This window comes from Dipodomys merriami, unplaced genomic scaffold (genome assembly GCF_024711535.1).
Source record: "Dipodomys merriami isolate MVZ:Mamm:240054 unplaced genomic scaffold, mDipMer1.0.p SCAF_66, whole genome shotgun sequence".
Taxonomy (NCBI): domain Eukaryota; kingdom Metazoa; phylum Chordata; class Mammalia; order Rodentia; family Heteromyidae; genus Dipodomys; species Dipodomys merriami.
This window is the reverse complement of record NW_027206246.1, coordinates 3,565,679-3,637,767: the sequence shown is the minus strand read 5'-3', so window position 1 is coordinate 3,637,767 and position 72,089 is coordinate 3,565,679.

Genomic DNA, 72,089 nt, shown 5'->3' with positions numbered 1-72,089 from the left:
TAACCCTTACCCTAACCCTCATCCTAAACTTATCCCTAACCCTCACAGTCACCCTAAGCCTCACAGTCAATCTAACCCTCAACCTAAACCTCAACCTCACCCACACGCTAAGGCTCAACCTCACTCGAAACCTAACCCTCACCCTAACCCTAAGGATAACCCTCACCCTCACCCTAAACCTAACCCTAACCCTAAAAATAATCCTAACCCTAACCCTAACCCTAACCCTAACCTAACCCTAACCCTAACCCTACCCGAAACCTCACCCTAACCATAACCCACAATCTATCCCTAACCCTAACCCTCACCCTAATCCTAACCGTCCACCTAACCCTCACCCTCAACCTAATCCTCTCCCTAACCCTAACACTAACCTTACCTAACTGAAACCCTCACCCTCACTCTCACCCTAAACCTCACCCTAACCCTAAACCTAACCCTTCCCCTCACCCTAACCATCACCCTAAGCCTCACCCTAACCCGCACCCTAACACTAATGCTAACTCTAAGGCTTACCCTCACCCAAAAACGTACTCTAACCCTTACCCTCAAACAAACCCTAACCTAAACCTCACCCTCACACTAACCCTAACCCTCACCCTAACACTAAACCTAACCCTACCCCTCACCCTAACCATCACCCTAACTCTAACCCTAACTCTAACCCTAAACCTCACAGTCACCCTTACCCTCACCCTAAACCTAACCTTCAACCTAACCTTCATCCTTACCCACACCCTAACTCTCAAACTCACCCGAACCTTAACCATCACCCTAAACCTCACCCTCACCCTAAACCTCACACTAATCCTAACACTCACCAAAACCCTAACCCTAACACTCACCCAACCCTAAATTTCACACTAACCCACAAGCTCAACCTAATCCTCACCCTAACAATAACCCTAACCCTTTCCTAACCGAAACACTCACCCTCACCCTCACCCTCACGCTAACTTTCACCCTCCTGCTAGCCCTCACCCTAACCCTAACTCTAAACCTCACCCTCCCCCTTCCCTCCCCTTCCCCCTAACCCTAACACTAACCCTATTCCTAAACCTACCCCTCAACACCACCCTCAACCTTACCCTAACAATAACACTAACACTCACCCTAACCCTAAACCTCACCCTAACACTCACCCTAACCCTAACACTAACTGTCACACTCAACCTAACCCTATCGGAAACATTAACAATAATCCTAACACTAACCCTAACCCTATTCCTAAACCTAACCCTGACAATAACCCTAAACCTAACCCTAAAACTCACCCTAACACCAATCCTAAAACGAATCCTCACCCTAACCCTAACCCTCACCCTAACCCCAACCCTAACACTCACTTTAACCCTAAAACTTACCATAACCCTCACCCTAACCCTAACACTAAACCTAACCCTCACCCTCAACCTAACCCTCAACCTAAACCTTATCCTCACACTATCCCTAACCCTATCCCTAACCGTAACCCTCACACTAACCCTAACCCTCACCCCAACCCGAACCCTAGCCCTCACCCTAACCCTCACCCTAACCCTAACCCTAATCCTAAACTTCACCCTAACCCTAACCCTAACCCTAACCCTCACAATAACCCTAACCCTCACCCGAACCCTTACCCTACCCCTCATCCAACCCCTCACCCTATCCCTAAACCTAACCCTGACCCTAACCCTAATCTTCACCGTCACGCTAACACTCACCCTAAACCTAACCCTCACCTAAACCCTAACCCTCACACTTGCCCTCACCCTAAAATTCACCCTCACCCTAAACATCACCCTAATCATAACCCTCACCCTAACCCTAATCCTCACCCTAAACCTAACACTCACCTTAAAACTCACCCTCACCCTAATCCTCACCCTAATCCTAATCCTAAGCCTTTCCTAACGGAAACTGTCACACTCACCATAACCATCACCCTAACCGTCACCCTCACCCTAGCCCTCACCCTAAAACTAACCCTAAACCTCACCCTCACCATCACCCACCCCCCCACCCTCAGCCTAACCCTAACCCTAACCCTATCCCTAATGCTAAAATTAGCCCTCACACTCACTCTAACCAAAACGCCAGCCTAACCCTAACCCTAAACCTAACCCTACACCTAACCCTCACACTCACCCTAACCCTCACGCTCACACTAGACCTCACTCTAACCATAACCCTCACCCTAAACCTAACCCTAACCCTCTCCTTCACCCTAAACCTCACCGTCACCCTAAACTTTACCCTAAACCTTACCCTCATCCTAAACATCACCCTAACCCTAACCCTAATCCTAACACTAACCCAAAACCTAACCCTCACTCTAACCCTAACCCTCACCCTAACACTCACCCTAACCCTTACCATAACAGTAACCCTCCCCCTAAACCTAAGCCTAAGCCTAACCCTCACCCTCACCCTAACACTCACCCTAACCCTTACCATCACACGAACCCTAAGCCTAACCCTCAGCCTAAAATTCATATTAAACCTAACCCTAACCCTAACCCTCACCTTACCCTTAAACCTAACCCTAAACCAAACCCTCACCCTAACCCTAACCCTCACCCTCAACCTCACCCTCAGCCTAACCCTAACACTAACCCTAAACCTATCCCTAACCCTCACCCTAACCCTAACCCTAATCCTAATCCTAACCCTCACCCTCAACCTAAGCCTTACCCTCACCCTAACACTAACCCTAACCCTCAAACTAACCCTAAACCTCATCCTAACCCTAACCCTCACTCACATCTACACACTACTCCTAACCCTAACCCTAAGCCTAAACCTCACCCTCACCCTAAAACTCACGCTAACCCTTACCCTCAAACTAAACCTAACCCTAAACCTAACCCTCACACACCCAACCCTCAACCTAAACCTAAGCATAACACTAACCCTAACCCTAACCTTCACCCTCACCCTCAGACTAAACCTAACTCTAACCTGAAACGTCACCCTCACCCTCACCGTCACCCTCACCCTCAGCCTAAACCTAACCCTAAAAATAACCCAAACCCTAACCCTAACACTAAGCCTAACCCTAAACCTAAATCTAACTCTAACCCTAACACATACCCTAACGCTCACCCTCACCACAATCCTAAACCTAACCATCACACTAACCCTCACCCTAACACTCACCCAAACACTCACGCTAACCCTAACCCTATCTCTCACACTAACCCTCAACCTAAAGCTTATCCTCACCCTAACCCTAACCCAAACTCGAACCCTAACGCTCACACTAAACCTAACCCTCACCCTAAACCTAAACCTATACCTCACCTAACCGTAAAACTAACTCTAACTCTCACCCTAACTCTATGCCTAACCCTAACCCTAACCCTCACCCTAACCCTTATGCGAACCCTAACCTTAACATTAACCCTAACCGTCACCCGAAACCTATCCCTAACCTTAAACCTAACCCTCAACCTAAGCCTCACCTTAACCCAAACCCTAACCCTAAAAGTCCTTCTCACCCTAAGCCTCAACCTATCCCTTACCCTCACCCTCACTCTAACCCTCACACTAACCCTATCCCTCACCCTCACCCTAACACTTACCCTAAACCTAACCCTAACCCTAACACACACCCTAAACCTAACCCTAATTCTAACCCTATCCCTAAAACTACCGCTAACCCTTACCCTCACCCTAGCCCTCACTTAACTCTAACCCTAACCCTCACCCTCACATTTACCCTCACCCTCACCCTAACCATCACCCTCACCCTAAACATCACCCTAACCCAACCCTCACCCTAACCTATTCCAAACCCTCACCGTAACCTTAACCCTCACCCTCACCCTTACTGTCACCCCAACTTTAACCCTAAACCAAACCCTCACCCTAAGCCTAAGCCTAACCCTAAACCTAATCCTAACCCTACCCCTCACCCTCACCCACACCCTACCCCTAAACCTAACCCTAAACCTCACCCTCACCCACACCCTCACCTTAATTCTAACCCTAACCCTAACCCTCACCCTAACCCTAAACCTCACCGTAACCCTAATGATAACCGTAACCATCACCCTCAACCTAACCCTAACCCTAAAGTTAACCCGAACCCGAACCCGAACCCACACCCTCACCCTAACTCTAACTCTAACCCTAACCCTCACCCTAACACTAAACCTCACCCTAACACTAACCCTAACCCTCATCCTCACCCTCACCCTCAGTCTAACCCTAAAACTAATCCTAATCCTAACCGTAACCCTCACCCTCAACCTCACCCTAAAACGACCTTAACCCTAAACCTCACCCTCACCGTCACCCTCAGCCTAAGCCTAAACCTAACCCTAATAATAAAACTTACCCTAACCCTAAACCTCACCCTAAACCTAACCCTAACCCTAACCCTCACACTAACCCTAACCCTAAAATTCACCCTCAACCTAACTGTAACCCTAACCCTAATCCTAACCCTAACCCTCACCCTAACCCTCACCCTAAAACTCAGGCTAACTCTAACCCTCATTCTCACACTAACCCTCAACCTAACCCTTACCCTCACCCTAACACTTACCCTAATCCCAAACCTAACCCTCACACTAAAGCTAACCCTCACCCTAATCCTAAACCTACCCCTCACCCTAAAATTAACAGTAACTCTAAAACTCACCCTAAGGCTAAGCCTAACACTAAACCTCACCCTCACCCTAGCACTCACCCTAACCCTAATCCTAAACCTAAACCTCACCCTAACCCTAACCCTTACCCTAACACTAAAGGTCACCCTCATCCTAACCCTTACCCTAACCCTAACCCTAACATTAACCATAACCATCACCCTAACCCTAAACCTAACCTTAACCCTAACTCTCAACCTAAACCTCACACCAAACCAAACCCTGACCTTAACCCTCCCCTCCCCCTAACCCTCAACCTAAACCTTGCACTCACCCTCACTCTAACCCTCACACTAACCCTAACCCTCACCCTAATCCTAAACTTAACATTAACCTTAACCCTGACACTTACACAAAACCCTAACCTTAACCCGATCCCTCCCCCTAATACTAACCCTAACCCTAACCCTCACCCTAACCCTAAGTCTCAACCTTACCCTTAATCTCGCCCTCACCCTAACCCTCACACTTACTCTAAAAATCACCCTAACCCTAACCCCCACCCTCACCCTCACACTCACCCTCAGCCTAACCCAAAAACTAACCCTAATCCTAACCTTAACCCTCAATCTCACCTTCACCCTAAACCTAACACTAACCCTAATCCACACCCTCACTCTCACCCTGAACTTCATCCTCACCCTCACCTGAACCCTAACCCTAACCTGATCCCTCACCCTAAACCGAAACCTCCCCCTAACCCTTAACCTAACCCTCACCTTCACCCTCAAACTAAACCTAAACCTAACCCTCACTCGAACCATAACCCTCACCCTAATGCTAACCCTAAGGCTCACCCTCACTCTCACACTTACCCTCACCCTTAACCTCACCCTAAACCTAACCCTAAACTTTACACTAACCCTCAAACTATACCTAACCCTCACCCTAACCCTAAACCTACCCCCAGCCTAACCCTCAACCTAACACTAACCCTCACCCTAACACTAACCCTAAATCTAATTCTTACCCTATCCCTAACCCTAACACTAATCCTCACCCTAACCCTAACCCCATCACTAACCCTAACCCTCCCCCTCCCCCTCACTCTCACCCTAAGCCTAACCGTAACCCTAATGCTAATCCTAACCCTAACCCTCACTCTCACCCTCACCCTGAACCTAACCCTAACGCTAAAACTCACCCTCACATTCACACTCACCCTCACCTTTAACCTCACCCTAACCTTAAAAATAACCCTAACCCTAACCCTCACACTAACCCTAACACTCACCCTTACCCTAACCCTACACCTCAGCCTAACCCTACCCCTCAGCCTAACACTCACCCTAACGCTAACACTAAACCTAACCCTCACCTTCACCATAAACCTAACCCTAAACCTAACCCTTCCCCTAACCCTTAACTTCACCCAAAACCTAACCCTCACCCTGACACTTACACTCACCATAAACCTAACCCTATCCCTATCCCTCACCTTAACCCTCACTATCACCCTAACCCTAACCTTCAGTGTACTCCTCACCCTAATCCAAACCATAACCATAACCATAACCCTCACTCTAACCCTCAAGCTAACCCTTAAACTCACCCAAACCCTCACCCTAACTCTAACCCTAACACTCATCCAAACCATATCCTTAATCCTCAAACTAAACATAACCCTACCCCTCACCCTAACCCTCATCCTAACCCAAACCCTAACCCTAACCCTCAGCCTCAACCTCACCCTAAACCTAACCCTAACCCTAACCCTCATCCTAACCCAAACCCTCAACCTCACCCTCAGTCTAACCCTAACCCTAAGCCTAATCGTAACCCTCACCCTAACCCTCACCCTCACCCTCACCCTCACCCTAAACCTAACCCAAACCTAACCCTCACCCTAACCCTCAAACTCACCCGAAACTTCACCCTAAACCTTACCCTCAACCTAACCTTAACCCTAACCCTAATCCTCAAACTGATCCTAATGTTAACACTAACCCTAAACCTATCCCTCACTCTAACTCTCATCCTAACTCTAACCATTACTTTAACCCTAAGCCTAACCCTAACCTTCACCCTCACCCTAACCCTGAGCCTAAACCTAACCCTAATCCTAAGCCTAACCCTAACCCTCACTCTCATCGTCAACCTAAACCTAAACCTAACGCTAAATCTCCCCCTCACCTTCAAACTCTCTGTCATACTAACTCTGAAAATTACCCTAACCCTAACCCTAACCCTTACTCTCACCCTAACCCTAACCCTAACCCTAACTTCAACCCTAAACCTAACCCTCTTCCTCAACCTCAACCTCAGCCTAACCCTAAAACTAAGCCTAATCCATACCCTAACCCTCACTCTCAACCTCACCCTAAACCTAAGCCTAACTTACTTCTCAGCCTAACCATAACCATACCCTAACCCTAACCCTTTTCCTCACCCTAGCTCTCAACCTAACACTCACCCTGACCCTATCTCTCACCCTAACCCTAACCCTAACTCTAACCCTCACACTAATCCTAACCCGAACCCTAACCCTCACTTTCACCCTCACACTAAACCTGACCCTCACCCTCAACCTAAACTCACCCTGACCATAACCCTAACAATAACCCTAATATTAACCCTAACCCTCACCCAAACCCTAACCCTAACCCTAAACCTAACACTCACCCTCCCCTCCCCCTCACCCTAACCCTAACCCTAACCCTAAACCTAACACTCACCCTCCCCTCGCCTCACCCTCAGCCTAACCCTAACCTTAATCCAAATCCTAAACATAACCCACACTCTCACCCTCACTTTAAGCCTAAACCTAACCCTAAACCTCGCCCTCCCCCTACCCTTCCCCTCACTCTCACCCTCACCCTAACCTTTACAATAACCCTAACCCTAACCCTCACCCTAACCCTAATACTAAACCTAACCCTATGCCTAAACCACCCCTCCCCCTCCCACACCACTTCAGGGTAACCCTAAACCTAATCCTAATCCTAACCCTAATTCTGACTCTCAACCTCACCCCAAACCTAACCCTAACACTAAACCTCACCCTCACCCTAACCCTTACCCTCACACTGACAATAAACCTAAACCTAACCCTAAACCTTAACCTAACCCTCACCTGAACACTAACTTTAACCCTAACATCAACACTAAACCTAAACCTAACCCTCACCCTAACCCTAACCCTCACCCTAATCCTATCCCTCACCCTGACCCTGAACCTCACCCTAACCCTAATCCTAAACCTAATGCTCACCCTAACCCTAAATTGCAACCTAGCCTTCAACCTAACCCTAACCATAACCTTAAACCTCAGCCTCACCCTAACCCTCACTGTCACCCTAAACCTCACCCTCACCCACAACCTAATCGTCACCCTCATGGGAACACTCACCCAAACACTAAACCTCACCCTCACCTTAATCATCACACTAACCCTAACACCCACCCTAACCCTAACCCTAACGCTCACCCTAACCCTCACCCTCAACCTCATCGTCACACTCACGCTAAGCCTAACATTAAACTTAACACTAGTCCTAAAACTAGATCTCACCCTCACCCTCACCCTAACTCTTACCCTAACCCTAACACTAAACTTAATGCTCACCCGCACCCTCGATCTCACCCTAACCCTAACCCTAACCCTCACCCTCACCCTCAACCTAACCCTTACACTCAACTTAAACCTAACCCTCACCCTAACCCTAACACTCAGCCTAACACTTACACTCACCCTAACCTTAACCCCAACCCTAATCCTAAACCTCAAACTAACCCTAACACTAACCCTAAACCTATCCCTCACCCTAACCCTAAACCTCACCTTAACCCTAACCCTAATCTTCACACTAACCCTAATTCTCACCCTCACCCAAACCCTAATGTTAACCCTAACCCTAACCCTCAGACTAAACCTACACTTCACCATAACCATAACCCACCCCTCAGCCTAACCCTCACCCTAACCCTCACCCTAACACTCAGGCTAACCTTAACCCTCACTCTCATCCTAAACCTCACTCTAACACTTACCCTCACCCTCACCCTCACCCTCAGCCTAACCCTAACCCTAACCCTAATCCTAACCCTAACGCTAACCCTAACACTAACCCTAACCCTTAAATTCACCCTCACCCTCACCCTCAACCTAACCCTCATCCTCACCCTCACCCTCACCTTAGTCATAACACTAACCCTCACTCTAACCCTAATTCTCACCCTAACCCTAACCCTAACCCTCACCCTCACCCTTACCCTAAACCTAACACTCACCCTCACACTCACCCTAAAACTCATCCTAACCGAAATGCTAACACTAAACCTCACCCTCACCCTAACCCTCACCAGAACCCTTACCCATACCTTAAGCGTAACCTTAAACCTTACCCTAATGCTCAGACTAAACCAAGCCCTCACCCCAACCCTAACCCTACCCCTCAGCCTAACTGTCACCCTAACACTAAACCTAACCCTAATTCTCACCCTATCCCTAAACCTAACCTAACCCTCACCCTCAACCTAGCCCTCAACATAAAGCTAACACAAACCCTAACCCTCACCCTAACCTTCACCGTCATCCTAACCCTAACCCTAAACCTCACCCTGACTCTAAACCTCACCCTAATCCTAACCCTAAACCTAACACACAACTTCACGGTAACCCTCACCCGTACCCTTACCTTCACCCTCACCCTCAACCTAACCCTAACCATCACCCTAACGCTCAACCTAACCCTCACCCTAAACCTTACCCTAACCCTAACCCTGACCCTCACCCTCACCCTAACCTTCACCCTAACCCGAAACCTAACCCTAACCCTATCCCTCACACTAAATATAACCCTCACCCTAACCGTAATCCTACCCCTTAAACTAACACTCATACTAACCCTAACCCTAAACCTAAACCTAAACCTAAACCTAACCCTCACCCTAAACCTAACCCTAACCCTCACCGTAACACAATCCCTCACCCTCACCCTCACTCTCACCGTCAATCAAAGCCTAACCCTAACCCTAATCCTAATGCTAACCCTAACCCTAACCCTAATCCTAACCCTAACCCTCACCCTCACCTTCACCCTAACTCTAACCCTTACACAAACCTAACCCTAAACTCACCCTAACTCTAAACCTCACCGAACCCCAAGCCCCACCCTCACACTCAACCTAACCCTAAACCTATCCCTAACCCTCACATTCATCCAAACTCTAAAGCTAACCCTAACCCTCACCCTAAACATCACCCAAACCCTGAGGCTAACTCTAACCCTCACCCTCACCATAAACTCTAGAGAGCTGCGTGCAGCCGCACCTGAAAGATGGTGCTGGCTTCCGCCCTCCGCCTTCCCAATTGCGAGTGCTCTCTGTGGTAAACAACTCCTTATATGGCTAAAGCAAACAATCTGGCTTGCTTCTGCGCACCTGAACCTATTGGTGGTTCCCACGTGGCGTATCAGGGTTGGCTACCCAGCGGGTACTTAAGGCTGTGGGGAATTCTCCCCGGGGTTAGGGTCAGAAGATTGCTCAAAGGTACAGAATAAACTGCAGAGAGAAGAGCTCGGTGTCGCGTCTTCCTTGCTGGTCGAGGCGGTCGTGACAATAAACCTCGCCCTAACACTTACACTAACCCTAAACTTATCCTAACCCTAAACTTAAACGTGACAATAATCCTAACACTAACCCTAAATCTCAACTTCACCCAAACCCTCACCCTAACCCTAAACCTAAAACTCACCCTAACATTAACCGTAACCCTAACCCTAATCCTCACCCACACCCTAACCCTCAGCCTCAACGGAACACTCAACCAAACCCTAAAAAACAACCTCACCATAAACATCACCCTAAAGCTAACCCTCACCCTAACCCTAAACCTCACCCTAACCCTTACCCTCACCCTAATCCTAACCCTAAACCTCACCCTAAACCTAAACCTGACCCTTACCCTCACCTTAAGCCTAACCCTCCCCGTAACCATAACCCTCCCCCTCACACTAAGCCTAACCCCAACCCTAACCCTAACCCTCACACAAAACCTAACCCTCACCCTAACCCTAACATAACCCAAAGGCTAACTCTCACCCTCACCCTAAACCTCTCCCTAACCCTTACACTAACCCTAACCCTAACCTAACCCTAACCCTCACAATAATCCTAACCCTAATCCTAACCCTCGCTCTCACAGTAACCCCCACCGTCACCCTAACACTCAACCTAAACCTAACCCTCATCCACACCCTTAACTTCACCCTCACCTGAACACTCACCCTAACCCTAAGCCTCACCATCACCCTAAACTTCACACTAACCCTAACCCTTACCCTAACCCTAACCCTAACCCTCACCCTAACCCTCACCTTCAACCTCACCCTCACCCTCACCGTAAACCTCACCCTAACCCTTATCCTCACTCTAATCCTAAACCCAACCCTAACCCTCACTCTCAACCTAACTCTTATGCTCACCCTAACCGTTACCCTCACCCTAACCCCAAGCGCAACCCTAACCCTAAACCTCACACAAAACCTATCCATCACCCTAACCCTAAACCCAACCCTAACCCTCATGAAAATAGTCACACTAACCCTACACCTCACACTAAACCTTACCATAACCCTCAACCTAACCCTCAAACTCACCCTCACCCTCACCCTCAGCCTCAGCCTAACAATAACCCTAATCCTAACCTTAACACTCACCTTCACCCTAACCCTAACCCTAACCTTAACCCTCAACTTCACGCTCACCCTCAGCCTAACCCTCAGCCTCACCATCAACCTCACCCTAACCGTAATCCTAACCCTAACACTAACCCTAACCCTAAACCTAACCCTAACCCTCACACTAAAGCTAACCCCCACCCTAATCCTAAACCTACTTCTCACCCTAACCCTAACAGTAAACCTAAACCTCACCCTAACCCTAACCGTAACCCTAACCCTCACGCTATCCCTAAACCTAATCCTAACTCTCACCCTCACCCTAGCATTCACCCAAACCTAATTCTAACCCTAACCCTCACCCTCACCCTAACCCTAAGCCTAACACTAATCCTCACCCTCACTCTAACCCTCAACGTCACCCTAAATCTCACCCTCACTGGAACACTCACCCTAACCCTAACCCTCATCCTCAACCTAACTCTCACCCTCAACCTAACCGTTACTCTCACCCTAACCCTAAGCCCAACCCTAACCCTAACCGTCACATTAACACTAACCATCACCCTAACCCTAAACCTAACCCTAACCCTAACCCAAATCTTCACACTAACCCTAAACCTCACCGTAACCCTTACCCTAACCCTAACACTCAAACTAAACCTCACCCTCACCCTCACCCTCACCCTCAACCTCAGCCTAACCCTAACCCTAATCCCAAACCTAATGCTCACCCTCACCCTACCCCTACCCCTAACCCTAACCCTCACCTTCACACTCACCCTCAGCCTAACCCTCAGCCTCACCATCACCCTCACCCTAACCGTAATCCTAACCCTAACACTCACCCTAACCCTGACCCTCACCCTAACCCTAACCCTAAACCTAAACCTAACACTCACCCTAACCCTAACACTCACACTAAAGCTAACCCCCACCCTAATCCTAAACCTACCCCTTACCCTAACACTAACAGTAACCCTAAACCTCAGGCTAACCCTAAACCTAACCCTAACTCTCAAGCTCACCCTAGCCCTCACCCTAACCCTATCACTAACCCTTACGCACCCCTCACCCTCACCTTCACCCTCAGCCTAACACTAAACCTAATCCTAATCCTAACCGTAACCCTCAATCTCACACTCACCCTAAACCAAAAACTAATCCTAAACCTCACCCTCAAAATAACACCAACAATAACCCTAACCCTAACCCTAAACCTTACCCTAACCCTCACCCAAACACTAACCCTAAACCTAACCCTATCCCTCAGACTAACCCTAACCCTCACCCTAACCCTAACACTCACACTAATCCTAACCCTAACCCTAAACATAACAATAAACCTAATACAAACCCTAAACCTAACCAAACCCCTCATTATAACCCTAACCATCACCCTAACCCTAAACCTCACCCTGACCCTCATCCTAACCCTAAACTTCACCATAAGCATCACCCTAACCCTCAACCTAATCCAAACCCTCACCTTAAACCTAAGCCTCACTCTGACCCTAACCCTCACCCTAACACTATTCCTACCACTCAGCCTAAACCTAACCCTAAACCTCACCCTAAACCTCACCCTTACCCTACCTTAACACTAAATCTCGTCCTCACCCTCACACTAACCCTAACCCTAAACCTCACCCTAACCATCACCATAACCATAAATAGAACCTTAACCCTCACCGTAAAACTAAACCTAACCCTAACCCTAACCATAACCCTCACCCTCACCCTAACCCTAACGCTAACCATAACCCTCACCCTAACCCTAATCCTACCAGTCAGCCTAACCCTAAACCTAACCTAATCCTCACCCTAACCCTCACCCTTACCCTAACCTTCACACTAAATCTCTACTTCACCCTCACAATAACCCTAACCCTAAACCTCACCCTAACCCTCACCCTAACCATAAATCGAACCCTAACCCTCACCATAACCCTAAACCTCACACTAACCTTAACCCTAACCCTCACCCTAAACCTACCCCTCGCTCTAACCCTAACCCTTACTCTTACCTTCACCCTAACCCTCACCCTAACCCTCACACTAGTCCTCACACTAACCCTAAACCTAACCTAATCCTCAACCTAACCCTCACACTAATCCTCACCCTAACACTCACCCTCACCCTAACGCTCACACTAAACCTTACCCTCACCCTAACCATCACCCTCACCCTCACCCAAACCTAACACTAACTCTAACCCTAACCCTTAACCCCCCTAACCCTAAACCTAACCCTAACCCTCACCCGAACCCAAAGGCTAAACCTAATCCTCACCCTCACCCTAACCCTTACACTCACCCTAACCCGAACTCTAAACCTAAACCTATCCCTCACACTAACACTCAAGCTAACCCTAACCCTAACCCTCACCCTAAACCTAACCCTAACCCTCACCCTCACCCTAACCCTCAGCCGAACACTCACCCGAAACCTAACCCTAACCCTACCACTCAGCCTAAACCTCACCCTAATCCTAATACTAACGCTAATCCTCACCCTTTCCCTAACCCTAAACCTAACCCTTACCCTCACCCTAATCCACACCCTAACCCGAACCCTAAACCTAAACGTAACCCTCACCCTAACCCTAACCCTCACCCTGACCCTAAGCCTAAACCTAACGCTAACCCTAACCCTAACCCTCACACTAACCCTAACCCTCATCTTGACCGTAACCCTGCCCCTCACCATAACACATCCTAACACTCAGGCTAACCCTAACCCTAAACCTAACCCTCACCCTAACCCAAAACCTCACCCTCAACCTCAACCTCACCCTCAGTCTAAACTTAACTCTAACCCAAATCCTAACCCAAACCCTAACCCTAATCATAACCCTAACACTCTCCCTCACCCTCACCTCACCCTAACTCTAACCCTTACCCAACCCTAACCCTAAACCTCACCCTAACTCATACTCTCACCGAACCCCAACCCTCACCCTCACACTAACCCTAAACCTCACCCTAAACATAACCCTACACCTCATCCTAACCCTCACCCTAACCCTAACCCTCACATTAACCCTCACCCTAACCCTAAACCTCACACTAACACTAACCCTCACCCTGACCCTAAGACTCACCTTAACCCTAACCCTAAACCTAACACTCATCCTCAGCCTAACCCTCACCCTTACCCTTATCTTCACCCTAACCCTCACCGTAACCCTATCCCTAACACGAACCCTCACCCTAACCCTCACCCTAACACTAAACCTAACCCTAAACCTCACCCTATCTCTAACCCTAACCCTCACCATCACCCTAACCCTCACACTAAACCTTAGCTAACCTTAACCCTCAGGCTATCCCTTACCCTAACCTAACCCTATTCCTAAGCCTAACCATCATCCTCACCATCACCCTAGCCCACACCCTAACCCTAATCCTAAACCTAAACCTAACCCTCACCCTAAGCTTAACCCTCACCCTGACCCTAACCCTCAACCTAACACTAATCCTAACCCTAACCCTCACCATAAATCTTAGCATTCCCCACACCCTAACCCTCACACTACCCCTAATTCTAAAACTCACCCTATCCCTAAACCTAACCCTAAATCTCAGCCTCACCCTAACACTCACCGTCACCCTAACCCTCACCCTAACCCTAACCATCACCCACACTCTAACCCTCACCCTCACCTGAACACTCACCCTAACCCTAATCCTAGCCCTTACCCTAAACATCACACTAAACCTAACCCTCAAACTAACCCAAACACTAACTCTCACGCTAACCCTTACCTTCACTCTAACACTCACACTCACACTCATCCTCACCCTTAACCGAAGCCTGACCCTAAACCTCACTCTAACACTAATCCTAACCCTAACCCTCACCCTAAACCTAACCCTAAATCTAACCCTCACCCTAACCCTAACCCAAACCTAACCCTCAACCTCACCCTAACTGTAACCCTAACTCTCACACTAAACTCAACACTCACCCTTACCCTAAACCTCACCCTAACCATAACCCGAACCCTCACCCTCATCCTAATCCTCACTGTTACCCTTAAACTCACCCTAACCCTAACCCTCACAATAACCCTAACCCTAAACTTCACCCTAACCCTAACCCTAATCCTCAGACTAACCCTAAACCTCAACCTAACCCTAAACCTAACCCTAAACTTCACCCAAACCTTACCCTCACCCTAACCCTAACCTTAACCCTAACCGTATCCCTCAGACTAAACCTAACCCTCACATTAACCCTAAACCTAACCCTCAGCCTAACCCTCACCCTAACCCTCACCCTAACACTGAGGCTAACCCTAACCCTCACTCTCACCCTAACCCTCACACTTACACTTACTGCCACCCTAACCCTAACCCTAACCTTCACCCTCACCCTCACCCTCACCCTCAGCCTAAACCTAACACTAACCCTAATCCTAATCCTAACTCTCAACTTAACCCTCACCGGAACCCTAACACTATTCCTATCCCTAACCCGCACCCTCACCCTCACCCTAATCCTCAGCCTCACCCTCAAACTGACCCTAACCCTAAAGCTAACACTACCCCTCACTCTAAACCAAAGCCTGACACTAACCCTAACCCTAACATTCACCTTCACCCTTACCCTAACCCTCACCTTAACCCTAACCCTCACACTAAAGGAAATGCTAAGCCTAACTCTCATTCTAACACTCACCCTCACCCTCACCCTTACCCTAACCTTAACCCTATCCTTCACACTAACCCTAACCCTCAGCCTAACCATAACCCTACCACTCACCCTAACCCTAGCCCTAACCCTAACCCTCACAAATACCCTAACCCTCAATCTAACCTTAAACCTACCCCTCACCCTACAACTCACACAAACCCTCAACTTCACCCTAACCCTCAACCTAACCCTAACCCTCACCCTGAACCTAACCCTCACCCTAACCCTAAAAGTAAACCTAACACTCAGCCTCACACTAACCCTCAGCCTTACCCTTACCTTCACACTAACCTTCACCCTAACCATAACCCTAACCCTATCCCTCACCATAACACTCACCCTAAGCCTAAACCTAACACAAACCCTCACCCTAATCCTCACCCTAACCCTAACCCTCACCCTCAACCTAACCCTCACACATAGACTTATCCCCACCCTAACCCTAACCGTAACCCTAACCCTCACACTAACCCTAACCCTCAACCTAACCGTAAACCTAACCCTCACCCTAACACTCACCCTATCCCTAACCCTAACCCTCACACTAAGCCTAACCCTAACCCTAACCCTCACACTAAGCCTAACCCTAACCCTAACCCTAACCCTCACCCTCAACAACAATCTAACCCTAACCCTAACCCTAACCCTAACATTAATCCTAAACCTAACCCTCACCCTCACCCTCAACCTAATTCTAACCCTTACCCAACCCTAACCCACACCCTAACTCTAACCCTCACCGAATCCTAACGCTCACCCTCACACTCACCCTAACCCTAATCCTTACACTCACCCGAACCCTAACCCTAACCCTAAACTTAACCCTGACCCTAACACTCGCATTAATCCTAACCTTAAACCTAACCCTAAACTTCACCCTAACCCTCACCCTAACCCTTAGCCTACCCCTCACCCTAATCCTAAACATAACCCTAATCTTAATCGTCACACTAACACTAAGCTTCACCCTAATGCTAACCCTAATCCTAAGCGTCACCCTAACCCTTACCCTCACCATAACCCTAACCTTAACCCTAACACTAACACTGTGACGAAACCTAACCCTCACCCTAAAACTACCCCTACCCCTCAGCCTAACCCTCACCCTAATCCTCACCTTAACACTCAGGCAAACCCTAAACCTCACCCTCACCCTAAACCTCATCCTAACCCTTAACCTCACCCTAACCCTAGCCCTAACCCTAACCTTCACCCTCACACTAATCCTATCCCTAACTCTAAGGCTCCCCCTCACTCTAAACCTCACCCTAAACCTAACCCAAACCCCTACCCTAACCCTAAACTTAACCCTAACCCTCACCCTCAATGTAACCCTCACCAACACCCTAACTCTCCCCCTCCCCCTCAACCTAACACTAATCCTAATCCTAACCCTAACCCTAAACCTAACCCTCACCCTTGCCCTAACCCTAACCCTCCCCTTCACCCTCAGCTTCAGCCAAACCTAATTCTAATCCTAATCCTAACCCTAAAACTCACTCTCACGCTAACACTAAACCTAACTCTAATCCTACTTCTCAGTATAACACTCACCCTAACCCTAACCCTAACCCTAACCCTCACCCTATCCCTAACCCTAACCCTAACCCTAACCCTAACCCTCACCCTAGCTCTCACCCTAACCGCAACCCTAAACCTAACACTTACCCTAACCCTACCCCTAAACCCTAACCCTAACCCTCACCCTAACATGAACCCCAACCCTAACCCTCTACTGATTACATCCTTGACGGCTACACTCTATTCAACCTGAGGAGTAAGTTGAACCTGTACTTATGGTACTCTGTGAAAGTTTGGAGAACTACACCTCAGTTGTTTGGGACGTGACAACTAACTGTCCATCCTGGAATACGGATGGCACTAGTTATATCAGGCTCTAATTAGTCCACCGTTGTGTTCAGCTGAATGACTTCTGCCAGAAACACTCAGAATGAGCTTCTGAGTTATTGCAAGACAGGTGCGTTTCACTCCTTTTCAAGGGTTTTTAGGAAGAATTTCAGATTCTGCCTGCCTGCAGGCTTCCATAAGTTCCTGGTAAACATCTAATTGTAAACGCTAACCCTAACCCTAACCCTAACGCTGTGCATAACCCTAACCCTAATCCTAACCATCACACTAACCCTAACCCTCACCCTCACCCTAACTTAACCATAAACCTAACCATAACCCTAATCCTATCCCTCATCTTAACACTCACCTTAACACTCAAGCTAACCCTAACCCTCACTCTCACCCTAACCCTCACCCTAACCCTTACCCTCATTCTAACCCTATCCTTAACCCTAATCCTTACACTAAACCTAACGCTCACCCTAAACCTAACCCTACCTCACCCTAACCCTAACCCTAAGTCTAATCCTAACGCTCACCCTCACCCTAGCCCTCACCCTAACCCTAATCCTAAACTCAAACATCACTCTAACCCTAACCCTCACCCTCATCCTAAACCTTACCCTAAACTTTACACTCACCCTAATTCTAACCATAAACCTAACCCTCACACTCACACTCACCCTCACCCTCAGCCTATCCATTACCGTAAACCTAATCCTAACCCTAAACTTTACCCTGACCCTGATCCTCACCCTCACCCTCACCCTAACCCTAACCTTTACCTAACCTAAACCCTAACCGTCACCCTCACCCTCAACCTAACCCTAACTCTCATCCTCAGCCTAACCTTAACCGTAACTCTCACCTTAACCCGAATCTAAACCTCACCCTCACCCAAACAATTAACCTAACCCTAACCCTAACCCTCACACAAACCCTAACCCTCACCCTCACACTCAGGCTAACCTTAAGCCAAACCCTAATCCTAACACTAAGCCTTACACTCACCCTAACCGTAACCCTAACCCCAAACCTAACCCTCACCCTCACCCTCACCCTCACCCTAACCCTAAACATAACCCTAACCCTCACCCTAACCTAACCATTACCCTCACCCTAAACCTAACCTAAAACCTAACCATAACCCTTAACCTAAACTTAACCCTAACGTTATCCTAACCCTCACACTAAACCTAACCCTAAACTTTACCCTAACCATCACCCTAATCCTCACCCTAACCGTAACCCTAACCCAAAACCTCCCCCTCACCCTAACCATTAACCTAAACCTTACCCTCATCCTCACCCTAACCCTCACAATAAACCTAACCCTCACCCTAAACCTAACACTAACACTCACCCTCACCCTCAAGCTCACCCTCAGCCTAACCCTAACCTTAACCCTAATCCAAACACTAATCCTCACCCTCACCCTCAACCTAACCCTAACTGGAACCCTAACACTCACCCTCAAACTAACACTCACCCTCACTTTAAACCTCATCCCAAGCCTCACCCTCAACCTAAACCTTACCTTAACCCTCACCCTAAGCGTAACCCTGACCCGTACACTAACCCTAATCCACACTTTAACCCTCACACTCACCCTAACCCTCAACCTTAACCTAGCCCACACCCTAACCCTAAACCTCACCCTAACTCTAACCCTCACCCTAACCCTCACCCTCATCCTAACCCTCACCCGAACCCTTACCCTCACCCTAACCCTAACTCTCACCCTAACCCTAACACTATCCCTCACGTTAAGCCTCATCCTAACACTAAGCCTAAACCTACCAGTCACCACAAACCTAAACCTAACCCTAACACTCACCATCACCCTCAGAATAACCCTAACCCTAACCCTAACCCTAACCCTATACCTCACCCTCAACCTCACCCTAATTCTAACCCTAAACCTAACCCTAACCCTCACCCTCACCCTAACCCTAAATCTACCTCTCACCCTAACTCTAACACTCACCCTAAACCTAACCCTCACCCTCACCCTCACCCTAACTATAAACCTCACGCTAACCCTCAACCTAAACTTAACTCTAACCCTAACCCTAAACCTCACCCTAAACTTCACCCTAAAACTTACCCTCACTCTAACCCTAACCCTAACCCTAACCCTCACACTAATCCTTACCCTCAAACTAACCCTACTATACCCCTCACCCTAACCCTCATCATAACACTAATATGAACCCTAACCATCACCCTAACCCTAACCTTAACCCTCGCCCTCACTCTAACCCTCCCTGTCATCCTAATACTCACCTTCACCCTAACCCTCACCCACAACCCAACCCTCACCCTCACCCAAAACCTCACCCTATCCCTAAGCCTAACCCTAACCCTAACCCTCACCCACAACCTCACCCTCAACCTAACACTCATGCTAACCCTAAACCTCACTCTCAGCCTACCCTCATCCTAACACTTACCATCACCCTAACACTATCCCTAACCACAACACTCACACTAAACCTAGCCCTCAGGCCTACCCTAACCCTACCACTCACACTAACCCTAACCCTAACCCTAACCCTAAACCTCACCCTAACCCTAAGCCTAATAGTAACCCTCACCCTCACTCTAGCCCTCACCCTAACCCTAATCCTAACCTTAACCCTCACCCTAACCCTAAACCTCACCCTAAACCTAACCCTCACCCTCACCCTAACACTTCCCTAAATATAACCCTAACATTAACCCTAACTCTCACCCTAACCCTAACCCTTAACTTAAACCTAACCCTCACCATAACCCTCACCATAACCCTAACCCTAACACTAACCATCCGCCTCACCCTAACACTAAACCTAATCCTTACCCTCATCCTCAACCTAACCCTCACAATAAACCTATCCCTCACCCTAACCCTAACACTAACCATCACCCTCACCCTCACCCTCACCATCAGCCTAACCCTAAACCTAACCCTAATCCAAACACTAACACTCACCCTCACCCTCAACCTAACCCTGACCCGAAAACTAACCCTCCCCTCACACTCAATCTCACCCTCATCTTAAACCACAGCTTCAGCCTCACCCTCAACCTAAACCTAACCCTAACCCTAACACTCACCCTAAATGTAACCCTGACCCTAAGCCTACCCTTACCCACACACTCAACCTCACCTTCATGCTCACCCTCACCCTAACCCTAAACCTCACCCTAACCCTCCACTTCACCCTAGCCCTCACCCTAATCCTAACTCGAACCCTAACCCTCACCCTAAACATAACCCTCAACCTAACCCTCACCCTCATCCTAACCCTCACCCTAAAACTTACCCTCATCCTAACCTTAAACTTCACACTAAACCTAACCCTCTCCCTAACACTAACCCTACCCCTCACCTTAAACCTCATCCTAACCCTAAGCCTAACCCTAACACACACCCTAACCCTAAGACTAACCATAACACTCACACTGACCCTCAGCCTAATCCTAACCCTAACCCTAATCCTAACCCTATTCCTCACACTCACACTCACCCTAATTCTAACCCTAACCCTAAACCTAAATGTACCACTCACTCTAACCCTTACCATAACCCTAAACCTAACCCTAACAGTCACCCTCACCCTCACCCTCAGCCTAACCCTAACCTTCACCCTAAACCTTACCCTCACCCTAACCTAACCCTAACCCTTACCCTAACACTCACCCAAACCCTAATCCTAACACTTACCCTAAACCTAACCCTAACCCTCAGTCTCACCCTAACACTCACCCTAACCCTTAACCTAAAATTAACTCTCAAACTCACCGTCACTCTAACACTCAACCTAACCCTAACCCTCACCAACACAATAACCCTCACAATAACTCTCACCCTCACACTAACATCACCCTAAACCTAACCCTCAACCTAACCCTAAACATAACCCTCACCCTAAACCTAACACTAAACCTAACACTCACCCTCCTCCTAACCCTCATCCTCACCCTTACCTTCATAATCACCCTAACCCTAACCCTAATTCTAACCCTAACCCTCACCCTAACCCTCATCCTAACCCTAAACCAAACCCTAACACTCACCCTCACCCTCAATTTAACCCTAAACCTAACCATCACCCTCAGCCTAACACTCAAACTAACCCTTACCCTCACCCTGACCCTAACATTCACCCACACACAAACCCTAACCCTCACCCTAACAATAAAACTACCCCTCACCTAACCTGCATCCTAACCCTAACCCTAATCCTAACCCTCACCCTCACCATAAACCGAACCTTAACCCTAACCCTCAACCTAACCCAAACCTCACTCTCACCCTCACCCTCAGTCTAACCCTATCCCTAAACCTAATCCTTACCCTAACACTCACCCTCATGCTCACCCTCACCCTAAACCTAACCCTAAACCTAACCCTAAACCTAACCCTCACCCTAACCCTAACCCTCAGGCTAACCCTCACGCTAACCCTAACCCTAACCCTCACTTTCACCCTAACCCTAAACAAAACACTAACCCTAACCCTCACCCTACCCCTCAACCTAACCATTAACCTAACCCTAATCCTCACCCTCACCCTAACCTTAAACCTAACCATAAATCTCCCCCTAACCCTAAGCCTCACCCTAACACAAACCCTAAGCCTCATCATCACCCTAACACTCATCCTCACCCTAAACCTATCCCTAACCCTCACCCTCATCCTAATCCTCACCCTTGCCCTTACCCTCATGGTAACCGGAACCCTAAGCCTAATCCTAACCCTCACACTAACACTAAGACTCACATTAACCCTAATGCTATGCCTCAACCTAACCCTCAACATAAACCTAAACCTAATCCTAACACTCACCCTAACCCTAAACCTCACCTTCAATCTCACCCTAACCCTAACCCTAAACCTACCCCTCACCCTAACCCTCAACCTAAACCTAACCCTAAACCTAACCCTCACGCTTACCCTCACTCTCACTGTTACCTTAAACCTAACCCTAACCCTCAACCTAACGCTAAACCTAACCCTAACCCTTACCTTAAACCTAACCCTAACAGTAACCCTAAACCTGACCCTAAACCTAAACCTAAACTTAACCCTAAATCTCACCCTAACCCTCACCCTAAGCCTAACCCTACCCCTACCCCTACCCCTACCTCTAAGCCTCAACCTAACCATTAACCTCATGCTCACCATAACCCTCACAATAAACGTAACCCTCACCCTAATCGTAACACTAACCCTCACCGTCACTCTCTTGCTCACCCTCAGCCTAACACTAATCCTAACAATAATGAAAACCCAACCCTCACCCTCACCCTCAATCTAACCCTAATCTGAAACCTAATCCTCACCCTCAAACTCACCCTCACCCACACCTTAAACTTCAGCCTCAGCCTCAACCTCAACCTAACCCCAACCATAACTCTCACACTCACTCTAACTCTAAAGCTCACCCTAACCCTCAACCTAACCCTAACTCTAACCCTAACCCCCACCCTTACCCTGGACCTCACCCTAACCCTAACCCTCACCCTAATTCTAACCCTCAACCTAAACCTCACCCTCATCCTAACCCTCAACTTAAACCTTAACCTCACCCTAACCCTAACCCTCACCCTAACCGAAACCCTACTCCTCACCTTAACCCTCATCCTAACCCTAAGCCTAACCCTAACACTCACCCAACCCTAACCCTAAACCTAACACTCACCCTCACCCTAACCCTCATCCTTAACCTTACCTTCACCCTCACCCTCACCCTATCCCTAATTCTAACCCTAACCCTCACCCTAACCCTCATCCTAAACCTAAAATAAACCCTAACCCGCACCCTAAACCTAAACTGAACGCTCAGCCTCACCCTAATCGTTTCCCTCACCCTAACCCTAACCCTAACCCTAACCCTAACCCTAAACCTCACCCTAACCATAACCCAACCCCTCACCCTAACCCTCATCCCAAACCTAACACTAACCCTAACCCTAACCCTCACCCTCACCCTAAACCTAACCCTAACCCTAAACCTCACCCTAACCCAAACCCTCACCCTCACTCTAAACCTAACCCTAACCATAACCCTAACACTAACCCTAACCCTCAGCCTAACACTAACCCTAACCCGCACATTCACCCTAACCATAAAAAAACCCTAAACCTAACCCTCACCCTACTCCTCACCCTAAACCTTAACCTAACTCTAACACTCACTCTAAACATCACCCTCACTCTCAGCCTAAACCTAACCCAAACCCTAATGCTAAGCCTAAGCCTAACCCTCACTCTCACCCTCACCCTAACCCTAACCCCAACCCTAACCCTCACCCTCACCCTCACCCTAAACCTAAACCTAACCCTAACCCTCACCCAAACCCTAAACCTCACCCTAACACTAACCCTAACCCTAACCCTTAAAAAAAACATAGCCCTAATATTAACCCTAACCTCACCCTAAAGGTAAACCTAAACTTAACCATAACCCTCACCCTAACCCTAACCCAAACCCTCTCCCTCACCTTAACACTCAACCTAACCCTTACCGTCATCTTCAGGCTAACCCTCACAATAAACCTAACGCTCATCCTCACCCTCACGCTCACCCTCAGGCTAACCATAGCACTAACACTAATCCAAACACTAACCCTCACCCTCACTCTCAAGCTAACCCTAACCCGAACCCTAACGCTCACCCTCACACTCACCCTCACCCTCACCTTAAACCTCAGCCTCAGCCTCAACCTCACCCTAACCCCAACACTAATCCTTACACTAACCATAACCCTGACCCTAACCCTAACCCAAACACACACCCTAACCCTAAACCTCACCGTCACCCACACCCTAAACCTCACCCTAGCCCTCACCCTAACGCTAACCCTAACCCTAACTATAAGCCTCACCCTAACCCTCAGCCTCATCTTAACCCTCACCCTAACCCTTACCCTCACCCTAATCCTAAACTTCACACTAATCCTCACCCTCACCCTAACCCTAAACCTGCCCCTCACCTTATAACTTATCCTAACCCTAAGCCTAACCCTAACACTCACCCTAACCCTAACACTCAGCCTCACCCTCAGCCTAACCCTAACCCTATCCCTAATCCTAATCCTATTACTCACCCTCACCCTCACCCTAATTCTAACCCTAAACCTAATTCTAACCCTCACCCTCACCCTAACCCTAACTCTAACTCTCACCCTAACCCTAACTCTGACCCTAACACTATCCCTAACCCTCACCCTCACCGTAACTCTAAACCTCACACTAACCATCAACTTAACCCTCATCCTAAACCTAAACCTAACCCTAACACTCACCCTAACCCTAACCCTCACTCTAACACTAACCCTAACATTCACACTAATCCTAACCCTCACCCTAACCCTAAAAATACTTCTAACCCTAAAACTCACCCAAACACTAATACAAACCCTAACCATCACCGTAAACCTAACCTTAACACTCGCCCTCACTCTCACCCTCCCCGTCAACCTAACCCTCAACTTTGTACTAACTCTCAACCACAACCCAACCCTCACCCTCACACAAACACTCACCCTATCCCTAACCCTAAAACTAAACCTAACCATTACCTGCAAACTCACCCTCACACTAACCCTAACCCTAACCCTCACACTAACCCTAACCCAGACCATAAACCTAACCCTAACCTAACCCTCAACCTCACCTTCACCCTAACCCTAACCCTAACACTCACCCTAACGCTCACTTTAACATTCATGCCAACCCTAAACCTCACTCTCACCTTACCCTCATCCTAACCCTTACCCTCACCTTAACCCTATACCTAACCATATACCTCACACTAAAACTAACCCTCACCCACACCCTAACCCTAACCCTCACACTAACCCTAACCCTAACCCTAACCCTAACCTAAAACTTAAGCCATACCCTCACCCTCACCCTAACCCTCACCCTCACCTTAGTCCACACCCCAAACCTAGCCCTAACCCTAACACTAATCCTCACCCTAATCCTCACCCTCAATCTAACCCTTACCCTCAGCCTAACCCTCATGCCGACCCCAACCCTAACCCAACCCCTAAACTTAACCGTTAACATCACGCTAACCCTCAACATCATCCTAACCCTCACCCTAAAAATTACCCTCACCCTAACCCTAAACCTAACCCTAACCCTCACCCTCACCCTAACCCTTATCCTCACTCTAACCTTAAACCTAACCCTCAAACTCACCCTAATCCTAACCCTAACCGTAACCCTAATCCTTACCCTGACTCTAACCCTAACCCTAACCCTAACCCTAACCATCACCGCCACCCTAACACTCACAGTACCCTAACAATCACCGACACCCTAAACCTCACCCTCACCCTCACCCTCAACCTCAACCTAGACCTCAACCTAACCCTAATCCTAAACCTAACCCTCACCCTAACCCTAACCCTCAGCCTCACCCTAATCCTAAACCTAACCCTCACCCTAAACCTAAACCTCATCCTCACCCTAACCCTCACCCTAAACCTAACTCTCACAATAACACTAACCCTCACCCACATCCTAACCCTCACCCTTACCCTTACCCCCAGTGTAAACCTAAACTTAATCCTAACCTTCACACTAACCCTAACCCTCACACTATCCCTAACCCTACCCCTTACCCTAACCCTCATCCTAAACCTAACCCTAACCTTCACCCTCACCCTAACCCTAAACCTAACCCTCACCTTAACCCTCAACCTAACCCAAAACCTACCTCTCAAGCTAAATCTCATCATAAACCTAACCCTAAGCCTAACACTCACACTAAACCTAAACCTAAACCTAACCCTAAACCTCACCCTCACCCTCACCCTCAGCCAAACACCAACCCTCACCCTAACCCTTACCCTCACCATTCCCTAACCCCAAACCTAACCCTAAACCTCCCCCTCCCCCTAATACTCACCCAAACCCTAAACCTAACATTAACACTAGCCCTCACCCTAACATTTACCCTCACACTAAACCTAATCCTAACACAAACATTCACACTACCACACACCCTCACCCTAAGCCTAACCCTAACCCTAACACTACTCCTAAATCTAACCCTCACACTCACCCTAAACCTAAACCTAACCGTCACCCTCACCCTAACCCTAACCGTAACCATCAAAATCACCCTAATCATAACCCTAACTGACACCCTAACCCTAACGCTAACCCTAAACTTCACCCTCATCCTAACCCGCACCCTAAACCTTACCCTCACCCTAACCCTAATCCATCCCTAAACCTAAACCTCACTATAACCCTAACCCTAACCCTAACCATAATCCTACCCCTCACGCTAACGCTCAACCTATCTCTAAACCTAACCATAACCCTAACCCTAACCCTAACCCTTATCTAAACAAAACCCTCACCCTCAGCTTCACCCTAACCCTAACCCTCACCCAAAACCTAACACTTACCCTCACCCTAACCCTAACCCAAAACCTCACCCTACCCCTTACCCTCACCCTAAGCCTAAACCTAAACCTAACACTAATCCTAAACCAAACCCTCACCCTCACCCTAAAACAAAACCTAACCCTCATCCTAACCCTAACCCTAAGCCTCAATGTAAACCTAACCCTCACCCTAACCCTCACCGTCACCGGAACCCTAACCCTACCCCTCAGCCTAACCTTCACACTAACCCTAACCCTCACCCTCATCCTGACCCTAATCCTAAACATAAACCTCACCTTAACCGTCATCTTCATTCTAACCCTCACCCTAACCCTTATCCTCACCTTTACCCTAAACCTAAACCTAATCCTAAACCTCACACTAACCCTTACACTCAACCTAACTTTAACCCTAATACTAACCTTAAACCTCACGCTAACCCTCACCCTATCCTAACCATAACCCTAACCCTAATCCTAACCCTACCCCTCACCCTAACACTAACCCTAACCCTAACCGTAACCCTCACCATCATGCTAAACCTCACCGTCACACTTACCCTCATGGTAACCCTAAGCCTCACCCTAACTCTAACACTAACCCTAAACATAACCCTAAGCCTCACTCTCACCCTAACACTCACCCTAACCCTTACCCTAAACCTAAACCTCAAACTCACTGTCACCATAACACTCACCCTAACACTAACCCTCACACACAGACTAACCCTCACTCTCACCCGAAACCTCACCCTCACTCTAAACATCACCCTAACCCTAACCTGCACCCTAAACCTAACCCTAACCCTCATGCTAACCCTAACCCTCACCCTCACCCTATCACTAAGCCTAAGCCTAACCCTAACACTAATCCTAAACCTAACACTCACCCTCACCCTAACCCTAAACCTGTCCCTAACACTACCCTCACACTCACCCTAACCTAACACTAACCCTCACACTCACCCAACCTAACCAAAACCGTAGCCCTAACTTTCAACGTACCCCTCACCACAACTCTTAACCTAACCCTTACCCTCACCCGCACCCTTACCCTAAACATAACCCTAACTTTCACCCTAAACCTAACCCTCACCCTGACCCTAAACTTAACCCTCATCCTCACGCTAACACTCACTCTCACCCAAACTCTATCCCTAACCCTCACCCTCATCCTAACGCTCACTTTTACCCTTAACCTCACGGTAACCCTAAACCTAACACTAACCTTCACACAAACACTAAGGCTCACACTAACCCTAAATCTACCCCTCACCCTTACCCTCAACGTAAACCTAACCCTAACTGTAACCCTTACCCTAACCCTAAACCTCAGCCTAAACCTCACCGTAACCCTCACCCTAACCCTCACCCTAACCCTAACCCTAAACCTAACACTAACCCTCATCCTAAACCTAACCCTACCCCTAAACCTAACCCTTAACCTAACCTTTACCCTAAACCTAACCCTAACATTAACCCTAACCCTAACCCTGACCCTAAAACTAATCCTAACATTAACCCTAACCCTCAACCTAAACCTAACCCTAAACTTAACCCTAACCCTCACCCTAAACCTAAACCTGCCCCTCCCCCTAAGCCTCAACCTAATACTTAACCTCATCCTTACCATAACCCTCACAATAAACATAACCCTCACCATGACCCTAACACTAACACTCACCCTCACGCTCACCCTCAGCCTAAACCTAATCCCCACCCTAACCCTCACCCTAAACCTAACCCTTACCCTAACCCTCCCCCTCACCCTATCCCTAAACATAAAATTTACCCTCATCCTCACACTAACCCTCACCCTAACCCTAACAATAAGCCTCACCCTCACAATAACCCTAATTCAAACTCTCACCCTAACCCTCACCCTCACCCTAACCCTAAACCTAACCCTCACCCTAACCCTAAACCCCACCCTAACCCTGACCCTGACCCAAACCATAACTCTACCCCTCAGCCTAACACTCACAATAACTCTAAACCTCACCCTCACTCTAAAATTCACCCTAACACTTACCCTCACCCTAAGTCTAAACCTAACACTAACCCTAACCTTAAACCTCAACCAAACCCTAACCCGCAGCCTAACCCTAACCCTAACACTAACCTTAAACCTCACCCTAACCCTCACCCTACCCTAACCATAACCCTAACCCTAACCCTCACCCTACGGCTCACCCTAAACCTAAACCTCACCCTAACCCTCACCCTCAGCCTAACCCTAAAACTAATCCATATCCTCACCCTACCCCTCACTCTCACACTAAGCCTAACTCTAACCCTAACACTAATCCTAAACCAAACCCTCCCCCTCCCCCTAACCCTAAACCTAATCCTCACCCTAACCCTAAACTTAACACTCACCCTGACACTAAACTTCACGGTCACCCTAACCCTCATTCTACACTAAACCTCACCAACACCCTAACCCTCACCCTCACCTTCACACGCACCCTAACCCTCACCCTCACCTTAGTACTCAGCCTAACCCCAAAACTAAATCTAACCCTCACCCTAACCCTAAACCTAACTCTAAACCTCAGACTAAGCCTAACCCTCACACTAACACTAATCCTACCCCTCACAATAACCCTCATCCTAAACCTAACCGTAACCCTCACACTCACCCTAACCCTAACCCTAAACCTCACCCTAACCCTATCCCTAACCCTCACCCTCATTCTAACCATCAACCTTTCACTTTCCCTCACGGTAACCCTAAACCTATCCCTAACCCTTACCCTCACACTAACACTAAGGCTCACACTAACCCTAACCCTACCCCTCACCCTTACCCTCAACCCAAACCTAACACTAACCGTTACCCTCACCCTAACACTAACCCTCATCCTAACCCTCACCCTCACCCTCACCCTAACCCTAAACCTAAACCTAAACTTCACCCTAACCCAAACCCTAACCCTAAACCTAACCGTAACCCTAAACCTAACCCTAACATTAACCCTATTCTTACCCCTTACCCTAAACCTACCCCTAACATTAACCCTAAACCTCAACCAAAACCTAACCCTAAACTTAACCTAACCCTCACCCTAACACTCACCCTAACCCTAAACCTCCCCCTCACCCTAACCCTCAACCTAATCCTTACCTTCATCCTCAACCTAACCCTCACAATAAACATAACCCTCACCAAAACCCTAACCCTAAACCTCCCCCTCACCCTAACCCTCAACCTAATCCTTACCTTCATCCTCAACCTAACCCTCACAACAAACATAACCCTCACCAAAACCTTAATACTAACCCTCACCCTCACGTTCACCCTCAGCCTAACCCTAAACCTCACCCTAAATCTCAACCTAAACCTTACCCTCATCCTCACCCTACCCTCACCCTAACCCTAACACTAAGCCTCACCCTCACCCTAACCCTAACTCTAACTCTCACCCTAACCGTCACCCTCAACCTAACCCTAAACCTAACCCTCACCGTAATCCTCACCCAAACCCTAACCCTCACCCTCACCCGAACCCTAACCCTACTCCTCAGCCTAACCCTCACACTAACTCTAACCCACACCCTCACTCTAACCCTCACCCTAACCCTTACCCTCACCCTAAGCAAAACCTAACCCTAACCCTAAACATCAACCTAACCCTAACACTGAGCCCTACCCTAACCCTAACACTAACCTTAAACCTCACCCTAACCCTCACCCTACCCTATACATAACCCTAACCCTAACCCTCACCCTACACCTCACCCTAACCCTAACCCTCACCGTAACCCTCAACCTCACCATAACCCTAAAACTATCCCAAAACCTGACCCTACCCCTCACCCTCACCTTAAGCCTATCCCTAACCCTAACACTAATCCTAAATCAAACCTTCCCCCTCCCCCTATCCCTAAACCTAATCCTCACCCTAATCCTAACCCTAACCCTCACACTAACCCTCACAGTCCCCGTAAGCCTCACCCTACAGTAACCCTCACCGACACACTAACCCTCACCCTCACCCTCACCCTAGCCCTCACCCTAGCCCTCAGCCTAACTAACCCTAAACCTAAGCCTCACCCTAAAACCTAAACCTAACCCTAAACCTCACACTAAGCCTAAGCCTCACACTAACCCTAACCATAACCTTCACGGTAACCCTCATCCTAAACCTAACGCTAACCCTCACCCTCACCCTAACCCTAACCCTAACCCTAACCCTACCCCTCAACCTGAACCTCATACTAAACCTAACCCTAATCTTAACACTCACACTCATCCTTAACCTAACGTTAAACCTCACCCTCACCATCACCCTCAGCCTAACACTAACCCTCACCTTAACCCTCAATCGACCCTAACCCTCACCGACAACCTAACCCTCACCCTCACCATCACCATCACTCTAACCCTCACCCTCATCCTAACCATCAGCCTAACCCAAACCCTAACCATAACACTAACCCTAACCCTCAAACTAACCCTCACCCTCACCCTAACCCTAACCCTAACCCAAACCCTCACCCTAACACACAACCAAACCCTAACCTTACACAAACCCTAACCCTCACCATAACAATAACCTTAAGCCTAACCCTAAACCTCACCCTACCCTCACCCTAACCCTAAACCTAACCCTAATCCTAACCCCACCCTCATCCTAACCCACACAGCTACACTTACCCTCACGGTAACCCAAACCCTATCCCTAAGTCTAACACTAACCCTAAACCTAACCCTAAACCTCAACCTCACCATAACACTCACCCTATCCCTTACCCTAAACCTAAACCTCAAACTCACCGTCACCCTAACACTCACACTAAACCCAACCGTCACACACACAATAACCCTCACTCTCACCCGAAACCTCACCCTAACCCTAAAACACCCTCACACTAAACATCACCCTACCCCTAACCCGCACCCTAACCTTAACCCTAACCCTCATCCTAACCCTAACCCTCACCCTCACCCTAACCCTAAGCCTAAGCCTAACCCTAACACTACTCCTAAACTTAACACTCAACCTCACCCTAACCCTAAACCTATCCCTAAAACTCACCCTCACCCTACCACTCACAATAACCCTTAAACTAACACTAACCCTCACCCTCACCCTAACCATAATCTAACTGTAAACCTCACCCTAAACCTAACCCTCACCCTGACCCTAAACCTAACCCTCATACTCACCCTAGCACTCACCCTAAACCCAACCATCACCCTCATCCTAACCCTCATCATTACCCTTACCCACACATTAACCCTAACCCTAAACCTAACCCTAACCCTCAAACTAACACTAAGGCTCACATTAACCCTAACCCCACCCCTCACCCTTCCCCTCAACCTCAACCTAACCCTAATCCTAACGCTCACCCTCATCCTCACCCTCCCCCAAACCCTAAACATAGCCTTCACCCTAACCCTCAACCTAAACCTAACCCTAACCATAACCCTCAAGCTAACCCTAACCCTCAACCTAACCCTCAGCATAACCCTAACCCAAACCCTAATCTTAACCCAAAGCCTCACCCTCACCCTCACACTAATCCTAACCCTCACCTTAACCCTAACTATACCCCTCACCATAACCCTCAACCTAACACTAATACAAACCCGAACCATCACCCTAACACTAATTTAACCCTCGCCCACACTCTAACCCTCCCTGTCAACCTAACTCTCAACTTTACCCTAACCCTCACACACAACTTAACCCTCACACAAACCATTATCCTATTCCTAACCCCAACCTTAAACCTAACTCTCACCCTCAACCTCACCCTCACCCTAACCCTATCCCTAACCCTCACCATAACCCTACCCCGACCCTAACCCTAACCCTAACACATACTCTAACCCTCACCCTCACCCTCACCCTCATGCTAACCCTCACCCTATCCCTAGCACTCACCCTAATCCTAACTCTAAACTTAACACTCACCCTTACAATAACCCTCACCCTAACCCTCACCCTCATCCTAAACCTCATCCTAACCCTTATCCTCTTCCTAACCCTAACCCTCACACTAACCCAAACCCTACCCCTCACCTTAACACTCATCCTAAACCTAAGCCTAACCTTAACACTCATCCTAAACCTAACCCTAACACTCACCTGACCCTCAGCCTAACCCTAACCCTAACACTAATCCTAACCCTATTCCTAACCCTCACACTCACCCTAATTCTAACCCTAAGCCTAACCCTAAGTATACCCCTCACCCTAACCCTAAAACTAACCCTAAAACTCACCCTCACCCTCACCCTCAGCCTAATGCTAACCCTCACCCTAAACCTTACCCTCACCCTACCCTAACCCTAACCCTAACACTCACACAAAATTTAACCCTAAGCCTAACCCTAAACCTAATCCTAAACCTCACCCTCACCCTAAAAATCACCCTAACCCTTACACTAAACCTAACCATAAACTCACCGTCACCCTAACATTCACCCTAACCCTAACCCTAACCCACACCCTAACCCTAACCCTCACCCACACCTTAACCCTCACCCTCATCCTCACCCTCACCCTCACCCAAACACTCACTCTCACACTAAACATCACCCTACTCCTAACCAGCACCCTAACCCGAACACTAACCCTCAACCTAAACCTAACCCTAACACTAACCCTCACCCTAACCCTTACCCTCACCCTCACCCTAACCCTCACCCTGACCCTCAAGCTCACCCTCAGCATAACCCTCAACCTAAACCTAACCCTAACCCTATCCCTCACGCTAAACCTAACCCTCACCCTCAACCTCAATCTAACCCTAACCCAAAACCGAATCTTAACCCTAAGCCTCACACTCACCCTAACCCTAACCCCAATCCTAACCCTCAACCTCACCCTCACTCTAACGATATAATTAACCCTAAACCTCACCCTAACACCAAGCCTCACACTAAACCTCAGCCTCATCCTAACCATCAACCTAACGCTTATCCTCAACCTAACCCTAACCCACACCTTAACCCTCATCCTAACTCTAAGTCTAACCCTAACACTCACCCTAAACCTTATACTAACCCTAACACACACATTCACCCTCAGCCTAACCCTAACCCTAACACTAATCCTAACTCTATTCCTCACCCTCACCCTCACCTTAATTCTAATGTTAACACTAACCCTAACCCTCACCCTCACCCTAAACCTAACTCTAACTCTCACCCTAACCCTAACACTCACCCTTAACCTAAACCAAACCCTCACCCTCACCCTAACTCTAAACCTGACCCTAACCCTCAACCTAACCCTAACTATAACCCTAACCCTAAACCCCAAAACCTCACCCTAACCCTTACCCTCACTCTAACAATAACCCTAACCCTAACCCTCACAGTAATCCTAACCTTCACCCTAACCCTAACTATACCCCTCAGTTTAACCCTCACCCTAACACTAATACGAACCCTAACCATCACCCTAACCCTAACCTTAACTCTTACCCTCACTCTAACCCTACCAGTCAACCTAACCCTCACCTTTACCCTAATCCTCACCCAAACCTCACCATATTCCTAAACCTAAACTTAAACCTCACCCTAACACTCATGATAACACTAAAACTCATTGTCACCCTAACCTCATCCTAAACCTTACCCTCACCCTAACCCTATCCCTAACCATAACTTTCACCCTCACACTATCCCTAATCTTAACCCTAATCCGTACACTCAACCTAAACCTTACCTTCACTCAAACCCTCACACTCACCCTAAACCTAACCCTAACCCTAACCTTAACCTTAAACACAAACCTAACCCTAACCCTCACCCTCACCTTAACCCTCACCCTAACAATTACCCTCAACCTAACCCTAACCCAAACCCTAACCCTCACACTCACGTTCACCCTGACCCTCAAATTAAAACTGAGCCTCAGCCTCAACCTCACCCTAACCATAAGCCTATCCCGAACCTTCACCTTAAACGTAACCCTGAACCTAACTCTAACCCTAACCCACAACCTAACCGTCACCCTCACCCTAACCCTCACCCTCAACCTAGCACTTACCCTAACCCTAACCCTAATCCTAACCCTCACCCTAACCCTAACTATCACCTTAACCCTCAACCTCATCTTAACCCTTACCCTGACAATAATCCTAACAGTATTCCTCAACCTCACTGTAATTCTAACCCTAACCCTAACCCTAACTATACCCCTCACCCTAACCCTCACTCTAATCCTAAACCTAACCCTAAACCTCACCCTCACCCTCACCCTCAGCCTAACCCTAACCCTCACCCTAAACCTTACCCTCACCCTACCCTAACCCTTACCCAACCCAACCACTAACCCTCACCCAAACCCTAACTCTAACCCTAACCTTAAACCTAAACCTAACCCTCACCCTCACCCAAACACTCACTGTAACCCTTACCGGAAACCTAACCCTCAAACTCACCGTCACCGTAACCCTCACCCTAACCCTAACGCTCACCCACACCCTAACCCTCAGCCTCACCCGAACACTCATCATCACCCTAAACCTCACCCTAACACTAATTATCACCCTAACCCTAACCCGCACCCTACCCCTAAACCCAACCCTCAGGCTAAACCAAACCCTCAACCTCACCCTCAGCCTAACCCTAACCAATTCCTAATCGTAACCCTAAGCCTCACCCTCAACCTCACCTTAACCCTAAACCTATCCCTAAAACTCACCCTCACACTCACCCTAACCCTAACCTGCAACCTCACCCTACCCTAACCAAAACCCTAAACCTCAACCTCAACCTACCCTTCACCCTAACCCTTAACCTCACCCTAACCCTCACCCTCACTCTAACACTAAACCTAACCCTAACCCTCAACCCAACCCTTACCATCATCCTAACCCTAACCCTAACCCTCATCCTCACCATAATACTAACCCTCACCCTAACCCTATCCCTAAACCTCACCCAAATCCTAACCCTCACCCTTACAATTACCCTCACGGTAACCCTAACCATAACCCTAACCCTAACCTTCATACTAACACGAAGGATCACACTAACCCTAACTCTACCCCTCACAATTACCCTCAACCAAAACCTAACCCTAACCCTAACCTTCACCCTAACACTAACCCTCACCCTATCCCTCACCCTCAACCTCATCCTCACCCTCACCCTAACACTAACCTAGCCCTCGCACTAAACCTCAACCTAAACCTAACCCTACTCTAACCCTCAAGCTAACACTAACCCTCACCATCATCCTCAGCCTAACCCTAACCCAAACCCTAACCCTAAACTTAACCCTAATCCTCCCCCTCACCCTAACCCTCACAATAAACCTAACCCTCACCCTAACCCTAACACTAACCCTCAACCACACCCACACGCTCACCCTCAGCCTAACCCTAACCCACACCCTAGCCCTAACCCTAACCCTAACCCTCACCCTCACCCTAACCCTCAACCTAAACCTTAGACTCATCCTCACCCTAACCCTAACCCTAAAACTCACCCAAACTCTAACCCTAACACTAACACTAAACCTAACCCTAACCCTCACCCTCAACCTAACAGTCACCCTAACCCTTACCCTAAACCTAACCCTCACACTCACTGTCACCCTAACACTCACACTAAACCTAACCCTCACCCGCACCCTAAACCGAACCCTCATCCTAACCCTCATCCTCTCTCTAACACTCAGCCTCACACTAACCATCACCCTAACCCAAACCCGCACCCTAACCCTAAACCTAACCCTCACCCTAACCTTAACCCTCACTCTCATCCTAACCCTAAGCCTAACCCTAACCTAACACTAATCCTAAACCTAACACTCACCCTCACCCTAACCCTAAACCTATCCCTAAAACTCACCCTCACACTCAAACTAACCCCAACCCTCATCCTCACCCTACTCCTAACCAAAACCCTAACCCTAACCCAAACCCTACCCCTCACCCTAACCCTTAACCTAACCCTAACACTAACCCTAACCCTAAGCCTCACCCTCACCCTCACCCTAACCCTAAACCTACCCCTAACTTTCACCCTAACCCTAATCCTCATCCTAAACCTAACACTAATCATCATCCTCACCCTAACACTCACCCTCACCCTAACCCTATCCCTAAACCTCACCCTCATCCTAACCCTCACCATTACCCTTACCCTCACGGTAATCCTAACCCTAAACCTCACCCTAACCCTCAAACTAACACTAAGGCTCACATTTACCCTAAACCTACCCCTCATCCTAACCCTCAACCTAAACCAAACCCTAACCCTAACCCTCACCCTAACCCTAACCCTCACCCTAACACTCACCCTAACACTATCATTAACCCTAACCCTCATTCTCAGCCTCACCCTCACCCTAACCCTAAACCTGGCCCTCACCCTAACCCTCAACCAAAACCTAACCCTAACCCTAACCCTCACGCTAACCCTAACCCTCACACTCCCCATCAGCCTAACCCTAATCCAAACTCTAATCCTAACCCTAAGCCTCACCCTCACCCTCACTCTCACCCTAACCCAAACCCTAAACCTAAACCTAAGCCTCACCCTCACCCTCAACATACCCCTAAACCTAAACCTAACCCTCACCCTAACCCTAACACTCACCCTAAACCTAACCGTAACTCTCACCCTAACCTAACCCTTGCCCTAAACCTAACCCTAATATTAACCCTAACCCGAACCCTAAAGCGAACCCTAAATTTATCCCTCACCCTCACGCTAACCCTCCAACTCATCCTAACCCTCAACATAAACCTTACGCTCATCCTCACCCTAACCCTCACAATAAACCTAACACTCACCCTAACCCTAACACTAACCCTCATCCTCACCCTCACGCTCAACCTCAGCCTAATCCTAACCATCACTCTAACCCTCAACCTAACACTAACCCTAACGCTAACCTTCACCCTCACTCTAACCCTCAACCTAAATCTTACCCTCATCCTCACCCTAACCCTCACCCTAACACTAACACTAAACCTCACACTCACAGAAACCCTAAATCTAACTCTCACCCTCACCCTCATCCTAACCCTAACCCTCCCTCTAACTCTAACCCTACCCCTCAACTTAACCCTCATCCTAACCCTAAGCCTAACCCTAACACTCACCCTCACCCTCAGCCTAACCCTAAACCTAATCCTAACCCTATTCCTCACCCTCACCCTCACCCTAATTCTAAACCTAACACTAACCCTAACCCTCACCCTCACCCTAACCCAAACTGTAACTCTCAACCTAACCCTAACACTCACCCTTACCCTGGCCCTAACCCTCACCCTCACCCTAACTCTAAACCTCACCCTAACCATCAATCTAACCCTAACTCTCACACTAACCCTAAACCTCACCATAACCTCACACGAACACTTACCCTCACTCTAACCTTAACACTAACCCTAACCCTCACACTAATCCTAACCCTCACCCTAACCCTAACTATACCCCTCACCCTAACCATAACATTAACCCTAACCTTAAACCTCGCCCTCACTCTAAAACTCCCCGTCAACCTAACCCTCAACTGTACCCTAACCCTGAACACAGCCCAACACTCACCCTAACCCTATCCCTAACCATAACCCTCACACTAAACCTAACCCTCACCCTAACCCTAACCCTACCCCTCAAACTAACCCTAACCATAACCCTAAACTGCAACATCAACCTAACCCTTACCCTTGCCCTACCCTAACACTCACCCTAACCCTAACACTAACCCTAACCTTAACCTTAACCATCAACCTCACCCTAACCCTCACCCACACCATAACCCTAACCCTAACCCTAAACTTAACCTTAAACATCACCCTAACCCTAACCCTCAACCTCATCCTAATGTTCACCCTAAAATTTACCCTCACCCTAACCCTAACCCTAACCCTAACCCTCACCCTCACCCTAATCTTTACCCTCATGCTAACCCTTAACCTAACCCTAAAGCTACCCCTCACGCTAACCCTCATCCTAACCATAACTGTAACCCTAATCCTCAACATGACCCTAACCCTAACCATAAACCTAACCCTCACCCTCACCCTAATCCTCATCGTCCCCCTAACCCTCAACCTACCCTAACCCTCACCGACAATCTAACCCTCACCCTCACCCTCACCCTAACCCACACGCTCATCCTAGCCCTCAGCCTAACCCTAACGCTAACTCTAACCCTCAAAATAAACCTCACCCTAACCCTAACCCACAAACTAACCCTAACCCTCACACTAACTCTAACCCTAACCCTACTCCTCACCCTAACCCTAATCCTAAACCTTACCCTAACGCTCACCCTAACTCTAACCCTCATACATACCCTAAACTTAAGCCTCACCCTCACCCTCACCCTAATCCTCATGCTCAACCTAGTCCACACCCTAAGCGTAACACTAATTCACACCCTGACCCTAACCCTAACCCAACCCCTAACCTTATCCTTAAACATGACCCTATTCCTCACCCTAACCCTAACCCTCACCTTCATCCTAACCCTCACCCTAACAAGTACCTTCACCCTAAACCTAAAACTAACCATAACCCTCACCATCACCCTAACCCTTAACCTTACCCTAACCCTAACCGTCACCCTAACCCTCACCCTCACCCTAATCCTCATCGTTTCCCGAACCCTCACCCTAACCTAACCCTCACCGACATCCTAACCCTCACCCTCACCCTCACCCTAACCCACACCCTCATCCTAGCACTCAGCCTAACCCTAACGCTAAATCTAAACCTCACCATAACCCTCACCCTAAACCTCACCCTCACCCTCACCCTCAACTTAACCCTAACCCTAACCCTCACCCTAACCGTCATCCTAACCCTATCCCTAACCCTAATGCTCACACTAATCCTAAACCTAACCCTAAACCTCACCCTCAGCTTAAAACTAAACCTCACCATAACCCTAACTCTCACCCTTCCCTAACCCTAACCCTAAGCCTAAACCTCACCCCAACCTAACACTCACCCAAACCCTAACAATAACCCTCACCCTAGCCCTCACCTCACATTAAACATAACCCTAACCCAAACCCTCACCCTACCCCTCACCCTCACCCTAAGCCTAATCCTAACCCTAACACTAATCCTAAACCTAACTCTCACTCTCACCCTAACCCTAAACCTAACCCTCATTCTCACCCTAAACCTAACCTTCACATTCACCCTCACCCTAAACCTAACCCTAACCCTCACCTTAAAAATCACCCTAAACCTCACCCTAACCCTATCCCTCACCCTCATCCTAACGCCCACCCTAACCCTTACCATCACCCTAACGATAAACTTAAACCTAACCATCACAGTAACCCTAACCCTCACCCTAACAAAACCCTACCACTCAACCTAACCCTCATCCTAACCATAACCCTAAACCTAATCTTCACCCTAACCCTAACACTAACCCTAACCCTCACCCTCATCCAAACCCTCACCTTCACGGTAACCCTCAACCTAACACTAACACTCACCCATACCTAATCTTAAGCCTCACCCTCACCCTCACCCTAACCCTCACCCTCATCTTAGTCCACACCCTAAACCTAGTCCTAAACCTAACACTAATCCTCACCCTAATCCTCACCCTCAACCTAACCCTTACCCTCACCCTAAATCTCACCCTGACCCTAACCCAAACCCTACCCCTAACCTTAACCTTAAACATCACCCTAACCCTCACCCTAACCCTAACCCTCACCCTAACCCTCACCCTCACCCTAACCCTAACCCTAACCCTCAAGCTAACCCTAAACCTCACCCTCACCCTCACCCTCAACTTAACCATAACCCTAACCCTCACTCTGACCCTCATCCTAACCCTAACATTAACGCTCAAACTAATCCTAAACCTAACCCTAAATCTAACCTTAGCCTAAAACTAAACCTCACCATACCCCTTACCCTCACCCTTACCTAACCCTAACCCTATCCCGAAACCTCACCTGCACCCTGACACTCACCCAAAACCTAACCCTAACCCACACCCTAACCCTCACCTCACATTAACCCTAACCCTAACCCAAACCCTCACCCTACCCCTCACCCTCACCCTAAGCCTAATCCTCAACCTAACACTAATCCTAAAACTAACTCTCACCCTCACCCTATCCCTAAACCTAACCCTCACTCTCACCCTAACCATAACCCTCACCTTCAACTTCACCCTAACCCTAACCATAACCCTAACCTTAAACATCACTCTGACCCTCACACTAACCCTATCTCTCACCCTCTTCCTAAGCCTCACCCTATCCCTGACCCTCACCCTAACTCTAAACCTAAACCTAAACCTCACACTAACCCTAATCCTCACCCTAACCCTAACCCTACCACTCAACCTAACCCTCATCCTAACCATTACACTAAACCTAATCCTCACCCTAACCCTAACACTAACCCTAACACTCACCCTCATCCTAACCCTCACCTTCATGGTAACCCTCACCCTAACCTTAACCCTCACTCATACCCTTAACTTAAGGCTCACCCTCACCCTCAGCCTAACACTCACCCTCACCCTAGTCCACACCCTAAACATAACCCTAACCCTAACACTAATCCTCACCCTAATCCTCACCCTCAACCTAACCCTTACCCTCACCGTAACTCTCATCCTGACCCTAACCCTAACCCATCCCCTAACCTTAACCTTAAACATCACCGTAACCCTCACCCTAACCCTAAACCTCACCCTCATCCCAACCCTCACCCTAACAATTACCCTCACCCTAACCCTAATCCTAACCCTAAACCTCACCATCACCCTCACCCTTAACCTCACCCTAACCCTAACCATCAACCTAAACCTCACCCTCACCCTAATCCTCACTGACACCCTAACTCACAACCGACTGTAAACCTCACCGACATTCTAACCCTCACCCTCAAACTCACCCTTACCCTCAACCTCATCCTAGCCCTCAGCCTAAACCAAACAGTAACCCTAACCCTCAACCTACCCTAACCCTAACCCAAACCCTAATCCTAACACTCACCCAAAGCCTAAACCTAACACTAAACCTAAACATAAACCTAACCCTCACGCTCACCCTAACACTCACCCTAACACTTACAATAAACCTAACCCTAAAACTCACCGTCACACTAACACTCACCCTAAGCCTAACCCTCACCCACACCATAACCCAAACCCTCACTGAACCCTAACCCTCACCCTAACCCTCACCCTCACACTAAAAATCACCCTAACCCTAACCCGCTCCCTAATCCTAACCCTTACTCTCACCCTAACCCTTAAGCTCACACTCACCCCAACCCTAAACCTAACACTAACCCTAACACTAATCCTAAACCTAACACTCACCCTCACCCTAACTCTAAACCTATCATTAACCTCACCGTCACACTCACCCTAACCCTAACCCTAACCCTCACCCTCACCCTAACCCTAATCAAAACCTTAACCCTAAACCTCACCCTACCCCTCACCCTAACCCTTAACCTAACCATAACCCTCACCCTCACCCTAAACCTAAACCTAAACCTAAGCCTCACCCTAACCCTAACCCCCACCTTAATCCTAACCGTAAACCTCATCCTCACCCTAACACTCACCCTCACCCTAACCCTATTCCAAACCCTCACCCTCATCCTAACTTTCACCCTTACCCTTACCCTCACGGTAACCCTAACCCTAACCCTCACACTAACACTAAGGCTCACACTAACCCTAAACATACCCCCTCACCCTAACCCTCAACCTAAACCTAACCCTAACCTAACCACCACCCTAAACCTTACCCTCACCCAAACCCTCAGCCTAACCATAAACCTAACCTCCACCATAACCCTCAACCTAAACCTCACCCTCAAACTAACCCTCAAGCTAACCCTAACGCTCACCCTCACCCTCAGCCTAACCCTAACCCAAACCTTAATCCTAACCCTAACTTCACTCTCACCCTACACCTAACCCCAAATCTAACCCTCACTCACCCTCAACCTAACCCTAAACCTAACCCTAACCCTCACCTTAACCCTAACCGAAACCCTCACCCTAACCTTAACACTAACACTAATCCTAAACCTAACACTCACCCTCACCCTAACCGTAAACCTAAAACTCACCCTCACCCTAAACCTAACCGTTACCCTCACCCTCAACCTAAACCTGACCCTAACACTCACCCTAACCAACACCCTAACCCTAACACTAACAGTAAACCTCACCCTCATCCTAACACTCACCTGAACCCTTACCATCACCCTATCCCTCATCTTATCCCTAAACCTAACCCTCCCACTAACCCTAACCCTCACCCTAACGCTAAACCTACCCCTCACTCTAACCTACAACATATCCCTAAACCTAACCCTAACACTAACCCTAACCCTAACCATTACCTAAACAAAACCCTCACCTTCATCTTCACCCTAACCCTAACCCTCACCCAAACCCTAACATTTACACTCAGCCTAACGCTCACCCAAACCCTAATCCTCTCCCTAAACCTAAACTTCACCCTCACAATAACCCAAACCTTAAACCTAACCCTCACCCTCACCCTAACCATCACCCTAAACCTCACCCTCACCATAGCCCTTTTCTTCAACCTCACCATAACCGTAACCCTCACCCTCACCCTCACCCTCACCCTCATCCTAACCAAAACCCTAAACCTAATCCTAACCCTAACATTCACCCTCACCCTCACAATAACCCTAACCCTAATCCTAACCCTCAGCGTCACAGTCAACCTCACCCTAACCCTAACCCTCAACATCAGCCTAATCCTTACCCTAAACTTAACCCTAACACTCACCCTCAACCTAACCCTCAACCTTACCCAAACCCTAACCCTTACCCTCAACCTAATCCTAACCCTAACCCTCACACTAACCCTAACCTTCACCCTAACCCTAACGATAACCCTAACCCTCACCCTCACCACAGCCTAACTCTAACCCTAACCCTAAGTGAAACCCTAACCCTAACCCTCACCCTAACCTTAACCCTAACCTCACCCTCACCTTAACCCTATCCATAACCCTAACCCTCACCCTAAAACTCAACCCAACACTCACGGTAACCCTAAACCTCACTCTCACCCTAATCCTCACCCTAATCCTTACCCTCACGCTAACTCTAACCCTAACCCTAATCCTCACACTAAATCTAATCCTCAACCTAACACTAACACTACCGGTCACCCTAACCCCCACCCTAAACCTAATACTCACCCTCACCCTCGACTCACCCTAACCCTGACCCTAACCCTCACCCTAACCCTAACCCTAAACCTAAATCTAACCGTAAACCCAACCCTCACCCTAAACCTCACACTAACCCTAACCCTAACCCATAAATTCACACTCACCCTAACCATAACCCTCACCCTAACCCTCAACCTTACACTAATGCTAAACCGATGTCTCACCCTCACCCTAAACCTAACCCTCACACTCACCCTCACCCTCAGCCTAAAACCAAACCCTACCCCTAACCCTCACCATAACCCGAAACCTCACTTTCACCCTCACCATCAGTCTAACAATAACCCTAATCCTAATCCTAACCCTAACCCACACCCTCAACCTCACACTAACTCTAATCCCTACCCTAACCCTAACCCTCACCCTCACCCTCACCCTAATTATAACTCTATCCCTAAAACTCACTCTAACTCTAACACTCAACCTAACCCTATCCCTAACCCTCACTCTCACAATAATCCTAACATTAACCCTAATGCTCACCCTAACACTCACCCTCACCCTCACACTAACTCTAACCCTAACCCTAACCCTCACCCTCATCGTCACCCCAACCATAATTCTATCCCTAAAACTTACCCTAACCCTAAACCTCACCCTAACACTAACCCTATCCCTCACCCTAACCCTCACCCTAACACTCACGCTAACCCTAAATTTCACCGTCACCCTAACCCTAAACCTAAACATAACCCTCACACTAAACTTAACCCTCAGCCTAAACCTAACCCTACCCCTCAAACTAACCCTCACGCTAACCCTAACCCTAACAATAACCCTAACCCTAACGCAAACCCTCACCCTAAACCGAACACCCACCCTCTCCCTAACACTAAAACTAACACTAAGGCTAAGCTTAAACCTAACCCTCACCTTCTCCCTAGCCTTCACCTTAACCCTGAACCTAACCCTAACCCTCACCCTAATCGTAATCTTAACCCTAAACCTAACACTCACCCTAACTCTAAACCTAACCCTCAGCTTTACCCTAACCATACCCCTCAGCCTAACCCTCATCCTAACCCTCACCCTCACCCTAAACCTATCCCCAACACTCACCCTTACCCTAACCTTCATCCTCACACTCACCCTCACCCTCACCCTAACCCTCAACCTCACCCTAAACCTAACCCTAAAACTAACCCTCACACTAACCCTAAACCTAAACCTTACCTAAAGGAAACCCTCACCTTCAACCTCACCCTCACCAAAACCCTCAACCTCACCCTAAACCTAACCCAAACCCTTTCCCTAACTCTCACCTTCACCCTCACCCTCACTCTCACCCTAAACCTCACCCACACCCTCACCCTCACCCTCACCCCAAGCCTCAAACTCACCCTCACCCTCAACCTCACCCTAACCATAATCCTCACACTAACCCTAAAACTAACCCTCACCGTAATCTGCGCCCTCACCCTCATTCTCACCTTCACCCTCAGCCTAACCTTTACCCTCACCCTAGACCTCACCCTAACACTAATCTTCACACACACTCTATCCCTCACCCTCAGCTTAACCCTAAACCTAACTCTCACCTTCACCGTCAACCTCACCCTCAACCTAAACTTAACTATAACCCTAAACCTATGTCTAACCCTAACCCTCACCATAACACTCACCATAAACCTCACCTTAACCCTAACCTCATCCTAAACCTAACCCAAAACCTAACCCTCAACCTAACCCTCACCCTAACACTCACTCTAACCCTAAACTTCACTCTCACCCTAACCCTCACCCTAACCCTTACCCTCACCCTAACCCTAAATCTAACCCTAACCCTCACACTAAAATTAATCCTCACCCTAACCCTAACCCTACCCCTCAAACTAAACCTCACTCTATCCCTAACCCTAACAATAACCCTAAAACTAACCCTAACCAAAAATCCTCACCCTAAACCAAACTTTCACGCTCACCCTAAACCTAAGCCTAACCTTAACGCTAACCCTAAACCTAACCCTCACCTTCTCCCTAGCCCTCACCTTAAGCTTAAACCTAACCCTAACCCTAACACTATTCCTAACCCTAACCCTAAACCTAACACTCACCCTATACCGAACCCTAACCCTCAGCCTAACCCTAACCATAACCCTCAGCCTAAAATTCATCTTAACCCTTACTCTAACACGAACCCGAACCCTAACCCTCACCCTCACACTAAACCTATCTCCAACTCTCACCCTAACCCTAACTCTCACCTTCACCCTCACCCTAACCCTCAGCTTCACTATAAACATCACCCTAAAACTAACCACACCCTAACCCTAACCCTAAACCTTACCTAACCGAAACACTCAATTTCAACCTCACTCTCACCATAACCCTCACCCTCAACCTAGACCTCACCCTCAATCTAACCCTAACCATTTCCCTTACCCTCACCCTCACCTCATCCTCACCGTCAGCCTAATCCTAACCCTAACCCTAATACTAAATCTAACACTCACCCTAATCCTCACCCCAATCCTAACCCAAACACTAACCCTGAACCTAACCCTAAACCTAACCCTGACCCTAAACAAAACACTAAAAGTAACTCTAAACCTAAACCTCATCTTCACCTTAACCCTAAACCTCACCCTCAGCCTCAGCCTAACCCTAACCTACCTCCAACCCTCAACCTAACCCTAAACCTCAGCCTCACCCTCAGTCTTAGCCTAACCCTAACCCTAACCCTAACACTAACACTAACCCTAACACTAAACCTAAACCTAACCATAAACCAAACACTAACCCTAACCCTAACCCTAACCTTGACCCTCACCCTCACCTTAACCCTAACAATAACCATAACCCTCACCCTAACACTCACCCCAACACTCAAGCTATCCCTAAACCTCACTCTCACCCGAATCCTCACCCTAATACTTACCCTCACCCTAACCGTAACCCTAACGCTAATCCTCACACTAAACATAATCCTCACCCTAACACTAACCCTACCCATCACGCTAACCCTCACACTAACCCTCACCTCAACCCTAATACTCACCCTCACCCTAGACCTCACCCTAACCCTAATCCTAACCCTCACCCTAACCCTAACCCTAACCCTCACCCTCACCCTAACCCTCACCCTAACCCTAAACCTATCCCTAAACCTAACCCTCACCCTAAACCTCACACTAACCAAATCCTAACCCATAAACTCACCCTCACCCTCACCATCAGTCTAACACTAATCCTAATCCTAATCCTAACCCTAACCCACACCCTCAACCTCACACTAACTTTAATCATTACAATAACCCTAACCATCACCCTCACCCTCATCCTAAGTCTACCTCTATCCCTAAACCTCACCCTAACTCTAACACTCACCCTAATCCTAACCCTTACTCTCACTCTCACAATAAACCTAACCCTAAACCTAACCCTCACCCTAACCCTAACGCTAACCCTAACTCTGACCCTCACCCTAAAATTCACCATAACCCTAACCCTCACCCACACCCTAACCCTCACCCTCACCCTCACACTAACTCTAACCCTAACCCTAACTCTCACCCTCACACTCACCCTCACCCTAACCATAATTGTATCCCTAAACCTCACCCTAACCCTAACCCTCTCCCTCAGACTTACACTCACACTAACCCTAACCCTAACACTCATGCTAACCCTAATCTTCAATCTCACCCTAACCCTCAACCTAACGCTGACCTTCACCCTAACCCTTAACCTAACCCTAACCCTCACACTAAACTTAACACTCACCCTAAACCTAACACTACACCTCAAACTAACCCTAACCCTAAACCTAACCCTAACCCTCACCGTAACGCTAACCCTAAACCTCACCTTCAACCTAGCACTCACCCTAACCCTAATCCTAATCCTAACCCTAACCCACACCCTAACCCTAACCCTCTCCCTCAATCTAAACCTCACCCTCATCATAACCCTCATCCTAAACCTAACACTCAACCTCAGCCTAAACCTAAACCTAACCCTAACCCTAACAATACCTATAACCCTAACCCTAAATCTAAAAATAACCCTTACCATAGTCGTCAACCTAACCCTCACCCTAACCCTAACCCTCACCCTCAAACTCACACTAAACCTAACCCTAAACCCAATCCTCAACCTAATCCTAACCTTAACCCTCACTCTCACACTAACCCTAAGCCCAACCCTAAAGCTCACCGTAACCCTAACGCTAACCCTAACTCTGACCTCACCCTAAACCTCACCGTAACCCTAACCCTCACACACAACCTCATCCTAAACCTAACCCTAAACCTAACCCTCAACCTAACCCTCACCCTAACACTCACGCTAATCCTAAACTTCACTCTCACCCTAACCCTCACCCTAACCATTACCCTCACCCTAACCCTACACCTAATCCTAACCCTCACACTAAACTTAACCCTCACCCTAACCCTAACCCTGCCCCTGAAACTAAACCTCACTCTAACCCTAACCATAACAGTAACCCTAAACCTAACCCTAACCAAAAACCCTCACCCTAACCCAAACCTTCACTCTCACCCTAACCCTAACCCTAACCTTAATGCTAACCCTAACCCTGACCCTCACCTTCTCCCTAGCCCTCACCTTAACCCTAAACCTAAACCTAACCCTCACCCTATTCCTAAATTTACCCTAAACCTAACACTCACCCTATCCCGAACCCTATCCCTCAGCCTAACCCTAAACATACCCCTCAGCTAAACATTCATCCTAACCCTTACACTAACCCGAACCCGAACCCTAACCCTCACTCACACCCTAAAACTATCCCCAACCCTAACCTTAACCCTAACCCTCACCTCACCCTCACCCTAACCCTCAGCCTCACCATACAAATCACCCTAAAACTAACCACACCCTAACCTTAACCTTAAACCTTACCTAACCGAAACACTCACCTTCAACCTCACCCTCACCAAAACACTCACCCTCACCATAGCACTAACCCTAAACCTAACCCTGACCATTTCCCTAACCCTCACCCTCACCTCATCCTCACCCTCAGCCTAATACTAACATTAACCCTAATACTAAATCTAACACTCACCCTAAACCTCACCCCAATCCTAACGCGAACACTAACCCTCAAACTAACCCTAAACCAAACCCTAACACTAAACCAAACTCTAACCCTAAACCTCACCCTCACGTTAAACCTAACCCACACCCTCACCCTCAGCCTAACCCTAACCTACCCCTAACCCTCACTCTAACCCTAAACCTCACACTCACTCTCAGCCTTAGCCTTACCCTAACGCTAACGCTAACCCTAACCCTAACCATAACCATAAACCAAATATTAACCCTAACCCTAACCCTAAACCTCACCCTCACCCTCACCGTAAACCTAACTCTAAACCTCACCATAAAGCTAACCCTCGCCCTAAAACAAAACCTAACTCTCACCCTCACCCTAACACTAACCCTAACCCTTAACCTCACCCTAACATTAACACTAACCCTCACAGAAATCCTAACCCTCACCCTAAACCTAACCCTAACCCTCAGCCTAACCATCACCATAACCATAACCCTAATCCTAATCCTCACACAATTCCTAACCCTCACCCTAACCCTAACCCTCACCCTTATCTTCACACTCACCCTCAGCCTCACCCTCAGCCTAACCCTCATCCTAACACTAAACCTAACCCTCAACCTAACCTTAACCCTAACCCTCACCCTCACCCTAAACCTCACCCTCACCCATGCCCTAACTCAAACCCTAACCCTATCCCTTACCCTAAACCTAACTGTAACCCTAACCCTCACACTAACCTTAACACTAACCCTAAACCTCACCCCAAACCTAACCCTCACATTACCCCTAACCCTCACCCTAACCCTCACCCTAACCCTCACCATAAACATAACCCAAACCCTAACCTTCACCTTCACCCTAAACCTAACCCTCACCCTCACCTGAACCCTCACACTCACCCTAGCCCTCATCCTCTCCTAAAAAGAACCCTAACCATAACCCTCACTCTCAACCTAACCCAAACGCTCACCCTAGTCCTCACCCTCACCCTCACCATCACCCTCAGCCTAACCCACACCCACACCCTAGCACTCACCCTAACCTTAAACCTCACCCTAACCCTAACCCTCACCCTAACCTTAACCCTCACCCTAACACTAACCCTCACAATCAGCCTAAGCCTAAACCTAACCCTCACCCTAACCTTCACCCTAACGCTCACCCTAGCCCTTACCCTAACCCTCACCTTCACCCTCACCCTAAACATAACCCTAAATCTAACCCTCACACTAACACTCAGGCTAAACCTAAAATTCACTCTCACACTAACCCTCACCCTAACCCTGACCCTCAGCCTAAACCTAAACCTAAAACTAACCCTCAAACGAAACCTCATCCTAAACCTAACCCTAACACTCACCCTAACCCTAACCCGAACCCAAAACCTCACCTTCAACCTAGCCTTCACCCTAACCCTAATTCTAAACCTAACCCTAACCCACGCAATAACCCTAACCCTCTCCCTAACTCTAAACCTCACCCTCACAATAATCATCATCCTAAACCTCAACCTCACCCTCGCCCTATAAACCTAAACGCCCTATAAACGAACTATAAACCTAAGTCTAACACTAACCCTCTCCTTAACCGTCACCCTAACCCTCACCCTAACCCTAACCCTAACCCTAACCCTCACCCTCACCCTAAACATAACCCTAAACATAACCCTCACCCTCACTGTAACCCTAACCCTCACTCTCACACTAACCCTAACCGTAACCCTAATGCTCACCCTAACCATAACGCTAACCCTAACTCTGACCCTCACACTAAACCTCACCTTAACTCTAACCCTATCCCACACCCTAACACTCATCCTCAACCACACACTAACTCTCACCCTAACCCTAAACCTAACGCTCACCCTCACCCTAACCCTAACCCTACCTCTATCCCTAAACCTCAACCTAACAATAAACCTCGCCCTAACCCTAAACCTCACCCTCACACTAACCGTAAACCTAACCCTAACACTCATCCTAAATATCATCCTAACAATAATGCTAACCCTAACACTTACCCTAATCTTAAATCTCACCATAAACCTAACACTCACTCTAAAACTAACCCTAACCCTCACCCTAAAAATAACCCTAAATCTCACCCTCAACATTACCCTCACCCTAACCTTCACCCTCACATTAACCCTAACCCTCACCCTAAACCTAACCCTAACCCTAACCCTCACCCTCACATTAACCCTAACCCTCACCCTAACCCTCATCCTAACCCTCACTCTAACCCTAACCCTAACCTTCATCCTAACCCTCACCCTCACCCTAACCCCAACCCTCACCCTAACCCTCACCCTCACCCTCATCCTGACCCTAACCCTAAACCTAACCCTCACCCTCACCCTAACCCTATTCCTAAATCTAACCCTAACCCTCACCCTAATCCTAACCCTAACCTTAACCCTAACACTCTCCCTAAACCTAACCCTAACCATCAGCCTACCCCTAACCATACCCTTCAGCCTAAACTTCATTCTTACCCTAATCCTAACCTGAACCCTCATCCTAACCCTAACACTCAACCTAACCCTAACTCTAACCCTGACGCAAAACCTCACCCTTACCCTCACCCTAATCTTAACGCTAAACCTAACTCTCAACCTCACCGCAATGCTAACTCTCACCCACATGCTAAACCACACCCTCACCATCACACTAACTCTAACCCTAAACCTAACCCTAACCTTCACCCTCACCCTCACCCTAATCCTAACTCTGTCCCTAAACCTCCCCCTAACCCTAAAACTCACCCTAACCCTAACCCTAACCCTCATCCTAACAGTGACCCTAACCCTAACCCTAACACTTACCCTAAACCTCACCCTAACACTAACGCTAACCCTCACACTCACCCTCACTTTAAATCTCATCGTAACCCTAACCCTCACCCACACCCTAACCCTCACACTCACACTAACCCTCACCCTCACCCTAAACATCACCCTAACCCTAAACATAACCCTCTCCCATCCCCTAACCCTCACCCTTACCCGAACACTCACACTCACCCTAAGCCTCACCCTCACCCTAAACATCACCGTAAACGTAAACCTCACACTAAACCTAACCTTAACACAAACCCTAACCCTCATCCTCAACCTCACCTTCACCCTCACCCTAAAACTCACCCTCACCCTAGCCCTCACCCTAAAACTAAACCTCACCCTAAACCTACCCCTCACCCTCCCTCAGCCAAATCCTAAACCCTACCCTAAACTTAACCCTCACCCTCACCCTAACCCTAACCCTAACCCAAAATATAATCCTAACCCTAAGCCTAACCCTAAACCTCACCCTAACAATAACCCTAATACTCACCCTAACCCAAACCCTAACAATCAACCTAACCCTATCCTAACCCTAACCCTAAATCTCACCCTAACAGTCACCCTTAAACTCACGCTAACCCTAACCCTAACCCTTACCATCACCCTCACCCTAAACCTCCCCCTCACGATAACCCTAACACTAACCCTCATCCTCACCCTCACCCTAAACCTCACCCTAAACCTTACCCTCACCCTCACCCGAACACTAACCCTAAACCTCACACTAAACCTAACAGTAACCCTCACCCTCACCCTCACCTAACCGTAACCGTAACCCTAAACTTCACCCTAACGCTAACCCTAACCCTAACACTCACCCTCACCCTAACCCTCACCGTCTCCCTAACCCTCACCCTAAATCTATTTCTCACCTACAACCTAACCCTTACCCTCGCCCGAACCATCACCCTCACCTAACACTCACCCTCATCCTAAACATCAACCTAAACCTAACCCTCACCCTAACCTTAAACCTAACCTGAGCCCTAACCCTAAGCCTCACCCTCACCCTCACCCTCACCCTAAACCTAATCCTCACCCTCACACTCACACTCACACTAACCCTCATGCTCACCCTAAACTTAACCCTCACCCTACCCTAAACCTAATTCTCACCGTAAACCTCACCATCGCCCTCACCCTCACCTTCACCCTCAACCTAAAACTCAACCTTAACCTAGCCCTCACCCTAAACCTAACCCTCAACCTAACCCTAACCTGAACCCTCAGCCTAACCCTTACCCTAACCCTAACCTTAACCCTAACCCTCACCCACATCCTCACCCTCACCCTAAACATCAACCTAACCCTAACACTAATAATAACCCTAACATTAACACTAACCCTAACCCTCACGCTAAACCTAATCCTAACCTTCACCCTCACCCTCACCCTAATCCTAATTCTGTCCTTAAACCTCCCCCTAAACATAAAACTCACCCTAACCCTAACCCTAACCCTCACCCTAACAGTAACCCTAACCCTAACCCTAACACTTACCCTAAACCTCACACTAACACTAACGCTAACCCTCAGACTCACCCTCACTTTAAATCTCATCGTAACCCTAACCCTCACCCACACCCTAATCATCACACTCACCCTAACCCTCACCCTCACCCTAAATATCACCCTAACCCAAACCGTCACCCTGACACTAAACATAACACTCTCCCACACTCTAACCCTCATCCTCACCCGAACCCTCACACTCACCCTAAGCCTCACCCTCACCCTAAATCTAACCCTAACCCTAACCCTCACCCTACACCTGATCCTAACCCTAACCCTCACACTAAACCCTAACCCTAACCCTAACCCTAACCCTAACCCTAACCCTAACTTAACCCTAACCCTAACCCTAACCCTAACCCTAACCCTAACCCTAACCCTAACCCTAACCCTCCCCCTCCCCCTCAGACTATCCCTTACCCTAATCCTAATCCTAATCCTAACCCTCACACTCACCCTCACCCTAAACCTAACCCTAACCCAAAACCTCAACCATACCCTCACCCTCACCCTCACCTTTAACCTAACCCTAACAATGACCTTAATCCTAACCTTAACCCTTAGTCTAACCCTCACCGTAACACTAACCCTAACCCTAACCCTCACAGTAAACTTAACACTTAACCAAACCCTAAAACTACTCCTCAGTCTAACCCTCACCCTCACCCTAACCCTAATCTTCTCCATATCGCTAACTCTAACCCTAACCCTAACCCTAAACCTAGACCTCACACTAACCCTAACCCTCTACCTAACCCTAACACTCACTCTGACCCTAACACTCATCCTAAGCTTAACCCTAATGTTAACCCTCACCATAACCCTTACCTTAACTGTAACCCTAACCCTAACACTCAGACTACGCCTCACACTAACTCTAACTCTAACCCTCACCCTCATCCTAAACTTTGCCCTCACCCTAACCCTCATACTAACCCTAACACTCACCCTATCCCTCACCCTAACCCTCATCCTAACCCTAACCCTAATGCTAAACCGAACCCTCACCCTTACCCTAACTCTCACCCTCACACTATCCCTCACACTAACCCTCATCCTACCCCTAATCCTAACGCTAAACCTAACCCTCACCCTCACCCTAACCCTAACCCTCACGCTCACCCTAACTCTAACCCTAAACCAACCTTAACACTCACCCTAACTCTAACCGCAACCCAATCCCAACCCTCACCGTCACTGTAACACTCACCCTTACCGCAACCCTCATCCACACCCTAACCCTCAACCTAACCCTCACCCTCACCCTCACCCTAAACATCACCCTAATCCGAACCCTCACCCTAACCCTAAACCTAACCCTCATCTTAACTCTAACCCTCACCCTCACCCTCACCTTCACCGTAATCCAAACCCTCCCTCTAACCCTAACAATAACACTCAACCTAACCCTAATCTTAACTCTAAACCTCATCCAAACCCTAACCCTAACCCTCAACCTCAACCTAACCCTAACCCTAGCCATAACCCTAAACATCATCCTAACCCTCATCCTAACGCTAAAGCTAACCCTAACCCTCACACTATCCCTTACCCTCATGCTAACCCTAACCCTAACTCTAACACTAAACCTCACACTAAACCTTACCCTCACCTTAACACTAACCCTACAACTCAGCCTAACACTCACCCTCACCCTAACCCTCACCCTAACCCTCACCCTGACCATAAACATCACCCACACCCTAACCTTCACCTTCACCAGAAACCCCACCCTAAACCTCACCCTAACCTTCACCCGAACCCCAACCCTAAACCTAAACCTCACACAACGCCTAACCCTAACAGTAACCCTTACCCAAACCCTCACCCTAACCCTCACCCTAACATTTACACTCACCCTAACCCTAACCCTAACTGTAAACCTCACCCTAACCCTCACCCTAATCCTAAACCTAAACCCTAACCCTCACCCTAACCCTCGCCCTAACCCTAACCCTAAACCTAACCCTCACACTCACCCTCAAACTCAAGCTCGCCCTAACCATAATCCTAACCCTAACCCTCACACTCACCCTCACCCTCACCCTAACCCTAACCCTCACCTTAAACCTAACCCTAAACCTAACCCTCACACTCAAGCTCACCCTAAACCTAATCCTAACCCTAATCCTAAGCCTAACAATCACCCTCATAGTCACCTTAAGCCTAACCCTCACCTTAACCCTAAAGTTCAACCTTACCCGACCCCAGACCCTCACCCTAACGCTCACCCTAACCCTAACACTAACCTTCAGCCTCACCCTCAGCCTAACCCTAACCCTTATCCTAATCCTAAACCTAACCCTCACACTCACCCTGACCTTATACATAACCCTTATCCTAAACCTACCCCTCCCCCTCAAAGTCACTCTCACCCTAACCGTAAAAATAACGCTAGTTCTAATCCTAACCCTCAACCTAACACTCACCCTAACCCTAACCCTCAACCTCACCCACACACAAACCCTTCGATTCACCCTTACCCTAACCCAAACCCAACCCTCAAACTAACCCTAAGCCTCACCCTAACCCTAACCCTAACCATCACCCTCTTGCTAACCCTCCCTATCACTCTAACCCTCACCATAATCCTAACCCTCACCCACAACCTAACCCTCAACTTCACGCGAACTTTCACCCTAACTTAACCCTCACCCTCACGCTAAACATCACACTAACCCTAACTCTGAGCCTAACCCTAACCCTAACCCTCACCCTAACCCAAACCCTCACCCTAAGCGTCACTGTCACCCTAATCCTCACCCTAAACATAACACTAAAATTTCCTTAACCCAAACCCTCACACTCTCCCTCACCCTCACCCTAACCCTCACCCTCAACCTAGCCCTCACCCTAACCTTAACCCTAACCTTACCCTAACCCTAAACCTAATCCTTACCCTGACGCTCACACTCAAGTTCACTATAACCCTAATCCTAACCCTAACTTTCACCCTCACCCTCACCCTAACCCTAACCCTCACCTTAACCGTAACCCTCACCCTAACCTTAACCATGACCCTGACCTTAACCCTAAACCTAAACCTCATCCTAACACTCACCCTAACCTAATACTAACCCTCAACATCACCCTCAGCCTAACCTTAAACCTAATACAAATCCTATCCCTAACCCTCACTCTCACCCTCACCCTAAACCTAACCCTAACACTAAAGCCCACCCTCACCCTAACCCTCACCCTAATGCTTACCCTGACCCCATCCCTCACCCTAACCCTAATCCTCAACCTAACCCTCAGTGTAACTCTAAACTTCACCATAACCCTCACCCTAATCCTAACCCTCATCCTAACACTAACCCTCAACCTAAACCTTGACCTAACCCTAACACTAACCCTAACCCTAACCCTCACACTGAACCTAACCCTACACCTCAAACTATCTCTCACCCTAACCCTAACCCTAAACCTCTCCCTATCCCTAACCCTAACCGTAAACCTAAGCCACACCCTAACCCTGACCTTCACCCGAACTCTCACCCTAAACTCACCCAAGCATGTACCTCACCCTAATGCTAACGTAATCCTCACCACCACCCTAAACATCACCCTAACCCAAACCCTCACCCTAACAGTCACCGTAACCTTACTCCTCACCCTAAACATAACACTAACCCTTCCCTAACCCAAACACTCACTCTCTCCCTCACCCTCACCCTAACCCTCACCCTCAACCTAGCCCTCAACCTAACCCTAACCCTAACATTAACACTATCCCTAAACCTAACCCTCACCCTCACCCTCACCCTCAAGCTCACCCTAACCCTAAACGTAACCATAACCCTAAAACTCACCTTCACCCTCATCCTAACGCTAAACCTAAACCTAACACTCACCCTAACCCAAACTCTCACCCTAACCCTAACCCTCAGCCTGAACCTAACCCTCACACTAACCCTTACCCTGAACCTATCCCTCACCGTCAACCTAACCCTCACCCTAACCCTAACCATCACTCTCCCTAATCATCACCCTAAACCAAACCCTCACCCTAACCTTAACCCTAACCCTCACCCTAACACTCACCCCCACCCCAATCCTCACCTTAACCCTAACCCTTACCTAAGTGAAACATTCACCCTCATCCTCACACTCAACCTCACCCTAACACTCACCCTCACCCTAACCCTAACACTCACACTAACCATCACCCTCAACCTCACTCTAACCCTAAACCTAACCCTAACACTCACCCTAAACCTCACTCTCACACTCACCCTCACCCTAAACTTCACACTAACCCTCACCATCAGCCTAACCCTATCCGTCACCCTCAACTTCACCCTCACCCTCACCCTCAGTCTAAACCTAACCCTAATCCTAATCCTAAACCTAACCCTCACCCTCACACTCACCCTAAACCTCACCCTCACACTCACCCTAACCCTAAACCTACACCTAACCATAAACCTAAACCTCATCCTAACCTTAAACCTAAACTTCACCCTCACCCTCACCCTAATCCTAAGCCTAACCGTCACCCTAACTCTAATGCTAACCCTTAAACTCACCCTCACCTAACCCTCACCCGAAACGTTACCCTCAACCTAACGATAACCCTAACTTTAACCCTAACCCTAACCCTCACATTAATCTAAACTCACCCAAACGAAACCCTCACCCTCATCTTAAACCTCACACTAACAATAACCCTCAAGCTAACCCTAACCCTAACCCTCAACATAACCCTCATCCTAAACCGTAGCCTAACCCTAAAAATAACTCTAACCCTAACCCTCATCCTAACACTAATCCTAACCCTAATACTAAACCTCCCCCTCCCGCTCACCCTCACCCTCAGCCTAAACCTAACCCTAATGCAAATCCTAACACAAACCCTCAGCCTCACCCTAACCCTCATCCTAACCCCTACACTTTACCTAACCGTCACCCTAACCCTTACCATAACCCTAACCCTGACGCTAACCCTCATCTTAGCTCTAATCCTAAACCTAACCCTCACACTAACACTAACCCTCACCGTAACCCTAGCACTCAACCTACCCCTCACCCAAACCATCACCCTAACCCTAAACCTAACGCTAACCCTAATCCTCACCGAAGTCTTACCCTAACCCTAAACTCAATCCTCACCCTATCCTCACACTAACACTCACCCTGACCCTAACCCTGACACTAATCCTTACCCTCAGGCTAACCCTCACCCTCACACTAATCCTAAACCTACAACTCATGCTAACCCTCAGCCTAACCCTAACCCTAATCCTAAACCTAACCCTCACCATAACCCTCATCCTAATCCTAACACTAACCCTCACCCTCACCCTAAGACTCACCATAACCCTTACCCTCACCCTAACCCTAACCCTAACCCTAACCCGAAACTTCACACTCACCCTTAGCCGAAAACTCACTCTCACCCTAACCCTAACCCTAACGCTCACCCTAAACTTAACCCAAACCCTCACCCTAACCCTAACCCTCACCCTAACGGTAACCCTAACCCTCAACCTCTCCCTAACCTTAATCCTAACCCTAACCCTCACCCTAATCCTAACCCTAATCCACAACCTAATCCAAACCCTAACCCTCACCCTCACCCTGACCCTCAACGTCTCCCTAAACCTCATCCTAAACCTAACGATCACCTAAACCTAAACATCACCCCCACCCTAACCCTAAGCCTAACCCTAAAACTAACATTAATCCTAATCCTAACCCTAACCCTCACCCTTACCCTAACCCTAACACTCACCCTATCCCTAATCCTAAGCCTCACCCTCACCCTCACCCTGACCCTAATCCTAACCATAGCCCTCCTCTAACCCTAATCCTAAACCTAAACCTAACCATCATCCCCACGCTCACCCTCACCCTCAGCCTAACGCTAACCCTAATCCTAATCCTAACCCTAACCCTCACACTCACCCTCACCCTAAACCTAACCTTAAACCTAAATCTCACCCATACCCTCACCCTCACCCTCATCTTCACCTAACCCTAACAATAATCTTAATCCTAACCTTAACCCTAAGCCTAACCCTCATCCTAACACTAACCCTCACCCAACCCTAAAACTCACACTGACCTTCACCATCGCCCTAACCTTCACCCTAACCCTTACCCTCACTCTAACCCTCACCCTAAACCTAAACCTAACCCTCAAAATAGCCCTCACCCTAACCCTAAACATAAACCCAAACTTCACGGTAAGCCTCACCCGAAAACTAACCCTAACCCTCAACCTCACCCTAATCCTCACCCTAACCCTAACCCTCACATTAATCTAAACTCAACCAAACGAAAGCCTCACCCTCACCTTAAACCTCACACTAACAATAACCCTCAAGCTAAACCTAACCCTAACCCTCAACATAACCCTCATCCTAAACCGTAGCCTAACCCTAAAAATAACTCTAACCCTAACCCTCATCCTAACACTAATCCTAACCCTAATACTAAACCTCCCCCTCCCGCTCACCCTCACCCTCAGCCTAAACCTCACCCTAATGCAAATCCTAACACAAACCCTCAGCCTCACCTTAACCCTCATCCTAACCCCTACACTTTACCTAACCTCACCCTAACACTAAACTAAACTCTACACCTAACCCTAAACCTAACCCTCACACCAACCATAACCCTCACCCTAGCCCTCACCCTATCCCTAACCCTAACCATCATCCTAATCCTAACCCTCACCCTCACCCTAACCCTAAGCCTAAACCTCACCCTAACGCAAACACTCACCCTCACCCTCACCCTCAGTCTAACCATAAACCTAACCCTAATCCTAACGCAAACCCTCAACCTCACCCTAACTCTAACCCTAACCTAAACTCAACCCTCACTGTCACCTTATCCCTGACCCTAAACCTAACCCTAAACCACACCCTTACCCTGATGCTCACCCGAACCCTCACGCTCACCCTCACCCTCACCCTAAGTCGAACCCTAACCCTAACCCTAACCCTCACCGTAACACTAAACTTAACCCTAAACCAAACCCTAACCATAACCCTCAAACTAAACCTAAACATAACTCTAAACCTCACACTACCATTAATCGTAACACTAGCCCTAAACATAATCCTAACCCAAACCGTCCCCCTCACCCTAACCCTCACCGTCACCCTAACCCTAACCCTAACACAAACCCTAGCCCTCACACTAAACTAAACCCTCACCCTAACCCTAAACCTTACCTTAACCCTCACCCTAACCCTTACCCTCACGCTAAACCTAACTCTAACCCTAACCCTAAACCTCACACTAAACCTAACCCTCACCCTAACTGTAATCCTAACCCTAACCGTAACCCTCACTCCACCCTCAACCTCACCCTCAGCATAACCCTAACGCTTACGCTAATCCTAAACCTAACCCCACCCTCAGTCTCACCCTAAACCTAACCATTACCCTCACACTTACCCTCACCCTAACCCTAACCCTAAACCTAACAATAACCCTAACCCTAACCCTCAGACTAAACCTAACCTTCACCCTAACCCTAAACAGCACACTCAACCTAACCTTCACCCTCACCCTCACCCTCACCCTAACCCTAAACCAAAACCTCACCCTCAACCTCACCCTAACCCTAACCCTAACCCTAAACTTCACCCTAACCCTTGCCCTAATCCTAACCCTAACCCTAAGCCTCACCCTAAAACTAACCCTAAACCTAACCCTAAACCTTACGCTAAACCTAAGGCTAAACCTAACCCTCACTCTCACCATAGCCCTCACCCTAACACTATTCCTAACCCTAACCCTCACCCTAACCTTAACTTTCAACCTAACCCTAACCCTCACCCTTCAACTCCTCCTTTCCCTCACCCTAAGCCTAACCCGAACATTAACCCTATCCCTCACCCTAGCCCTCACCATTACCCAAAGCTTAATCCTAACCCTAACCCTAACCCACACCGTAAAAATAACCCTAACACTAACCCGAACCCTCACCCTAACCCTCACGGTCACCCTCACTCTAACCCTTACCCTAACACTTAGACTCACCCTAAACCTAACCCTAACCATAAACCTCACTCTAACCGTAACCCTAACGGTCAGCCTAACCCTAACCCTCAACCTCACCCTCACCCTCAGTGTAAACTTAACCCTAACCCTAAACTCACTATCCCTCACCCTCACCCTCACCCTAACTCTAATCCTAACCCTAACCCTAACCCTCACCCTAACTCTAACGCTAAAACTAAACCTGACCCTTACCCTAGCCCTCACCCTAACCTTAACCCTAAACATAAGCCTAACCCTCAACTTAAACCTAACCCTAACCCTCACCCTAAACCTAAGCCTAAACCTAACCCTCACCCTCACCCTAGCTCTCACCCTAACACTATTCCTAACCCTAACCCTCACCCTAACTCTAAACTTCAGCTTAACCCTAACCCTCAAACTCCCCCTAACCTCCCCCTAACCCTAACTTAAACCCTAACCCTCTCCATATCCCTCACCATAACCCTAAGCTTAACCCTATCCTTAATCCTAACTCTCCCCCTTCTCTTCCCCCTCCCCCTCAGCCTCAGACTAACCCTAACCCAAATCCTAATCCTAACACTAACCTTCTAACTCATCCTCACCCTAAACCTAAACCTTACAATAAACCTCACCCACACCCTCACCCTCTACCTCACATTCAACCTAACTCTAACAATAAACTTAATCCTAACCTTAACCCTAAGCCTAAACCTCACACTAACACTAACCCTAACCCTAATCCTCACACTAAACCTAACCCTCAACCTGACCCTAAACCTACCCCTCAGTCTAACTCTCACCCTAAACTTAACCCTATTCTTCTCCATATCCCTAAATCTAACCCAAACCCTCACCCTCACCCTAGCACTCACTCTAACCCTAATCCTAAACCTAAACCTCACCCTCACCCTAACCCTCACCGTAACCCTAACACTCATTCTGACATTAACCCTCATGCAAAGTCTAAACCTAATTGTAACCCTCACCATAACCCTCACCCTAACCATAAACCTAACCCTAACACTCAGCCTACGCCTCACCCTAAGTGTAACCCTAACCCTCACTCTCACCCTAACCTTTACCCTCAACCTAACCCTCACACTAACCCTAACCCTCACCCTAACCCTCACCCTACCCCTCACCCTATCAATGATACAAACTTTAAACCTAAACCTTAACCTAACTATCACCCTCAGTCTAACCCTAAACCTAAACTTAATCCTCACCCCTTCCCTAACACTCAACCTGACGCTCACCCTCACCCTAAACCTCACCCTAACACTTACCCTCACGCTAAACCTCACACTAACCCTAACCCTAACACTAACCCTCACGCTAAGCCTCACACTAACCCTAACCCTCAATCTAACCCTCACCATAACCCTCACCCTAACCCTAACCCAACCACTCACCATAACCCTAACCTTCATCCAAACACTTACCCTCACCCTAACCCTAAACCTAAACTTTTCCCTAAACCTAAACCTATCCCTCACCCTAAACCTAACCCTAAAGCTAAACCTAACAATCACCCTCACCCTAACCCTTACCCTAACCCTCACCCTAACCCAAACCCTCACCCTCACCCTTATCCTAACCCTAACCCCTACCCTAATCCTAACCTTAACCCTCACCCTCACCCTAACTCTAACCCTAACCCAACCCTTACCCTCACCCTAACCCTAACACTAACCCAAACCCAAACCTCAGAGTCACCCTAAGCCTAACCCTCAACAACACCCCAACATCACCCTTAACCGAACTCTCACACTCACCCTCATATTAAACCTCACTCTAAACCGAACCCTCACACTAACCCTAACTCTAACCCTCACCCTAACCCTAAACCCCAACCTCAGCCTCACCCTCACCCCAAGCCGAACACACACCCTAAACCTAACCCTAACCCTCAATCTAACCCTAACCTTAACCCTAAACCTCAACTTAACCCTCATCCTCAACCTCAGCCTAACCCTAAAAAACCCTAACCCTAACCCTAATCATAAGCCTAACCCTCACCCTAACCCTAAAGCTAACCCTCACCCTAACCCAAACCCTCACACTCATCTTCACACTCACCCTCAATCTAAACCTAACCCCAACCCTAATCCTAACCATAACCCTCACCCTCACCCTAACTGTAACCCTAACCCAACACTTACCCTCACCATAACTCTAAACGTAACCCAACCCCAACTCTCACCTTCACACTAATCCTCACCCTATCCCTAACCCTCAACCACACCCTATCCCGAACCCTCACTCTAACCGTCACACTCAACCTAACCCTAAATATCACCTTAAAACGAACCCTCACCATAACCCTAACACTAACCCTCACCCTAAACCCCAACCTCACCCTCACCCTCACCCTAAGCCGAACACTCACCCTAACGCTAACCCTCACCCTAACCCTCACCCTAACCCTAACACTAACCCTAACCATCAGCCAAACTCTAACCCTCACCCTAACCCTAAACCTAACTCTCACCGTCACCCTAACCTTAATCCTAACACTAACCCTCACCCTAATCCTAACCCAAACCTCACCCTCACACTAACCCTCACCATCACCCTTAACCTCACCCTAAACCTAACCCTCAACCACACCCTAACCCTCACAATCATCCAATTACTTAGCCTCACACTAACCCACAACCTGGGCCTAAACATCACCTTAATCCTAACCCTCACCCTAATGTTAACCCTAACCCTCACCTAACCATAAACCTCACCCTCACACTCACCCTAAGCCTAACCCTAAACCTAACGTTAATCCTATCGTAACCCTAACCCTCACCCTCACCCTAACCCTAACACTCACCCTAACCCTAACCCTAAGCCTCACCCTCACCATCACCCTAACCTTAACCGAAACCATAAACCTCATCCTAAACCTAAACCTAATCTTAACCATCACCCTCACCCTCACCCTCACCCTCAGCCTAACCCTAACCCTAATCCTAATCCTAATCCTAACCCTCACCCTCACCCTCACCCTAAACCTAACCCTAAACCTAAACCTCAACCATACCCTCACCCTCACCCTCAACTTCACCCTAACCCTAAAAAAACTTTAATCATAACCTTAAACCTAAGCCTAACCCTCACCCTAACAATAACCCTAATCTTAACCCTCACACTAAACCTAACCGGAAACCTACCCCTCAGCATAAACCTCACCCTATCCCTAACCATAATGTTAACCCTCACGCTCAGCCTAGCCCTCACCCGAAGCCTAACCCTAAACCTAATCCTCATCCTAACCCTAACCCTCAACCTAACCCTAACACTCACCCTGACCCTCACCCTTGCCCTAACCCTAAACCTAACCCTCATCCTAATCCTAATCCTCACCCTAACAATAACACTCACCCTGACCCTGACCCTCACTCTCACCCTAAACCTAAACCCAAACCTCACCATGACCCTCACCGGAACCCTAACCCAAACCCTCAACCTCACCCTAATCCTCACCCTAACACTTACCCTCACCCTAACCCTAAACTAACCCCTAACCCTAACCCTAAACATAACCCTCACACTAACCCTAACCCTCACCATAGCCCTCACCCTACACCTACCCCTAACCATCATCCTAACCCTAACCATAACCCTAACCCTCACCCTCACCCTAACCCTAAGCCTAAATCTCACATTAACCCAAACCCTCACCCTCACCCTAACTAACCCTAATCCAAACCCAAACCTCACAGTCACCTTCAGCATAACCCTAACACTAACGCTAATCCTAAACATAACCCCCACTCTCAGTCTCACCCTAAACCTAACCCTAACACTAACCCTGACCCTAAACCTAACCCTCACCGTCACCCTCACCCTAACCCTTACCCTAACCCTTAGACACACCCTAAACCTAACCCTAACCCTAAACCTCACCCTAACCCTAAAACTAACCCTCACCCTAACCCTAACCCTCAACCTCACCCTCACCCTCAGCCTAAACCTAACCCTAACCCTAAGCGTAACCCTATCCCTCACCCTCACCCTCACCCTAACTCTAACCCTAACCCTAACCCTAACTCTCACCCTAATTCTAACGCTAAAACTAAACCTGACCCTCACCCTAGCCCTCACACTAACACTAACCCTACCCATAACACTAACCCTCACCTTAACCCCAACCCTAACCCTCACCCTAAACCTAAACCTAAACCTAGCCAGCACCCTCACCCTAGCCCTCACCCTAACAGTATTCCTAAACCTAACCCTCACCCTAAACCTAACCTTCAACCAAACCCTAATCCTCATCCTCAAACTCCCCCTAACCTCACCCTAACCCTAACATTAACCTTAACCCTCTCCATAACCCTCACCATAACCCTAAGCTTAACCCTAATCCTGACCCTAACCTTCTCCCTCCCCCTCCCCCCCTCCCCCTCAGACCAACCCTAAACCTAATCCTAATCCTAACACAAACCCTCATTCTCACCCTCACCCTAAACCTAACCCTAACCCTAAACCTCACCCACACCCTTTCCCTCACCCTCACCTTCAACCTACCTAAGCCTAACCCTCACCCTAACACTAACCCTAACCCTAACCCTCACACTAAACCTATCCCTCAACCTAACCATAAACCTATCCCTCTAACCCTCACCCTAACCCTAACCCTAATCTTCTCCATATCGCTAAATCTAACCCTAACCCTCACCCTCACCCTAGCCCTCAGCCTAAACCTAACCCTAAACCTAAACCTCACCCTCACACTAACCCTCAGACTAACCCTAACACTCACTCTGACCCTAACCCTCATCCTAAGCTTAACCTAATTATAACCGTCACCATAACCCTCACCCTAACCGTAATCCTAACACTAACACTCAGCCTACGCCTCACCCTAACTCTAACACTAACACTCACACTCACCCTAACCCTCACCCTAACCTTTTCCCTCACTCTAACCCTCACATTAACCCTAAACAGCACACTATCCCTCACCCTACCCCTCACCCTAACAAAGATCCTAACACTAAACCTAAACCTAAACCTAACTATCACCCTCTGTCTAAAAATAAACCTAAACCTAATCCTAACCCCTTCCCTAACACTCACCCTGACCCTGAACCTCACCCTAACCCTGATCCTAAGCCTTACCCTCACACTAACCTTCACCCTAAACCTAACCCTCACGGTAACCCTCACACTAACCCTAACCCTAAACCTGACCCTCACCAAAACCCTCAACCTTACCCTAAACCTAACCCTAAGCTTCACCCTAAGCCTTACCCTCAACCTAACCCTAAACCTAATTGTTTCCCTAACCCTAAACCTAACCCTCACACTAACCCTAACCCTTACCCCATCCCTCAACCTATCCCTAACCCTAACCATCATTCTAACACTAACCCTAACGCTAAACCTAACCCTCAACCTCACCCAAAACTTCACCCTCACCCTCACCCTTATTCTAACCCTAACCCCAACCCTAATCCTAACCCTAACCCTCACCCTCACCCTAAATCTAACCCTAACCCAACCCTAACTCTCACCCTAACTCTAACCCTAACCCAACCCCAAACCTCACCTTCACACTAATCCTCACCCTATCCCTAACACTCAACCACACCCTATCCCGAACACTCAACCGAACCCTCACACTCACCCTCACCCTAAACATCACCCTAAACTGAACACTCACCCTAACCCTAAACCCCAACCTCACCCTCACCCTCACCCTAAGCTGAACACTCAACCTAACGCTAACCCGAAACCAAACCCTCACCCTAACACTAACACTAACCCTAACCATCCCCCAAACCCTATCCCTCACCCTATCGCTAAACCTAACCCTCACTGTCACCCTAACCTTAATCTTAATCCTCACCATCACCCTAATCCTAACCCAAACACTCACCCTCACCCTAACCCTCACCATCACCCTATCCCTCACCCTAAACCTAACCCTCAACCACACCCTAACCCTCACAATCACCCAATTACTCAGCCTCACACTAACCCTCACCCTGGCCCTAAACATCACCTTAACCCTAACCCTAACCCTCACACTGACCCTAACCCGACACCTCAGCCTAACTCTGACCCTAAGCCTAATCCTAAGCCTAATCCTCTCACTATCCTAACCCTAACCCTAAACCTCAACCCCAATCTAGCCCTCACCCTAACCCTCACCCTGACCCTAAACCTCAAACTAACCCTAACCCTCACCCTAACCTTAAGTCTCACCCTGACCCTAAACCTCACCCTATTTCTAACCCAAATCCTCGTCCTATCACTCACCACAACCGTAACCCTAAACCTAACCCTCACCCTACGTCTCAACCTTACTCTAAACCTAAACTTAACCCTCACCCTCACCATAACCCTCACCCTAAACCTTACCCTGACCCTATTCCACACCCTAACTCTAACCCTCACCCTAACCCTAAACCTCACCATAAATCTCCCACTAACCCTAACCCTCACCCTCACACTAACCCTCAACCTAACCCTTAACCTCACCCTAACCCCAACCCTAACCCTAATCCTCACTCTAACCCTAACCCGAACAGTAACCCTAACCTACAACCTAACCCTCACCTTCACCTGCACTCTCGCCCTAATCTAACCTTCACCCTCAACTTAAACATCACCCTAACCCTAACGCTAAACTTAATCCTAATCCTAACCCTCACCCTAACCCAAACCCTCACCCTAACCATCACCGTCACCCTAATCCTCACCCTAATCATAACACTAACCCTTCCCTGACCCAAACCCTCACCCTCTACTCACCCAACCCTAACCCTAACCCTCAACCTAGCTCTCACCCTAACCCTAACCCTAACCTTAACCCTAAACCTAAATCCAACCCTTACCCTCACCCTCACCCTCAAGCTCACCCTAACCATAAACCTAACCCTAATCCTAACCCTAAACCGCCCTTCTCCCTCACCCTAACCCTAACACTCACCTTAACACTAACCCTCACCCTAACCCTAATCCTGACCCTCACCCTAACACTAACACTCACACTGAACCTATCCATACCCATCAGCCTAAACCTCACCATAACTCTAACCCTAACCCTAATCCTCTCCTTATACCTAAAACCAACCCTAACCCTCAACATAAATCTAGTCCTCACCCTAATGCTAACCCTAAACCTAACCCTCACCCTAATCGTAACCCTCACCCTGACCCTCTAACTCACCTTAACCCTAAACCTAACCCTCACCCTCCACCTAAAACTCACCTGAACCCTTACCCTCACCCTAACCAAAACCCTAACCCTAAACCTCACAGTAAACCTCACCCTGAACTTAACTCTAATGCTACAACTCAGCCCAGCCCTCACCCTTACCCTAACGCTAATTCCAACCCTCACCCTAAACCTCACCCTAACCCTAACAATCACCCACACCTTAAACTTTACCCTCACTAGAACCCCTACCCTAACCCTCACCTTAACCCTCACCCTAACCCTAACCATCACCCACACCCTAAACCTCACTCTAACCTTCACCCTAAACTTAACCCTAAATCTAACCCTCACCCAACGCCTCACCCTAACACTAAACCTTACCCTTACCTTCACCCTAACCCTCAACCTAAACCTTACCCTCACCCTAACCCTCACCCTAACCCTTACCCAAACCGTAAACCTCACCCTAACACTCACCCTAACCCTAACCCTAAACTCAACCCTAACCCTCAACTTAACCGTAAGCCTCAACCTGTCCCTAACCCTGACCGTCACCCTAACCCTAATACTAACCCTAACCCTCACCCTAACCCTCACCCTAGCCCTAACACTAACCCTCAACCTCACCCTGAGCCTAACCCTAAACCTAAACCTAATCAACCTAATCATAAACCTAACCCTCACCCTAACACTAACTCTGATCCTATGCCTTACCCTAACCCTAACCCGAACCCAAACAGTCACCCTAAACTTCACCGTAACCCTAATTCTCACCCTAAACATAACACTAACCCTTCCCTAACCCAAAACCTCACTTTCTCCCTCACCTTCACCCTAAACCTCACCACTAACCTAGCCCTTACGCTAACCCTAACCCTAAACTTAACCCTAACCCTAAAGCTAAACCTAACCCTCACACCCACCCTCACACAGAAGCTCACCCTAAAACCTAATCCTAAACCTAACCCTCACCCTCACCCTCACCCTAACCATAACCCTCAACTTAACCCTAACCCTCACCCTATAACTAATCCTCTCTCTTTCCCTAACCATAATCCTAACCCTCACCCTCACACTAGCCATCACCCTAAGCCTAACCCTAAACCTAAACTTCATCCTAACCCTAACCCTCACACTAACCCTGACACTCACCCTGACGCTCACCCTCATCCTAACGCTCACCCTAATCCTTACTCTTACCCTCACCCGAACCCTCACCCTAACCCTAAACCTAACCCTCAAAATAACCCTCACCCTAAACCTAAACCTTAAACCAACCCTCATCATAAATTTTACCCGAACCCTAACCCTAATTCTTAACCTCACGCTAATCCTCAACCTAACCCTCACCCTCACCCTAACCCTAAACTAAACCCTAACCCTAAATCTAAACATAACGGTCACACTAATCCTAACCCTCACCCTAGCCCTCACCCTACCCCTAACCCTAACCCTCATCCTAACCCTAACCCTAAGCCTAAACCTCACCCTCACCCTAACCCTAAGCCTAAACCTCACCCTAACCCAAACCGTCACCCTCAGTCTAACCCTAAACCTAACCCTAATCCTAACCCTAACCTTCAACCTCACCCTAACTCTAACCCAAACCCAACCTTAACCCTCACTCTAACTCTAAACCTAAACCAAACGAAAACCTCACCATCATCCTTTCCCTCACCCTAACCTTAACCTAAACCACACAGTAACCCTGACCCTCACCTGAACCCTCACGCTCACCCTCTCCCTCACCCTAAGGCGAACCCTCACCCTCACCCTAATCCTCACCCTAAACCTCACCCTAAACCTAATCCTAACCCAAACCCTCACCCTCACCGTCACCCTAAACCTAACCCTAAACATAAACCTAACCCAGACTCTAACCCTCACACTAAACCTAATCCTCACCCTAACCCTAACCCTTAACTTCAACCTCACTCTAACCCTCTACCTAACTGTTACCCTCACGCTAACACTAACTCTTATCCTAATCCTAACCTTCACACTAAACCTAACCCTCACCCTAACCCTAATTCTAACCGTAACCCTAACCCTCACCCCAACCTCAACCTCACCCTCAGCCTAACCTAACCCTAACCCTTATCATAAACCTAACCCCCACCCTCAGTCTCACACTAATCCTAACCCTAACCCTAACCTCACCCTAACCCTAAACCTAACCCTAACCCTAACGCTAACCCTAACCCTCACCCTAAACCTAAGCCTAAACCTAACGCTCACCCTGATCCTAGCCCTCACCTTAAACCTATTCCTAACCCTAACCCTCACCCTAACCTTAACCTTCAACCTAAACCTAACGCTCATCCTTAAACTCCCCCTAACCCTCACCCTAACCATAACACAAACATCAATCCTAACCCTCACCCTAACCCTCACCATAACCCTAAGCTTAACCCTAACCGTAACCCTAACCCTCACCCTAACCCTCAGCCTAACACTAACCCTGACCCTAACCCTAACCCTTACCCTAACCCTGACCCTAACCCTAACCCTCACCCTAACCCTCACCCTCACCATCACCCCCACCCTAACTCTTACCGTAACCCTTAGACTCACCTTAAACCTAAAACTAACCCTAAACCTCACCCTAGCCCTAACCCTCAGACTCACCCTAAACCTAACCCTCAACCTCACCCTCACCCTAAGCCTAAACCTAACCCTAACCCTAATCCTAAACCTATCCCTCACCCACACCTTCACCCTAACTCTAACACTAAACCTAACCCTCACCCTAACTCTAACACTAAAACTAAACCTGACCCTCACCCTAGCCCTCACCCTAACCCTAACCTTACCCCTAAACCTAACCTTCAACTTAACCCTAACCCTAACCCTCACATTAAACCTAACCCTCATCCTCACCCTAGCCCTAACCCTAACCCTATTCCTAACCCTAACCCTCACCCTAACCCTAACCTTCAACCTAACCCTAACCCTCACCCTCATACTCCCCCTAACCTCACCCTAACCCTAACATTAAACCTAACCCTCTCCATAATCCTTACCATAAACCTAAGCTTAACCCTAATCCTTACCCTAACCCTCACCCTCTCCCTCACCCTCACCCTAACCCTAAATCTAACCCTAGACCTAAACCTTCACATCACCCTCACCCTTACCCTAACCCTAATGCT